At 46.2% G+C, this 72,089-nt stretch overlaps 1 protein-coding gene across 1 annotated transcript; it reads right to left on the minus strand.

Annotated features, from left to right (window-relative positions):
* Positions 1–5,540: 5,540 nt before the first annotated feature.
* On the minus strand, positions 5,541–50,292 carry LOC142582239 (cytochrome P450 4V2-like). Its single transcript, XM_075691700.1, has 11 exons — positions 49,950–50,292; positions 42,405–42,514; positions 41,917–42,005; positions 36,720–36,919; positions 34,990–35,059; positions 34,187–34,313; positions 24,220–24,402; positions 14,036–14,209; positions 11,521–11,587; positions 10,638–10,817; positions 5,541–7,305 (listed from the first exon to the last, which is right to left on the minus strand). Exons 1-11 carry the CDS (start codon positions 50,200–50,202, stop codon positions 7,136–7,138), a joined length of 1,623 nt encoding a protein of 540 aa, XP_075547815.1. The 5' UTR covers positions 50,203–50,292; the 3' UTR covers positions 5,541–7,135.
* Between the last annotated feature and the right edge of the window lie 21,797 nt (positions 50,293–72,089).

The following is a 72,089-nucleotide window of genomic DNA, read 5'->3' on the forward strand; positions in this document are numbered from 1 at the left end:
AAGCCGGTGACGTCTTGCTAAGTGGTTTTGTGACGGAGCGCCACGTCAGAGAGAAGCAGCGACTGTCGGGCTCCGAACTTGCGTCGCAGTGCGTGCTGAATCTGTCCATTGTGTGCTGAATCTTGTCGATCGGTCCACCACTGCAAGAAGCAGAAGAATTAGTCTGGGGCCTATTGCTCGCGCACCGCTGCCAAACTTTGTCTAGGCACTGAGCTGACAGCCTTTCTATAGTAGTCGAAGGCGGTGACGTCTTGTTAATCGGTTCTTGTGACAGAGTGCCACGTCACAGAGAAGCAACGACTGTCAGGCTCTGAACTTGCGTCGCAGTGCGTGCTGAATCTGTCCTGCCGAATCTGTCCAGTGCGTGCTGACTCTTGTCGATCGGTCCTTGAATAATCGTCCACCACTGCAAGAAGCAGAAGAATTAGTCCGGTGCTTATTGCTCGCGCACCGCTGCCAAACTGTTTCCGAATATATCTTGTCATTATATATATGTATATGTAGTCATATCATGAGAAGCCAACAAACACTGACACCAAGGACAACATAGGGGAATTTACTTCTGCCTAATAAAATGAAAATAAAGAAACGATAAATTATTGGAAATAAAAGGGGATGCCGCAGGTGGGAACCGAACCCACAACCTTCACATTTCGCGTGAGATGCTAATAAAAATTGGGCCCCTCTGTTAACCCCCTTTCTTCTCGTTTATATATATATATATATATATATATATATCTGTGTGTGTGTGTGTGTGTACTTAGCGTTGTTTAACGTAAAATCATCTGTTAAACTAAAATCAGTAAGATGCGCTCGAATGAATAATCACTAATTTAAAGGTACTACAAAAGGAGATATCATTTAGAAGGGCATTTGGTTGCATTCCACAAGAAATTTTTGGACAGCGGAGCATTCGTCGATGTGGCTAAATCCCAAAAAGGAGGCCCAAACGAAAGTATAACAGGTTCTGTTAAGCCCAGGCCAAGTCTTCGAAAAGGTATTCCCAATGTTACTTTAACGCGACAGCGTTAAGGAGCTCGTGTCGCAGAAAAGCCGGTGTCGTCGGTGTCGGCGGCGTTGGCCGTGAGCGATAAATCCCGGAAGGCACTTCATAAATAAAAAACAACTTGCAAGATGGGCTGAGTGGGAATCGAACCAGGGTCTCCGGAGTGTGAGACGGAGACTACCACTGAGGCACCAGTTTTTTTTCTTTATTGCCTGGCTTTGACAAAGAAAGAACAGCAATAGCAATGCGCAAAAAATATACAAGATACAATGACCACTTCGTATTGACATAATCAACCTGGTAGGGGCTGGCTTCGTCACAGCCACTCGGGAGTATCGCCACCGGCCTTCAAAATCTCAACAAACCGATGCACAGTTTCACGGAAATAAATTCGCGTAGGTCGTGCGTCGGGATCGCAGTAGTATCCTGCCATTCGAGAGCGCAAAATACTGTGCAGGCCAATTAACATTATTAAATCAAACGGAAAACCATCCTCGCTAGTAATGGGTAGATACTGTATTCCATGAGGGTCGACGGGAAATTGTTTTTTTAACGTTCTTTGTAGTACGTCCCCCCCAAAAAATACCCCTCCCCAACGATGAAGAAAAACGTGATCTATTGTTTCTGGTTGTTTGCAGATAAGGCACTGCGATCCCCATGGAAGAAAAAAGCCATTTTCATGTCAAAACATTTTTACTGGCAACTTTGCAGTGTGTAACTTAAAAAAAAAAGGTTTTAACCCCTGGCGCAACTTGCATTTTCTTTACTCTCTTTAACACGTCCCTACCAGTGCCTCCACTGTACAAGGCTATGTACATCGGCTCCGGCAGAACAACGTCACACAAATCCTTGTACTGAGGCACGAGTTCGATGATTCAAAGCGGGATAAAAGCGCCTCTAGTGAATGCGGTGTTGCCTTAGAAACGTGCCGTAGAAACTTATACTGCGGTGTATATCGGTAATTATGAGCATGTAAAGTACAGATGTCGCAGTTACACGAGTAGCGAAGTACGTTTCCGTTACATTTCTTCTGCGCTCTGCGCACACGCATAGCCATTTTGCAGCAAACACAGAAGATCCCCTCCTCGCAGTGTGCGGCGCTGCCCCGACACGTGGCGCGCCACTCGCCCGCTTGTCCCCTTCGGGCCGTGCGGAGACCGGTGCGAGGATGCCCCAATACCCTTGCGTATGATAAGTTTTCTCGCTCTCTCCCTTTCCAACTTCCAGCGTGCGTCACTCGAACCCTCGTGTTTAGGCAACGCGGCTCTTCTTTCTGCTCACAGCGCGATCCCTAGGTGCAGCTTCCGATGCGGTATGCCTCTAACTTACCTCTGACGTGATCGCAGCGCCGTAGCGCGTCTGATGGGAAAGCGTCCCCTGCGATGTGTGCCGAGCTGCTTCCGAGGAGTCATGCGTCTGCGTGGTGCTCCCAAGCGAGATAGAGGACGATCCCATCGAGGCGTCAGCGTCATGATTGCGTCCGCCTTCATGGCGCGTCGCGGCCCGGCTGTCCGTGCCGATCACGACGTTTGGCTCGCGCTAGATCGTTCCTCCCTCCGAGTCACCGAGTTCTTTTGTTCGTTCCGCTTGCTCAGGCGCACGTTTCGTTGCCGCGCCGAACGCTGCATGTGACTGAAGAGCATGCCGAGCGAATGAGCGGGCGGTGCTAACGGGGTGCGATAACGCTATCGCGTTCCACTCTTGAAGGCGAAGCTTAAGCGTCCTCCAAGTTTTTCTTGCCGCCATATAAAGCGGCGACAAGATAGAATGAAGCGACGGATTGTTTCTTCCTCGTTGCAAAACGAGACGAGAGTGGTACGTGGGCACGAAAGCCGACTTCTGCAGAAGTTCAGAGATGGAGACCTTCAAGTATCTTCAAGTTTCTGTTACAGGAGTCACTACGCTAGGGAAATGCCAGGTGCTTGTAATCTGGTAGAGGAAGTAAATGGTAAAACTTGGTAAAAGGAGTAACTGTCACGAGCCACAGCAAAAAAAAAAAAAGAACAAAGAAGGCAGTGTGTCGTCAGCATAAACGTCGGTACTCACACCTGGGTGAATGGGGATTCTGCACACTAAAATAATAAATACTGATGAAAGTACCGGTTCCCTAGGTACAGTTCTTGTTTGCTTATGTTTACGAGAAGAAAATCCACTTGAAAAACAATAGAATTCCCCCTCTCTTAAAACATCATTCACCCATGCTACAATATAACCTGGAAAGACGTGGTAACCCATTTATTAAAATTGCATGTTCAATACTGTCATAGGCTTTACATATATTTAAGGTAACTAAACCCGCATACTGTCTTTTTCTTTTGTACCGGGCAATGTTACTGCGACTTTCAAGGTCTACATGCACGTGCTATATTGAATAACCAGGTCTAAATTCAATTTGATAGGGACTAAATTGATTTTCATTAATAAACTCTATTATATGCCCATGAAGCACATTTTCAATAAGTTTCACTATATTTGATGTTAAAGTAATCGGTCTTGTGTTGTCGATAGTATACCCTGCCCCTTGCTTTTTAAGTAAAGGAATGATTTTGTGTTGTGCTTTCTTCTCTCTCAAAAGAGCTGAAACAAGCCCAAATTTCAGCGTCGACAACTGCAGGTCATCACTGCCTCATAAAATTTACGATTAAATGTTCTCAGCAGTCGACATTTCTCCACCCCCTTCAAAAACAGAAAAAGAAGCAAGCTAAAGAAACAATAACAACAAACGCCTTCTATCAGGCATGCGTCGGTGACTATATCTTCTTAGTATATTTTCTTATATCTTATTTTTTTTATAAAGAAAGCAAGCAAGTAATAAAGAAGGTATCTTATTTTTAGAGCTCTTACAGTGACACTGTACCTTTTTTTATTTCCACAATTTACGTTGAAAGCGCGACGACGTCAAAGCCGAGTCACGGGACACCGCTGGAGAGACTCGTGCCCCTAATTACGCGAGTTGAGGCAATGGTCGTTCTTTTCCGGCAAGCGCGCCGTGAAGTTAGTAAGTGCCCATTGTTCTGCTGCATCAGAAAAGAAGTATGGACTGTTGCTTCAGGGGTTGTTATTCTTTTTTTCTTCAGGTCGCATTTAGTCACCTCCGGAAGACACCTATCCAAGTGCATGTTCTTTTTTTTTTTCCCTTTACGTATGTGGGAGGGGTGGTGGTCTTTCGTGGACTCGGTTTCCGAGGTTCGCTGCGTGAATTCACGCTCGTCGATGGCTTCATTGCTGTCTCTCCTTAGCGCTGGAAGACGTAAGAAGGGCGACACAAGGTAGCAAGCATTAGCAATTGCGAATGACAATTACCACTCGCTACCCGCCGTGGTGGCTTAGCGGCTGTGGTGTTGGGCAGCACGAGGTCGCGCTATCGAATCCCACCCACGGTGGCCGCATTTCGATGGGGGCGAAATGCGAAAGCACCCGTGTGCACGCTAAAGAACCCCAGGCGGTTCAATTTTCCGGAGCCCCGCACTACGGCGTGCCTCATAATCAGAAAGTGGTTTTGGCACGTAAAATCCCATAATTTTTTTATTAATTAACACTCACTATCAAGGAAAAGCCGGAGTACTAGTTGACCCGCATTTTTGTTTCCGTGTCTGGTTACTTGGCTGATGTGGTTTAACGTTCCAAAGCAACGCAGTAGTAGTGAAAGGCGTCGTACTAGAGTGCTCCACTCCAAGAGGTTGTTTAGCGTTCGCCTAAAAGCGTGGTACATAGGCGGTTTCCTACCGCCTCTCGATCGCAATGCTCTCGCTGGGGCGCCGCAATAGAAACATGCGGCCTCGTGTTGAGCAACCGAACGCCACAACCATTGAGAAACTGCGGCGTGGTTTGCCTTTGTGCACGTATAGGCCTAGTGAATAATCGAGCAGGCTGGTCCTTTTGAACTTCAAGCGTCACTTTTGGTGCTTTTCTTTTGTTTGTTTCTGTGTTTTCGTATTTGTGCTTAGGCTGTTTTTATATGTAAATACTTACGTGGCTCCATGTTCACGCTACTTTAACATTCATTTCAGATTCGTACTAATGTGCATGTAAACACACACTGGGCCGCCGCAAAGCATGCAGCACAAACACGCAGTGCTACGTCCGCTACTTAATAGTTGCCTGCAGTGAGAAGATTACATTTGCTTTCCCAAGGTTACAGCGAGGAGGGCAAAGATGGGCCCGCTTCTAGCGTGTTTGGCTTTATTGAAGCACACCATAAACACTGCGACAATGCTCGTTTGTTCGCTGATAAGTACCACAGGACAGTGTAAAATAATGCATTTCGGAGTGTCATGATGCGGAGAAGGAAAAACAAAACGGAAGTATAATGGTAGACAGATTGTAGCTCATGTTCTTCAAAGAACATTATGCTTGGCACATGGCACTTTATGCACTTTGCATGACCCACTGTGTCTGGATCATAACAGGAAGTTCGTACGAGGCCGCTTCTTCGTTATATGTGGTTGTCCTGTCGGAGCTAGGTATTTGTCTGAACTCACGCATAGAAGTCGTCAAAAATGTGAAAAAGGTAGTGCGATCAGGAAAACCTGGGTTTCGGAGAAAACTTCAGCATATATTAACTCAGACAGCTATATACACCCTGGAACATGCAAGAAAGGTGCACGATTTTCGGATAATCAGACATCGGTAGCCTGATTATACAACGTATAATCAGCAAAGGAATAATCTCCCTGGCCTTCACAAACTTATGTGAGAACAATGACTGAAGGCGCACCGACCAGTACAGTCGGACTGTTCTTTTTGTAACCTCGTCACCGGACTAGTCACTTCTGCTAAAAAGCAAAAAAAAAAGAAAAAAAGAATGAGAAAGGAACAAAACGAAAGAAGCTATGGCTGTAGTTCGGTCCAAGTTCGGTGACCCTCTCATAGTCGACAGCGTTTAGGATAAGCGCGCGCGTCCTGAAATGCTCTAGGGAATCTTGTAGTGTTATTTACAAAAAAATTTATTGAAGTAACTGTTTAACAAAAATTCCGGAATGCAAAAACGTCACTGTGATCTTCAAATGTAAATTCAGAAGTATAAACTAAAGAAGTTAAGTTCCTGCAGCATGCAGCGTAATAACTGTGTCGCAAGTACCCTCTCGATGAACATTGAGCGCTATCGACGCAGAGAACTTATTTCGCTTTTTAGTGAGGACGAACAGCCGCTGCAGTGGAGCGGATTGATTTACTCGTCTCGGGGGCAAGTCAGTGCCATGCTGCTGCGACATTTATTTCACCGGTGACTATGGACTATAGAATATATATAGAGATACACATTAATGGACACAAAGTGCCCATTAATATGACACGCGTGACAGGGTTATCAGTTTGGGTACAAAACATTGCAAAAAGAAATTCGCGACGGATAGATAGAACGTCACACACCACCATCGCTAAATTCGCAACTGAAGGGTATTTTGACGCACTCAATAAACAATCACAAATTTACACAAGGCACGGGTTTCCGCGCTCTTCTGATTCAGTTAATGTCAAGAAAATATGTTCTACAGAAACAACGTTTCTTTGTCTTACAAACCTATTGAAGTTTGGTTTCCTTGCTTTTATCGCTCTCTTCGTTAACACTGTTTTTCTTTTCTTCGCAAATGTGGTATGCTTCGACCATTTCTTGGGAAGTCTGATATTTACGCCTGAATACAATCTTCGTGTTCGCGAAAGTGTTGCCATCTGCGGCAACTATTTTCACGTGTATATTTGTGCTTATTTATATATAGCTGTGTATGCATCATCAAACCCTCTATTGGTGAGTTCGGCGCTGGCGGTGTATGCCTTTCTAGCTGTCCGTCCTGGTTTTTGCGTGCGTCGTATTAAATCCAAAGTGACGCATTAAGGATTTGCCCAAGTCAGAGCTTTATGACAGGGTTATGTCTTGCTAGAAGTTGCACAGGTCTGCTGTTTTTGCGTTGGCTGAATGCTGTAGAAGTCGCCCTCTTAAAAGTTCACTATCGAAACTGCGGTCTTGTCCAGTTGCATGACTGGAACCTAACTTTAGGAGCCGCTTGATTTGTATCTCTAAACCACGCAGAGAACAGAGTGGTGCGGCACTGGGACTGAAGCTTGGTGGTTGTTGCTCCCGCGCGCCCTGTAGTAGCTGAGCAGAACTGTGACGCAGCGTGGCGGCAGCGATCACACAGGGTCGCCGCGTTTCCTGAACCAGACGCGCAGTCCTCCCCTCGCTTTGAGGACGACCTCGTAGGCTTGTTTCACTTCTTCGAGCGGCCGCGTCGGCTCCACCGTGTATTTGGAGAGCAGCTTCGCCAACAAGACCTTCGCTTCCACCATCACAAATTTCTGCCCTGTTGAGGGGAAACAGCGTTAGGGCAGAAGAGTAAGAACAGTTAGGAAAATACATTCATGCACACATGACAGAGGGACACAGAGCCGCATAACCCTTAAGCCAGTATAGCAGCAGAAAAGAAAAGGAATGTGAACGGCAGAACGACCCTCTCCCATTTTCATGTCATCTGCCGGCCAATCGGAAAGCAGATACGCAGGCTGAACACTGCCAAGAAGACATAGGGATAAATTAGCGCATGTCATTGACAGTTCGATAATAATGTCACGGCATTTCTTTGCTTAATACGCGTCAGAACTGGTCTAACTTTTTCAACGAGATTTCAACAAACGTTCAAGCGTAAGGCACCGTTCTAGTTCACCGTGCCGATTTTCTGGCCCAAATGACCACACAAAGATGGACTACAGGAAGCACGAATGTGCACCTGTCACCCGTTTAGAATTCGCGCGGGCAAGTCACGTATGCGTCTAACGAATAATATATATATATATATATATATATATATATATATATATATATATATATATATATATATATATATATATATATATATATATATATATATATATATATATATATATATATGATTGAAAGAGCCGACGAACCTTTTGGAAGACGTAGTTACTTAATATTTTCGGCTGGTGGACCAGCCTTCGTCAGAGTACAGTAACGCATGAACAACACATACACAGCTTTAAAAGCACCGTATCAAGACCAGAGGGCGCACTATCTGTGCTGACTAGAACTTACACTGCGCATCACGCATCATTATCAATGACACGCATTTTGGAATACAAAACATGAAATGCACATGTTTTCAGGATACAATATATACGACATGACTCTCAAGTAACTGCCAGCGGTTACCATGATTATGCGTAGTGAAAACAAAATGACGTACTTTAGCACATGCCATCTCTAAGTGCAACCTCGAATTATCTAAAAATTGAGGCGTTAAGCGTACAACTCCAAGCCACATACGTCAAAAAGCCACATGTAAAAAAAAGAGCATTGAAATTATACATGTACACTGTGTGGGAAGTGTATATTTGTGCTCAATCTAAAGTTAGACAGGTTAGTTTTCCTTTGTTTTCATTTATTCCGGACGAGACAATGTTAAATTTATGAATAAGGTAAGATTCGCGAAGCTCGCGTTCATGGCTAGTGAAGAATCCAAATTGAAGTATGCTTAGCTTGAGATTGTTAAATGAGTTGCCCGGCATGTTAACATGTTTTGAGAGTGGTAGGTTTGGTTGGGATTTGGCATACGACCTGTCGTTAAATAGATTCTGAAAGGTGTTTCAGTCTGGCCTGTGTATTGCATGTGGCAAGTGCTGCGCTCGAGCAAGTACACTACGTTACATAAATCACAGTTTAAACTGCCTTTAATTGTGAACATGAAGTATATATATATATATATATATATATATATATATATATATATATATATATATATATATATATATATATATATATATGAAAACGCGAGTTTTCATATACTTCGGAAGTACTTAATAACGGTCTGCTATATATCTCACGGCCTCGTTCCAACAGCAGCTACTCGTGGCTATGTGACGGCTGCCACGCAGGCTGCCTTCCATTACGGCGGCCGCAGCTTTCAACACCGAATCCGTGCAAATTACTGACCTCCAACGCGGAACCTCTATACAACGCCACGTGAGGAAAATGAATTGAAGATTACTGGCCAAAAAAGAAGCACGCGTGCATGTAGGTTGTTGTGCACTCGAATGAGGTATGCAAGGTAATATTTATACTACAGACGTTCTTTATTACGTTTTACAGTTAATTCGGGGCTCCAACACACCATGAGTTGCATTTAAATTTGATATCGATAATGCCGTCGCACGTCGGCCTTCACTGCTGCATTAAATTCGTTGCGGAATTCCCCCTAACAGCTGCGCTGTAAAATCAAGGAAGTTGGTTTTTCCTGTAACATTTGACGACTTCTATAAATTTATTTTCTTCCAAAAAAAGCTAAAAGCAGTTGCTACTTTTGCTGTAGTACCACAGCAGTCTGTAAGAGTTGGGATCGGGCGTGTCAAAAGTGGTAGCTGGCCTATGCGGTCGTCCGATTCACCCACGCTAAGGACTTTGTTGAAGGGAGGAGCGTGTACTCATCGAGAACGAGGAGTACTGGGCTCGTTTACAATATCTACACGAAGAGTGGAGAACATTACATCGCATCAGTCTAACATGACCGAAGTGAAGCGCACCGAGGAGCCGAAAAAGTTCGCTAAAGCCCCCTCTGTCCTCCCTAGATCCCTAGGCCAGGGAAACTGCCGTCCAACCTTCGTCCGACCGGATCGTCCAAAATCGTCGAAGGCTGAGGGCGAGGGTTCGCGCAATCACTGCCGCACCTTTTCTCACTGAACACGCAGAAAGAAGGGGAGTTTCGTAGACAGGGGTTGTCACGCTTGACTCAAGCTGACGCGTCTTGGTTCCTGGAGTGACTCCGCAGTTAGCTGGAGCGTTTGTCAAGCGACCGTGGCGGTTACCGGGATCCGCGAGGAAATGCATTTTAACACCATTTTCCAGGAGCTTTCTTGCTCCCATCGTCCGCGAAGGCGACAGTGAACCAACAAACAATACTCGGTCCGCCAAACGTGTTTCTCCTTACTGGTGCCGCATTTAGAAGAGGTTTAAGTGCGAGCTAGTTGCTACGGATCATTCATTTTAAACAGCGCCAAAAAAAAAAAAAACGGACAAGGAAGAGCACAGGACCAACGCCTGTCCGAAGGGAACGCATTGTTGGCTTCACGAAGCGATTCGTCGCAGCGGAGTAGGATAGGGTGGAAGGTGACTATTCCGGCTGGCCGATCGTAACAAGTCGTAGAAAATGGTAGCTGATATCTCCAACGTGGAGCCAGTATAGAACGCGACGCGACTACCGTCTAAAAAAAGTTCAGATATGTTACCTATTCGAATTAGATATACGTAAGGCAATTTTTATGTTATAGTAAGTGATAATTATGTTTCAAAGGAATAAGTTGAGATTCTGGATTTTATTTGACTAACGTTTAATACCGAGCATGTCATCGCACGCTGGCATTCACCACCGCCCAAGAGCAGCTGTGGAACTCCCTTTGGAAGCGGACAATTCTGCTCACATGTACATAACCGATTTCTTGCTGTAGCACGTGAAAATAGGAATTGGGGATATGAATAGGGGTAGGCTGAGATGGTGGAGTATGGCCAAATAATGAACACCTCTACGGGATTGGCATAAAGGTAACGCCTAATGAATGACTAGCAGTGTCGAGCTTTGCGCACATGAAATCTGATTATGACGAAATTCGCAGTCGTCCAGCTTACCCAGGCAAACTCTGACGCCGCTCGAGAAAGGAATGAAGCTGAACGGGTGCATATTCTTGCAGTTTTCCGGCAGGAAGCGCTCGGGAATGTAGTTCTCGGGGTCAGCGAATTGCTCCTTATTCCTGTGCAGGCTGTGAATGTTGATCATGCACGTCGTTCCAGCCGGCACGGTATAACCATCTGCATGAAGAAACGAGGAAAATGTATTATCCACATTTCAGCAATATTGATTTCTTTATGCGATTATCTTCTTTTACGCTTCTTTGCGAGAACCTGAGGTAGTTAGAGGTAGTTAGTTTTATGCCTTGCTATTCACAGCACAACATAAGCGGGCCACGATAAAATGACCGACACGCTGTCTGACCAACCAGCGACATCATTTCCGGGTGGAGCAAAGCCCTTTTTGGCAGCAAAACAAAATGCACCCTGGTAATGTAGCCATAACAATAACGAAAGATTGTGAAAGAAAATAAACAAGGGCCTTGTGTTTTAAAAAGTAATTATGGGAATCTAAAGACTGGGTCTATATGTGGCATAACATCTTAATGTAGATAGAACGTAAGAAGCGTGACACGCAAGAAGTGGAATATAGGCACACAAGCGCTAATAAATATGACCTGCATTCTAAAGGAAGAAGAAAAATAATACGAAGCTGGTGAACAGCTTCCAGCTTTTTAGGAAATAAGCCGGGTATAATGAATGATTTGATATTAATTCGTTAGAACGTTGATGTTCATTGACCTCAAGTTAGCGACCCTGAAAAAGAGCAGATCCCCAAAGAAAAGGTATCAGTTGCTTTTAGCACGTGCGCGATATGCACTTTGTAAAAAAAAAAGTTGCGCTCTTCATGCATGATAGGCTATCGCGTAAGTATTAGACCTACCGATCACGAGTTCCTCGTCCAGTTCTCGGCCGATCAAAGGAAACGGCGGACAGAGACGGAGTGACTCCTGCGTGTAACGACAGGAACCCGAATAAGCACATTAGAATAAAATACCTTTTCAGTTGCATTTTCAAATATTTTTTTTATGCATAGTTGGGCATATCTTCGATAAAAATAAATCTTGGTACTAAAAAAATGCAGCTCATATCATCACGTGCTATTAAGGAGAGGCTTGTATTCTTGAGATGCATCCATGAAGGTTTTCTTTAGAACTGATGGTAGCGCTAAAAGGGACGAACACGCGGTGAAAAGACGTTGCACCTATCTTGTGCGACATCTTTTTAGCTCATGTTGATCGCATTTCGGATCGAGATTTTATTGGAGGCCCGGTTTTAAAGGTTTTTAGATATGACGATTATTTTCTTATCATTTTAAGAGCACGTAATGACACCTCTTTTGAAGATACTGTACGACAGGTCTTAAGTATTTTTAACGACCATGGTAAAGGCCTGGTTTTTACCCATGAACTTCCGCAAAATGGCGAGATACGTTTTTTAGACTTAAGGCTGAGGATAACTAAGGGACACACCTGCTCGGCGTATTGCCTGCGCGCAATGAAAGAGCTTTTGCACTATGAATCGCCTCATTCAAAGACAGTGAAAAGAGCAATTGCATCGCTCTGCATGGAATCGGTGCTTCAAAAGTCGTGCCAACACGAAATGCTTTCTAGTTTTAACAATCAGGTTCGCAGGCTTTTGGCCGCAGGCTTCCCTTGTTCAGTTCTTGTAGCAGTCGCTGAAACCCTCCTCAAGAAATTTGGTCCCCGACGAGTGAATGCTGCACCTGAACGCGTGAAGACCAAACCTGAGGTGATGCCTTACATTCATAAGGTTTCACACAACCTCAATAAGGTGGCCAGCAGGCACAACGTGCCGCTTGTTTTTTCTGCGCCAAACAAGTTGACGAGGCTGTGCCCCAGCATCTGCGGTGAAGGTCAGCGCGGTTGCAAAAAGCAGCATGAAGATGCCTTCGTCAGGTGTGCCCCAGGAGTGGTGTACTTTATTCCCCTGTCCTGCGGCAAGTGTTATATCGGGCAGACGGAGCGTTGCCTCAATGACCGCTTAAGGGATAATTCTCAAAACTTAACAAAACGAAACAAGCTTGCGAATTTAGTTTCGAATGTGATGATTTGCGAGTGCGTGCCACGGTTCAAAGAAGCAAAGGTTCTTGGCAGAAGTGCAAGCGCTAAAGCTAAAGTTTTGCTAAAGCAAAGCTTTGCGCATTAGTTCACAAATGCACAAAACTTTGCGACTCATGTACTGTTGGACCCGCCTTTTTAGTATGTGGAATGCGTTTCCTTTGCCAAGTGACAAGGAGTAGCAGGTGCCACCATAACGCCAACCACTCCTAATATTCATTTCAATAAAAAAAAGGCGGGTCTGTGCATCACCGATGTTTCGATACATTTGTACTCGGCTGAGCGCACGCTTCTAGAGAGATTTGAAAAACCGGTATATATGGCTTTTCATCAATTGGTCATGTGTTTCACTTCTTGCTGCTTGGGTGTTTTATCATTTGACTTCTCGTCACTGCTTGCGATATTACGATATCATTATTTGTAAAAGAAAGCTGGCGCAGTTTAGTTGTTCGCTTGTGTTATGATTTTATTAAATATTGAACCATTTTCAAAAATAAACCAGTAGTCAGTAGCGTTCCCTCGTCATCGTGTTGTCTTTTCACCGCGTGTTCGCCGCTTTTAGCGCTACCATCAGTTTTAAAGAATGCATCACCAACTAGTCCAGCACCAAGTTTATTGAATCATTAAGGTTTTCTTGATACTATTGATTGTTCGCGCACTTTATTTACTATTCAGTTTAGTCAAAATGTTCCCAGTCTTGTGCAGTAGAGTTGCTCTTTTTACTTTAGACTTTAAGTTTTTAGCATTTAAACGAAGCAGTGCACAAATTCAACTAGCAGTCATAAAGGCTGTTGAACATTTCCAGCCAAAAGAAGGTTAGAAAATACCACAAAATGCGATTACGGCTCAATATTTACAACAAACTTTGCTTTCGTAAACATTCTCACGGCTAAGCAAAGAATATGCAGAAAAAACAAATAATCTAATCATTTTGTAGTGTCAAGATGCTGTATTTTGCTGCCATTTTGCTGCTGCAGTATAAGTCCGTTACTCAAACAGGCTTCGCCCGTATTCTGGTTTAGTTAAAACGTTACCCTCAGCGGACCCTGAAAGTTACATATTGACAGAGCATAAATAGCTATCTCTAATGTCAAGTCTGATGCTTATGCATCTCCCGGACGCAAATTGCTCATGAGTAGTAAGAGCATTTCGTATAAATTAACACTGGGAAGTTACGATGTACATTTCCCTCACACGTTTCCATTTTCTGACTTCCCAAACTTTTTATCTTGCAAGTAATAACCGATACAGCATTCCTCGATTTAAATTTCTCAGTCCAAGAGGTTGCAAATTCTTGGGGTTTTCCTAGAAACTCGCCTTGATGCAGCACTCGAGGTAAGGAAGCTGCTTGAGGTCGCTTGTGGTTATATCGGCCTCAATGCCCCGTCCTAAGGCGTCATCCAGCTCCTTCTGCAGTTTGGCCTGCTTGTCCGGGTTCAAGCCAAGAAGGTACAGCGTCCAGCTCATTGCTGCTGACGTGGAATCGGCAGCCTACGTTGGATAACCAGCTCATTTGAATAAGGCCTTAATTCTTGAACGTTGACCGAAAATTTACTGAGTCCCTAGGGATGCAAGAATGACTTCAACATTATTGGCCGATACATCAGAACTCACAAGAGCTCGACGTATTTTGCAGGGCAACTGTATCAGTAAGCTAAGTGCTATCGTTTCGCAGTATTTCGTAAACAAATCTTCCCGTATATCGACACCTCTTTACCACTGACAACGTTAAGTGCAGATCTTGGTGTCGTTTGTCAAGGGACAGGCAATACCCTTATACCAGCTGTTCTACTTATAGAGAGCGAGACTGCAAAAAAAAGAGAAAAACTGCATGATTTCTTTTCCCGCTTTCGTTACCATATACAGCACCGCCACCAGCTTTTCTGAAATCCTTGCTGCCATCACAACATTTCGGAAGGTCCATATGTCATATTATTATTTTCTGCAGACTTGATATGTGCACAATCAACAAGTCACATGTCTTTCTTCGTGACGTCTTCACACTAATCATAATAATTTGTCTGCAGTCGGTGACAACCTGGGAATTCAGCACAAGCTCCGCCCTCAAAACGCACAGCACGCGTCCTCTGTACATTGGCGCTCCGAAAGATGGTTCCAGGGGGACGCCGATATTGAAGGAAGTTCGCCTTCACCCTTACGTAACGTAAACCGGCGAACTGAATCGAGTGGCGGCGCATCTATGCGTACCTTCCGGGATGGAGAGCGGTGCACTTGCCACTGCATTATGTGAGTTACGTAATGCTCTAGAGGTGGCCCTCACGGAAGTTATGGAAATTTTCTAAATTTCCTCGGACTACTTCTAATACCCTGACGCATAGCGCTAATACACAAAATATACCAAACACCAAATACTGCTGCTGCACGCGTGGATGTATAAGACTTGCCTGGCGTTGTCTCCATTATGTTCAACGTGTGGTGCATACGGTGACATAGAACATTACTTTATATGCTGTACTCCGTATAACGCGGAAAGGAGTGCGTTATTCGGGCCCTCAATAAGACAGGAATTCCCCACAGTTCTATTCAGGACATTGTTTTCCTGCGCGGGAACCAGTTGTGTAGGAAGGAGGTTTCTCGCCTTCTTTTAAATTACCTGCAGGACACGGATTTGGCCTCCACATGGTGACCTTAGGAGTGACTATTTGTAGTTGTGAGGTCTGTGTCTGATTTATGAGTTTTATTTATTTTATGTGTCGCTACGGTGGAGCAATTGCCGGCAGCCACTGCAAGGCTAATCCCACCAATAGCCTACAACCACTCAAGTCAACTCAACTCGACGCGGAGATCTTGTGGCACAAATGTGAAGCATCTGGCCTGTCGATCATATAGCCACGAATGGAATGCAGCTATGAAGTAAAATAATTTAATCTTTATTGAGGACTTTATTTGCGAAGGACGCTGCATAAGAGAGAATAAGGAAACTTTTGCAACTAGCGCTGTAAGGAAAATGGTGTAATAAACAGCCCTGTTTAACTCCCCGACAGCGCCTTCATAAAACAATGTAGAGCGCAAACAAAACTTTGCTCAATCTATGATTGCCCAGAGAGACAGCGTCATGCGTCATCTTGCCTGCACAACTCAGTAACATCAGGGTGTCGACCGAGCCTGAACCTGAACCGATATTTCTGGAGCGCGCCTGAACCCGGGGAGGGGGGGGGGAGGGCGGGGAACGCACCAGAACACACACACACACAAATAACGATTACCGCTTCAGCACGCACGAAATGGTTCAAGCATTTAAGGCCACAGCTGGTGCTCAATCGTTTGCATGATTGTTCGAATGACTATGCTTCTTCAACCTGCGCGCGCACCCTACTAGCTGAATAATGCGACTCGCAAGTTGCGTTTAGTGCGAGAATGGGGATAGACGATGGGTATGTGCTGGGAACTACGGCCACCTCTGCAGAGGTGCTTGCGCTTCTGGAGGCGGCCATGCCAATTGTATTCCGCGGCCGAAAATTTGTTTCGGGGGTTCCGCGGAATCAACATTTCTGGTGACGCTTCCAATTCGGCCATTAGGTCTGTTAGTAAAACTAGATAAGTTAGGTCAACATGCAGAGCGGAAATGACTATGTCCTTGAGGAGGGATATCGCCAAGTTCATTTGCATTACTTATTGTAACCATAACACTACGTTGGCTAAAGAATGCCGTCGCCTACTCAGTAAGCGGTGATCGCGGCTGTAAACCGCCTGCGAAATCTGCTTTTTGTACGTGCCATGGTTCAACGCACGTTTGATCCTTAGTCAAGCAGAGTACAACGCTCTTCAAGTTGTAGCAATTATTGGTGGGGCACAATGTGAATGCTTTCGGCCATAGGTCGGCAAACTCACTCACGAGTCGCCTCACTCACACACAGACCAAACCGCGAGTCTGAGTCTGAGCCTGGCTGAGTAGAATCTTGTTGAGTCTGAGTCCGACTAAACCCCGGCTGAGTAGAATTTTGATGAGTGACTCCGAGTGAGGCCGGTTTAGTAGAACTTTGATGAGAATGAGTCCCGAGTGAGGCCCCAAGCAAAAAATATATTTTGTGAACGAATGTCAAGAAGTGCCATGTTACAACTGTACAGGGTGATTTTTCTAGGATTTCTGCGCTACAGCTTGCCAGAAATAACCAACACAGATAAAACGAATCTACGCACAATACAGTCTTCAGACTCAAGCGCTCCGGATTTGTCTAGGCCTGCCTCAGAGTGTTTCAACAGTGGCTACGATAGCAATCGCTAGAGACCACCTTGTCAAGACCCACATTGAAATTCAAGTTCTAAGGACCCATATAAGGCATCTAGCCAGGACTCCTCGTCACCACTTAGCCTCTCTACCAGTGGACAGGCCACACACATCTTTCAGCCAAACGATAACCGCATATGAAGAATCATTGCCAGCTAGTTTCACTCCGGCTGCGAGACCTTCGATTCCTCCATGGTGCCTCGCTCAGCCAAAAATCTACCTCACCACACCTGGCATCTCCAAAAAAGCTGATCTATCATCACCAGCCCTTAAACAGCTCACGCTACTGTATTTGTTTGAGACCTACTGTGACTCTACGCATATTTACAGTGATGGATCTGTCCTTCCAAACAGCTCCGCGGCGGCAATCGTCATACCAGCGAAAGCTACAACAATCAAATTTAAGACGACCCACGCGGCAACTTCGACGGCAGCAGAGCTCCCAGCGCTCTTTACTGCCCTTCATCACATTGGTGATGAACCGCCACACAAGTGGACGGTATTCTGCGATTCGAAGGTGGTACTGCAGTCTCTACTGTCACCTTTACGACGCGGACCGCACGAACAACTAATATTTCATATTACAGAGACGTTACACCATATAAGTGATGCAGGCCATGAAATAACCTTCCATTGGCTTCCAAGTCACTGCGGGATTATCGGCAATGAACGGGCGGATCAAGCTGCCCGCTCAGCCCATACTGAGGAGCACCACGTCCCAAATCCTCTTTCTAGAACTGACGCAGCACGGAAGCTCCGCCTACTTGCTCGGCAGTGCACCGCGTCGCAATGGAATGAGCCACATTTAAGAAATACGCGACTGTACTCACTTGATCCAACATTAGGTCTTCGAGCGCCATCACAGCTTCGCCGTGGAGACGCCATGCTTCTATGTCGACTGTGGTTGGGCGTGGCCTTTACCATAGCCTATGCATTCCGTATAGGGATGACGGACACCGCAACTTGTGACAACTGCGGCCATGAAGAATCGATCGAACATATTTTGCGCGGCTGCCCGCAGTACAGTCCACAGAGGGAATGCCTTCGCCACGAACTTGACCAGCTGGACGACCAACCACTATCAGAAAAAAATTTTACACCATAGAAAGGACCTACCGTCACAGAAGAAGGCCGTACAAGCACTATTGCGCTTTTTGCGATCTACCGGCCTTAGTGAACGTCTTTAACGTGAACGCCTCTTGTGTGTGTGTTGTGTGTGTGTGTGTGCCTCCGTGTGTGCGTGTTTTTTAACGTTTTCCTCTCTGTCCTCTTTCTAACCCCTATCTCCCATCCCCAGTGTAGGGTAGCAAACCGGAAACTGATATCTGGTTAACCTCCCTGCCTTTCCTCTTTATATATATCTCTCTCTTTCTTGTGAACGAGTCTGAGTTCTATTTATTTTGCGAACCTTAAAAAGAAGTTCAACAAAATACAGTGGTGGGAATAGTTTTTAGCCTGAAGAAACGCACGACAGGAGAGAAGGCACACAGGACACAACACTGTGTCCTGTGTGCCTTCTCTCGTGCCGTGCGTTTCTTTGCGCTAAACACTGTTAACTTAAAAAAAAAAAACATTGCTGAATTTGCCGCGACGGCGGTGAATTTAACGCCTCCTTTATGAGAGCGCGCCGCCTACATCACACGAGTGCACGAAAGTAGAAAAGATCAAGCACGGGAAAACGCAACCGTCGTTCACGTTGTCTTCCGGCTCCCTGCCACTCCCGTACACCCACACGAGACGGCCTATATCTCCTGTGCGCGATCCGCGCACTGTCGGCTTTACGCCTGTCCTTATCGCAGCACCGGCAACGCAAGTTGGCACCGCACCGCTCCCTTCCGCCATTTTTTTTTCCTCATCAATAAAATGTTCATTCCTCTTCCTCCTCCTCGATGGTGACACGCTTCGTGTATCTCCTTACTTCGCGTGTGCCCACTGGTCGCGCCTCCGTGGCACGCAGGAGGCAGGTTTGGAAGGGAAGTAGAGGAAGGCTCACTGCGAAACGCCGAACATGCGCTCACATGCGAGTAGCCTGTGCTGTGCAAATTTTCCCGTTCACCGTTGCGGCCAAGGTCAGACAAAGCGTGATGCTACGGAGCTGTGGGCTGTGGTGTTGAAGTGAGCGATATCGACGTCTCCGAGTTTTCAATAGGTTCGGTCGGCTCACTTGCTCATATAATTAAGAGTTCCCTCGACCCCTCCACTGTTTTGTCTGTACTGCGCTTTTGCTTTCGTACGGAAGCGGTGATGATGGCAGTCGTTCAGTGCCGCTGACGACTGACATCGTAGCACTGCTCGTTAGCTGGCCGTGTCGCGCATCTATGCTTGTGCCCCTTTCTATCATGAGTAGTACGCCTGTTGCTTCGGCGACGCGACCGGACTGTCCAAGTGCTACAGTGTCCAGCGCAACCTTCGAGAACAACGAGGTTAGCTGGACTTTCAGCAGCGCTCTCATGAATCGTAGCTAGAATCAACGTCGGCAGTGTAGCTTTCACGCGGGCGCTTTCGTGCCATCGAGGACGCGAAAAAAGCTAGAAGGCAGCATGATGCCAAGAAGCTCGCCTGTAGGCAAGCGAGCCTCCTCTGACGCCGCACCATCACTGTCTATCTGGGGTCTATTTGCGCGATGACTGTTGGGGAGTAGCTCCTACACGGTTACCGGGTATGTTACATACACTATTTGGTACACGGTAACTCTTAGTGGCACCTTCTTCACAATCGAACCTCGCTACGCTTGCGCATCACGTTAGAAGGGAAAATTTACCGTGACCATTCCTTTATATATTTATGAATATGCTTCGAGATCGTCACGTGACGTCTAGTCTTTCCCCTTCCTCCATGTTTGGGGCACGCGTTCAGTGCGATTGAGAGTAAATATGCACGTCAGCAGTGCCACTGTTAGAACTGGGCATCTGCACTATGGCACGTAGCGTAGCAGACAAAGCTACACTGTGGCCCGATCAGGACTAAGGAAATTATCAGTGCCTAGCGCCGTGTCCGACGACTAAAAAAGAAAAGCCGTGATCCCCACTTTCTGCGCTGGATCGTAGTTAAAAAGTGGCATTACCTAGAGTCGTTTTCTGCGCACAAGTTTAGTCACTCTTGTTTACTAGGTGGTCCTTCATGCCGCACAATGCTGGAAAGGACCGAGGTCTATTTTGAACAGCAAGAGCGCACATACACGCAAGTGCGTATTGCATGCACAAACACACAAATAAAAATTACCATATTTATTTAAAATATTCCTTTAGTACATGTTATTTATACCTAGTGGAAATACATCCAGTACTGCCAACATTGTACGCCATACATTTTTGTTTCTTATAAAACATTGTGATGCACAGGGAATAAGTAATTTGCGTGTATGTTTAAACGTTTCAGATGCTCAGGGAGAACAATTGCCGGCTGAGCATGCCAGGCTTACTCCATCTGCTGCTACAGCATTACTACCACCACAATCATCTTGTGCTTGACTTTTTAAAACCGTTTAGCGCTTGTAATCCCTCTGCATGTGCGATACATTAGTCTCGTATGAAGCTATTTTAATTGGGAATGTGTTCAATGCCCGAGAAAGCTTGAGTTTGCGAGAGCCTGTAGGCCAAGTAGACCTGACTGATTCTGATTCTGGTGAGTCGAACTGTCCAAGTGAGCGCGGTGGAGTGGAATTTCGTTCCCAGTAATACCTAAGCAAAAAAAAGTAAAAAGAAAAAAAATATTTTTGAGTGAGTCTGGGTGAGGCGTTTATTTTGCCGCCCTGTGCTTTTGACTTTCGTCCGCCCTTAGCCAGCGCAAGATTACGCGCCCCTTGCAGATGCGCAAGAAAGATTGACGTATGGTTTAGCACAAGTCGTCCTTGTTCATCGTTACATAGAGTTTCATACAATAAATACTTGAGGGAACTCTAGCGCTAGTGTCTACGGGAGCTGCAGCATGGGAATTATGGGAAGTATATGGATTTGCCTATACTTAGTCCTTCTGCCTTCAGACGGATTCGTGAGTTTGTAAGCTCGTCAGTTTCAACAATGCACCGCGCAATAAATAATTAAATAAACAATATTGAAATTGCCCGATGGCAGGATTCCAGCACAGAAACTCTACCACAAGCCCGATATTGAAACCATTACGCCACGGATGCATGCGTCGACAAGCGACATATAACGCCCTTATGAATTTATCGCGGGCAAGCCAGTGCCTTGAGAGGCTTGGCGCGTTTCGATTTGTCCAGCTCGACAAGCTGAACCATTGCAATTATAGTAGCGATTGTGCGTGATCGCAGCGTCTTCTGCACTTCGGAAAGTATGGCTTGTCCAGAAATTCACGACAATGAAGGCATATAAAGCGTAATAAACGAATCCATAAACATGAAGATCAGACAAATCCCTGTACTTCCCATCCTTCCCGTGGTGGCTCAACTATTGCAGCGCCAGATTTCCCTCTAGGGCGTTGCAGGAAACTCTATGCATCGTTCAGAAGCATCAGCGGCACCTACTTCTAAAAAAAGCAACAAACTGAGCGCAATGTCAACTCCTAGTTTCTTGCTTTTCTACAGACTAGAAGTTTGAAGTTGTAATTTATTTAATATGACATCGCACTGGGGAGGGGGGGGGGAGGTCTCCCGCAACATATATCAAGTGCCGCAGTTCTTAGCACTGTGGTGAAAACCTGAAGCAAAACGACATTTAACTGACTCTGCTGTTATCACAGTAACGAGTGTGCAAGCTATGCAGACCTTACGCTGATGCAAGAATTATCCCACGCTATTTACTTCTTCTTAATACAAGTCGATAGTACTATGCAGCATATCGCCACGGGGCAGAATAGAATCGACTGCGCTGAACTAGTTTGCAAACCGGTTCAATGTTACCAACGGGTTCGCGAACTGTTATAAATCTTTATTTCTCTGAACACGGACGACACAGGAGCGCGTTCAGCTCGAACCCGAAACGTACCATTATTATTTCTTTTTAGATTCGACACTCTGATTTAATATCAGCTGGTGAAGCTGAGAAGGGTATCAATATCAAGAGGTGAATTTCCTGTCTGCAATATAACCGCCAATATCATTGAAATATATCTAGGATTGCTGGATTTGACTGATTACTATGTCGAGTCAATTTTTTTTCAAATAAAAGATATCTACTTAATATGTACTGCAGCTTTAGGTCATTACAAGCGCATGAGGGCCTAATTATACAGAGAAAATGTGCGAGCCAAGCGTTTGCATTTAAGCGACAACGCAGCTCAGCCTATTCCCTTTTCGTCAAGACATGTGGACGCTGAGCAAGTAGTCGTGTTTCGTTCGTGAACACAGTGCGTTGCAAGCGAAGACCTGCAACAAGCGTCCAGAATAGGCACGTTTTCTGAGATTAACAATTATAAAGCTGTACATGCAGCGATGTTTCAGCCAGCCGTGCTTCAGCCCAGCCACCTTTCAATATCACAGTATATATTACAGTTCGATTGTTGCTCACGGTTCAATCATACTGTTAGAGACCAGAAGACGCGGGTTGGACCTTGATAGTACTGACTATTGCAATGCATTTTCCCTTTATTTCCTTGTCTTTCGCATTAGTTTGTTTAACCTTTATTTTGCGATTGCCAGCATATATGCTGGAGCGAAGGACTTTGAAATGTTCTCTAGCCAGCGTTGGCAGGCAACCACTGTCGGAGGACGCAACCATCGGGCCATGGCCTGATACTGCAACTTCAATGCGGGTTCAGGTTATATAGCTCCAGCGAGAGTTCTGTTTTCCCCTTGCTGCTTGGCTCAAGCAAAAGTTCGACTAATGGTACCTGGAATACGAACAAAAGCACAACTCTCGTCTCCACTACTCCAGCAACTTTGACTGCTCTTGCTGTCATACAGACATACGACAAGCATCATCATCTATAAACTGACGCTTCAACCACGGTGAATGAGTCCGCCGGATCGGTGATCTTTCCTGCAAGAACCTCCACCGTAAAGATTCTACAATCTCGCCAGACTACATCGATTGCCGCGGAACTCGCTGCTATTCGTTGTGGACTTCGCGTAATTTCTGATGAATTACCCAAGAAATGGAGCGTGTTCAGTGACTGCAAGGCTGCTATTCATTGTTTGGTTTCTGTCTTACGCCGCGGACCCCACCAACAACTAGCTTTAGAAATGATACTGCTGCTTCACCACCTCGTCGAGCAAGGACACGGCATCACGTTACAGTAGATTCCAAGCCACTGTAGCATAATGGCCAATGAACATGCCGATGCAGCAGCACAAACTGCACGTGAGGAGGTCTTGTAAGACTCCATTCCATTCTCAAGAGCATACGCAGCAATGAAAATTCGTGTCCTTGCAAATGAAGTCATAAGATCTTTATGGAACATACCAAACTTGAAGTACACACGTCTACACCGACTGGACCCGTCCCTTTGACTTCAACCTCCATCTGGCCTCTCTCGACTTGAGACAGCAGCGGCCAAACTTTGCTGACTGTGGCTTGGTGTCGCTTTCATAAGATCTTTCGCCTTTCGAGTCGGTATGGACAAGAGCGCGGCTTGCAGTCACTGCGGCGGCGAGGAGACTATAGCACACGTACTTTGCTACTGTCCTCGATACAGTGTGCTCCGGCTGTCACTATAGCGGTCGTATTGGCATGCCTTGACGACAAGCCACTTTTAGAACAGACAGTCTTGGAATGCCGACATGAACTGTCGTCGCACCGAAAGTCGGTCAAGGCTTTGTTGACCTTTCTTACGGGGCAGTGGCCTATTAGAAAGACTATAATGATCTCATCCCATCCCGTCCTTTCTTTTTCACGCCTTTCCTTTTGTCCCCGCTCTTCTTACCGTCTTTACTTCCCCTTTCCCTTCATCTAGGGTAGGGTACCAAACCGCAGGCTTTAGCTCTAGTTAACCTCCCTGCCATTCTCTCATTTGCATCTCTCTCTCTATGTCTCTCTCAATGCGGGCAACTAAAGCGCAGTTGGTTTCTGCAGGACACCAAGCTAGACGAGTGGCTCTAGTAGGGCCACTGTTTAATATACATAAGCACTCACCACTTCTCTTATCATCATCACCCATCCCAGTACTTTCACTCCCTTTCCCTCTTGCACAGTGCAGAGTCGCTGACTAGAGCGCACTAGCTCAGGTCTACCTCTCTGTCTTTCCTGTCAACAAATTTTATGTATCTATAATTGCCTGATGGGATATCCGTATAAACGGAGCACACAAGTACTCAGGGCTTGAGCCACTATAGAATATGTTTAAGAGAACTTACAGCAAAAGTTACCGACGTCGTGTCTTTCTCCAGTTCGTCCAAGGTGTACGACGATGGTCCAGAGATATGTTTCCTTATTGCGGCATCCACGGCTGCCGGGAAAGACAACTCGTCGTCAAGTTCGTCGTTGCAGCTCTGTTCTGCCAGCTTTCTTAATATCGCAGATTTCCTTCGCTCTATCACCTGCAGGAAAGGACGACCCACCAATATATAGGGCGCACCAAGTCAAGACACTTCAAAACCTATCACAAATGCGACTTCATGCACGTGTGGAAAATACTCATTCTTTGGCCCTTCTGCAAACAGTGCAAAACAAATGTTTTCTCATAATTATAGGCAATACAGTTTGTTCAAACTTGCGTTCCCTTTGTCATCTGAAACTGACCCCTAAAGAAGCCTGTATCACTTACTCCAAGCTGCGAGCTCCGAGCTTATGCATGTGCAGGCATGGTCAAAAGCTCACTGCATGTAGTTTTCAGGGAAAAATCGAGCATCGGCCCAGTTTTAGCTTGCGGCCATTAAAACAGTACAACACCATCCTTGTCGCGTTCGTTATTAGTACTCGCAGCACATTTGAAATCCACGTTGCATGCCCAGGCTCAGAAAACAGCCTTCGTTTTCTCGGATGTCGCGTACCGTAAACTTTTTACCACACCTGCACAATGGAACAAGATCAACGTTATCACTAACTCATGAGATACTATGAGGGTGACTCAGAAAGTATTTGCCTTTATATTTTTAGCCACATTACGGCTGTAAATGCGAAGTCAACATATCCATTCCTAGCAGTGGACCTTTTTTGGACCGGCCTGCCCTTATCTGCCAGCAGCTCCGCGGCACGGCGCTGCTGTCAGTTGTTGAAGATGGCGGTTGTGCTTCACACGCTCACGGCGTACTAGCAAAAGACTGTGATTCGTTTTCTATGGAGCAAGGGACGAACACCCATCGAAATACACAGGAAAATGCAGCTCACGTATGCGAAAAGGTATCTCGCTTTCAGAAGTGTGAGATGGCGGCGTTAAGAGTTGGCCAAAGGCCATGAAGACTTGCATGACAATGAGCGTTCGGGGAGGCCGCGTGCGTCGCTGAGTGATAACATATCTCAAATTTAGTGCTGCGATGGGACAAAAGTACGTAGAATAATAGTACGTTATATTTGTAATTACCTTTATGTACCTTATTTCGGCTAATAAAAAATGGGGCAAACACCTTCTGATTCGCCCCCGTACTATCGCAGTGGAGCACAGGCGCCAGTTGTTATCGTTCAATATTCCTTTAGCTACATTGTAGTGGACGTGAAAGTTTAATTGAGATTTGATTTGTTCAACCTCGCGCCATTACTTTATCGTTTCTGTTGGTAAAATGCTGTTGCTATTTTTTTTAATGCGTGAGCATTTCTGTGTTTACCCAACGAGGAAACCTGTCCGTCCTTCACGTAAGACGATCTCTTTCTAGATAGGGGCCGCAGCAGCGAGCGAATTGACCTTCTCGCTGCCTCTCGCTTGAACGCGAACTGAGCGGCGAGAACACAGTGCACACGAAAGTATCAGAACTGCGCACTCTGTCCCCATTGCTGATCGCTTACCAGATGGTGCCGGCGCAGCCGCGCGTTACGCAGTTGCTGCCAGAGAACGGTTCATCACAGTTGGTAATGGTTCGAATCGAGAGGAGGCAGCGTCATCGAGCACGTCTACGCACGAGACCTACGAAACGTGACGCTGTTCAGTCACGTCGCGTGCTACAGCACGCATCGGCCAGTGCTCATCTTCCACGAAGCAGCGGCACCATCCGAACGCACCATCATAGAACATGAACGAACATGCTGCTACTCGCCTCTTCTTCGTCGTCTCACGCTGGTCTCAGTTATAATTTCGGCGTCGCAGCCATATTTTACGGTTCCACGATTATTTCGCGTTGTTTCTCAGAATTAGACCAAACACAGCAGCATACAACGGCGAAACAGCACATGATTAGTAGCAAGTGCTTACGCTCCATTCAGAAAACTCCCACAGGAGATTGTGCGCGTAATCTTAGAGCACAGCTCATAGGCACCCGTTCCTGCGTTGAACGTCGGCGTGCCTCAGTGTCGTACCTCGTAACCGAGCGAACGAGCACAGAGAAAGATGAAAGCGAGTCCGGAGCGCAGCGGGAGATGAAATAGGAGGAGGCTACAGTGAAAGCTTGAGGTGGAAAGCGGAGGAGGAGCGGTGGGGAGACGGCCTGCGCATGCGCTGATTGGCCGGCGACCACGGCGAAGTAGCTATGTAATAAAAGAAGTATTACTGCAGCCGCGTGGACGATCTCATCTGCGCTTCCGAGGAGGGGCTGGGGTGGCGTGAGGTGGGGAGGGCTACGCTCGTCCGCCGCGTCAGCTGCTGATGTCAGTCGGTGGTACCAGCGTGTGTGACGGGCATCACTGCTCCTGAAAGGGGCAAGGGTGATTGGCTACGAATAAGGCTCGATGCGACGCTCCCTTGAGTTTTGTCGCGGCTGACGCTGGTTGCATGACTTCTCCGCGACGAAGGACCGTTTTCGTCGTTGGTGGAACAAAAGCGTAAGAAAAGCGTAGCACCTCGCAAGACGGGCTCTGCGACTACGATGGCTACGACATGGCGCCAGCATAGCACGCGTCGTCTCTATCGAAACAAAGCGCAGCATGAGTGGAGGTCTGTCTGCGGCGGTTGCTGTGGATCGCGCCCACGCGACACTCACGCACTGCCTCTCGCGATCGCCTGTTTAGCGAGGCAATCGCGTCGCACTTCGCTCAGCTTGCAAAGTGCCGCACGAGACAGATTGTCCGGGCTAGCTACGCTACCGACAGCGTTCTCTTCGTGATATAAACCATGGAACTATATAATCATTATACAAAACATTGATACGCGAAATGAGAACACGTATAGAGCTGCGCTCTAGTATGGCATTAAGAAATATCGTAATCGTTGGAAATTTTTAGTCGTCATCGTGTTCCCGCTGATTAGCGACCACAACCGTCTTCATGTATCCCTCTCTATACCACTTAAAAGAAGATCCCCTACGAAAAAATTAATCACCGACTATAATAGAGGAAACTTTCAGCTAATCAATCATGAACTCACTCGCGTTTATGAACACTTCGAAAAGTCCTACGCAACCCGTTCTGTGAATGCTAATTGGGAGCTCTATAAAAGCACGTTGCTGAAGTTAAAAAACAAATATATCCCTACAATCATTATTAAGTCCTACTCAAATAACCGATTGTGTAACAAACACTTAAAATCACTACTTAACCGGAAAAAACGCCTCTACAGAACCGCCAAAAGTAAAAAAAGTCCAGAAGCATGGGAGCGACACCGCCTCTGTGAGACTGAATATATTAAAGCAATAAATGAGGCCAAGGACAAATTCTTCTCTGTTGACCTGATTACAATGCTTCGCTCAAACCCAAACAAATTCTGGCGTGTCATCTCCACGAAACAACAAACTAACGAAATAAATCTCGTTGACTCAGATGATGGATTAATAAGCCCTAATAATTCCGCAGCAGCCCTAAATGAATTCTTCACGTCGGTATTCCCCGTCCCTAATCCTTGCACTATGGAACCTTTACCTAGCTTCTCGGCAAAAACAATGCCTAAAGTACAAATAAACCCGGATGCCCCCCCCCCCCCCCGCCCATGTCTAATCTAATTCGCTCTCTTAAAATATCATCCTCGGCTGGCTGCGACGACGTAAACACCAAATTACTTAAAAGTGCTATAACTCCTTCTACAAAATTTTTTACCTTATATTTAATCAATGTTTAAACACAGGAAACGTTCCCGACGATTGGAAAAGAGCGAAGGTAGTTCTCATTTTTAAAGCAAGAAGGGACGATAACCCTACTAATTACCGTCCGATATCTCTAACCAGTGTCCCATCTAAGCTCCTTTAGCACATTATAGCATCTAACCTAATGGATTATCTAGAATCAATCAATTTTTTTACCCTTTACAACACGGTTTTCGTATATGTCTGTCTAGCGAAACTCAACTTGCCGAATTTACCCACGACCTACTACTACACATGGACGATCACCTTCAAATAGATGCAATTTTCCTATATTTTTCAAAGGCCTTTGACCTCGTGTCTCACAACCATCTCCTTGCAAAATTATCCTCCCTCGGTATCCGTCCCGAGATTATCAAATGGATTGAAAATTTTTTAACAGGACGCGTTCAGTTTACGTATGCTAACAATTTTCAGTCAACCCTTACCAGTGTAACTTCCGGGGTTCCCCAAGGCGCAGGTTTATCTCCTCTATTGTTTTTGATTTACATAAATGACCTTCCCACTGACATATAAACGAAGCTGCGGCTTTTTGCAGACGATTGCGTTCTTTATAACCCCCTTCATACATCTAACGACACAATGACCCTACAACACGACCTTGACACTATCGCTTCTTGGTGCGAAAATGGAACATACCTCTTAACCTCACTAAATGCAAGGTAATATCCTTCACGCGTAAACACACCACCGTGCAACACACATATCGCATTAACTCTGTTCCTATTGATCACACGTGTACTTACAGATATCTAGGAGTTCATATGACGCCATCACTTTCATGGGTGAAACATATTCAAACAATTCGCTGCGAAGCTTCGCGCACACTAGGGTACTTACGACGTAACTTAAAATCCGCATCGTCTGAAATAAAAAAAAGCTAGCATATTTAACGTACGTGCGACCAAAACTTGAGTACGCCTCATCCATCTGGCATCCCTCACAAGCTTATCTCGCCGATGACTTAGAAGCCGTACAAGACCGCGCTTCTCGCTTCATTACGTAACAATATTCAAGACATATCAGCGTAACCACCTTAAAACAAACTTTGATTCTTCCATTGCTTGCTTCACGGCGCATAACTTCTCGTCTTTGCCTTCTTCACACTTTCTTTTACTTCACCCAATCAGGACACGCCCTCTTAAAACGCCCGTTCAGAACATCATCCCGTTTATCTCATACTCGGCCCTTGGCGGCGATAAAGTGCCGGACGACGGCGATGAGCAGCTCATTCTTCCCCCATGCCGTAACACTTTGGAACGCACTCCCGGATGACATTGTTTCGTGCAGCGACCGCAAAACATTTCGCGAAAAACTAAACGATTTTGATAACGCCAACATAACCATATGAATACCACATCTATTTATTTATCGCCTTGTTGGCACTGTGTATACGTTCCGTTTTCTTCTTTTTCAAATTCTCTCTTTGTACCTATTACAACTAATGTGCACTTTATTGTGTGACTTTCTTATGAAGCTGTTCGACTTTCATGCACGCCCCGCTTTATGTAATGCCTTCGGGCCCTTAAGGTTGAATAAATGAAATAAAATGAAATAAATGAAATAAGTCTTAACTTTGTCGAAAAGTATTACTTATCTTAGCGCACAATTCCCTTAACAAGAACGTCATGACCTGTCTTCACTTTCTAACTGTATTTACTCGCAAAAAAGGTCATGGGTTCGATTGCCAGGAGCGGCGGCCGCATTTCGATGGTGACGAAATGCCAATATGCGCGTGTGTTCAGAGTTGGAAGCGCGTTAAAGAACGCCAGTTGGTCAAAATTAATCCGGAGTTCCCCATTACAGTGTGCCTCATAATCATATCGTAGTTCTGGCACGTAAACCCTCAGAAGTTATTATTCGCTCGCCCCTCCAAAAAAATATTGACGTTGGCAGAGGGTACTGCTTTATCATGATTTTATTTTAAAGGAGAACATTACAGGTTCCTATATCTTACCTACTTTCATTGTGATACTACCATTTTCAAGCAGACCATTGCTCATGGTTATATTGCGCTCAGTTTTACACCGACGATATTAAGTGAAGGACGGCATGTGGACGGACGTAGCGCAATGAACGTTCACCAACTAGCCCCCTTCATTGCTCGCAGAGCAGGTTGTCGAGTTTTCTCTTTTAATAAGATGCTTAGTTACTTCGTTTGCACTGTATGATCAGCTGTTATTTGAATGGTGTCAAGGTTTACTCACATTGCACCAATATGCGTAAGCTGCTATTAAGCATAGAACTTCATTACGCACATGTTTCGAGTTAGTGTCTCGTTAGGTCCGCTCTTATTGTTGGTGGCTACCTACGACGACAATGCTGCATGTATCAACGGCCCACTTACGTATGCTGCCCAAAGGTGTAAACAGTTTCTATTGTGTTGCTTCCTCGCAGAGCAATTTTCTCTTGGGCGCCTTTTTAAAACGAATTCTCGCTCTCATATACTTGGATAAACACATGACCCACTATTTAAACATAATACTGCTCCCTAAATAACCCGCTTATTTTCCTCGTAACTTGAAGAACAATAGCATTACGTAAACACTATGCTTCAATGCGCTTACAAGCATAAGCTTATTACATACTGAATGCAGATACGTTTCTTTGTTCTCTGCTTCTTTTTACAGCGGAGCTGTTTACGCTAGGTTCTGGCAGTTCGTGGGCTTAGGGAAAAACGATGGCGGCCACCCCAGAGCTGGAACAGCTAAAGCATAAAGCAAACGCGTATTGTTGGGTGTGCCCCAGCTGCGTTTAATCGCGAGAAGTGTCAAAACATATTGTGAGCATTTACAAGGCTAGTAACGACATACTGACCTTTACAAAGCCTTCACGTACTGCGGCGTTAACGCAGTGCGGCGGGCCTTGATTGCACTCGTCTGCAGGCAGAGCGATTCGACGCTGACCTCGGTGTCTCTAATGAAATAGTAAGCTGTTGGGCTAGTTGGTTTCACATTATTTTTGCAGAGGGGAGCGCAGAAGCGTTGAGGAAGGAGGATACGTGGACAGGAAAGACGCTCACTTGCAACTAAGTATGTTTTCAGAGACAAAACGATTTCACACAACCTAAAAAGGATCGGGAAAAAACACGGCATTGACCTCGTCTTTACAGCTCCTCTCAAGCTTTCTCCGTTGTGCGCCCTTACAAGATGGCCATAAGAAGAACGAGAACTGCGAAAAGAAACGCACGCAACCGCTCGCTTCCTGTGCTATCGACGTGGTATATATTACACAAATCGACTATGGCATAGTCTACATTGGGCAGCCGCGGCGCCGTCTAAGTGAAGGGCGAAGAGAACATTCTTCATTCTTCAGGCCTTGAGCAACTCCGGCAACCTTCCTGCGCACTGCAAGAATTGAGGCTGTAAGCCCCTTTACGATAAAACCGAGATTAAAAGCAGGTCCAAAGAAAGGCTCGAAAGGAAAATCCTCGAGGCAGGTCAAATTGACGCCCACGCTAAGGTTTGCATTAGTGCCCAGTCAGTGCATCTGATGGATAAGGAATTAACGTTCCTCGCACTTGGCTGAGGTATCTACGCCACCCCCTCATGTCGTTCTCCCCCCGAAGGTTTGTTTGGAATGACTTCTGTCAGACCACTTGCGCATGCCGTTGTTGCTATCACCTACACTATAGCTGTCATTATTAATACAGTGATGCACGCCCCGTTGTTAGGCGAAGTTTATATATATATATATATATATATATGTATATATATATATATATATATGTATGTATGTATATAATTATCGATGAGATCGCATGCGCAATAACGTTCCTGATCACAATGCGTTGGCGTGCTATAGTTAGTGCGAATCCATAATTACTTTGTTTAGCGCAAAACAACGGACACAAGCAAGACGACAGGACAAGGCGCCTTGTCCTGTCGTCTTTCTTGTGTCCGTTGTTCTGCGCTAAACAAAGTAATTATGGATACTTAGTCGCAAGTGAGCGTTTTTCCTGTCCACGTCTCCTTTTTCCGCAACGCTTCTTCTCTCCCCTTTGCAAAAATCGTATAATGGACTTGACGCCGCAGCATAAGATGTCACCGGCGTTGAACGTGGCTTCGCCTTCATTTACACACCTTGGCGTATCTTTAGCGAGAGAGAAAGCATGGTTTACAGTGAAACTATAGGGGGCCTGACGTGCTGTGCCGCTCGAGATGTACACGCTTGCGAAATCGCCTTATCACCGTCTCGGCAGCCATTTTGACCTACCGTCGCGCCGCCTATAGTCGCTGGAATGACCAAATACACCGCAGAAAGTCACTTCGCTCGCCGCTACTGCCGCGCTTGCTCACGCCAGCGTTTTGGCAGTGTCCGCGGTCATCGAGTGGGATGTGTTCATGTTTGTCTGTGCGCGCTGACACCGTGCTTGTTAATTGACTTTGTAAGTAAATGCTTCGAAGTTTATACGACCCATGAAGCTACTATCCTTACTTCGTGTTACTATACTAATTTGTTATCTCAATCGATGCTTCGCCTTTCGGGTGAAACAGCGACTTTAATACTTTAACATACTACTACCTATGGTACAGTCGCCATATTCTGTTAGGCACAAAAAAAAAAAAGACAGAGAGAGAAAGAATGGGCTGAAACCATCGACGACAATTGTCTTTGTTAGCGAATAGCCGAATGCTTCTAGAAGTTTGTTTAAATGAATGATGAGCTTTAATGCCTATATTTGTTGCAGTAGGATATATAGGTAGCATTTGTTGTTTAATTGCGTAACTCCGTAGAAAAGAGCACTCTTAACCAGCCTATCTGTAGCGGTGGTATAGGTGGCTACGCGTATACGCCGATTCGTCAGATCAGTGTTTCCTCCGGAGGCGCGATCACCCGCATGGAAGGCGACTGCCACCCTGCTCTCCCGCAGCGGCCCCAGGGAGAGAGAAGGTGGCGGGAAAAGGCTTCCCTTTCAGAGCGCTCCACCACAGGACATAAGCTTCTCGCACGAGAGCACGTGCGTCTCGAAGAGCTGCCATAGTTGGCGTATTCGGATACGAACGCACTTCGCAACGCGTTTGCATGAGGTCACGTGCACTTTTCATCGCTGCCTTTGAGTTGCCGGTGAAAGTTCTGCCAGCACCTATAACGGACCATGAAAACGGGCGTAATATCCAACGAAAGCTATTGTCTTTATAGAATGAATATCCTGGCGCAATAGTGATACCGTACCAATTTAGTCTAGCAGAAGGAGCTTATTGTTCTGGAGCATCTTCAGCTTGTGAGGAGACAACGCTATCCACCAAACATCAAGTCCAGCATGCCGGAGGGTAAGTGAACAGACAAAGCATAGCGTAAACATGACATATGTATGGTTATCTGTGATAATGTGCACTCACGTGTAGAAAAATACAGTTTAGAAGTTATAAAATCGGCGCAGTCTACACCGGTGCAGCAATGTGGATACAACTCTGAGGCAGAAATAATTAACAAGCATTTACGAAAAGTAACAATAAATTGCAAATTACAGATGTATAGCACGGCTGAAAGTAAGAATAACCCGAAGCAAAACTATACTGTGCAATTCTCGTAACCAGTATGGGCTTCAATATATCAAGTAACAAAACTTGCCGCCAGTGCCCAACTGAGGACGGTTAGCAGAGTCAAGAGTCTTCCGCAATTTTATAGACGCACATATGAGTCGGCATTTCTTTAATTTAAAAAATTGTTCTTTTCTCTATTGTGGCACGTCGCTTTACAACGAAAGCCACCATCTACGAGGCTACGTCACGCGTCCAGCAAGCTCTTGCGACGTGCTTTTTGTAACAGTGAAAAAAAACCTTATCAATTGCCAGCTTTCACGCCAAACCTCTCGAAGAATACACTCGCTAGGAGAGTAGCACGAATTAAGCTTGCCGTATATGAGCCGCACTGGTAATGTAAACGCGATCTTTAAACGCATATATATATATATGTATATATATATATATATATATATTATAAGCAAATTTGTTCATTAAATGTGCCGAACAGATTGCATTCTATATTTTACTCACTGCTATGTTAAGCTTGTCCTGGACCACACGGTAAAGTTATACGCCACACGCATAAAGTCTGCAGTGAACTGTGGCGGCAATCGACCCTGTAAGAACATTTGTCAGCAGGCACAGCGTGACGTTAGAAGCTCGGAATGAAGAAACGCTTTATTTATATCACTTACAGAAAGGTGCAGGTTGCCGATATTGTCGACTGTGCTCTTCCAAAGCTTCCCTTCCTTCGTGTTGTCGTAGAGGGCCTGTATCCACAGCCAAGGTCGGAAGTATCGCACCGTCAACAGGAACGTCAGGCTTCATGTGAATGTTTCGAAAAGACGCCCCATGTGAACCGTTTCTTTTTTTTAAATGCAGGTAACGAGCAGTCACGGTGTATCTAAAACGCCCAGTCACTGTAAACATAGTCTATCAGAGTGAGTGGCGTGAGCGAACATGAGTAAGTGACCGTGAGTGAGCGTGTGCTAGTGAGACGTGAGTGAGTGACAAGGCCGTATAACAAAAACTCCTCCAGCATCCTATCACGCGCGCTGACACTTTACCAGACACACACGCAAAGATGCGAATTATTGGAGCCAACGAGAGTGTCCGTGATTTCTTTATGTTATCCAGACTGTATTTAAGTACTGTAGTCATAACATAAATCTTTGAAGATTAAGCGCGGCTGCGAACAGTGCATCATTATAGTAATGTTAAAATGATTATGTGAGGGAGCTTTTGCAGAATATCTGGAACAAATCAGACGGGATTTTTTGGATTGTCACGGCCGAAGCAGGGACGACACACAAGAAAATCCAATTTCGTGTGACTTAATAGGACATAAAGCTCGATCAAATTTGCAATTGTATCATGTAGTTGGTGGCAAACACTGGGCCCGATGTGTTCAATTCGTGTTCCCTTTCGCAAGGGCGTTTGCGTTGTCGCTGCAGCATGCAAGATCCGTGCAGTCAAACAACCAGGGATGAGGACTCACTAGTTAAACCAGCGGGCGTACTCTTTCCTATTTCCGTTCTGCAAGCCTAAGTGGATTCCAAACAAAGCACCTGGAAGAGAAATAACTAAATAAATGCAAGTGGGACAATATTTGAATTAATATTACACGACGTTTCAGTACTCGTGTGCTTGATAGTAGCACGGGCCTGTTGGCGTGCGCGCGAAGGGCATGGCTCTTTACATGGCAGCTTTTAAGTTTCACGCAATTTTCTCACGAAAGGCAAGGTGCTGCTTTGCATGTAGTTCAATAAACAATGCACGACTTCGAACTATTCCCATGATATATAGACAATACCGTTGTCGCCGCATCACTCCGTGACACGGACAAAAACGGCGAAGTGCATGGAGAGTAACTGTTGTCGTTCGTCCTCCCGTTGCTCTCCTTCCGAGCAGGGACTGAACACTTCCTCTCCGAAATTTGCACATGGCGCGCACATTCATGCAGTTAGTCTTTTGAGGGACGAAAGCGCCCTCTTTAGGACTAACGGCCCAGTTACTCTCGTTTTCCCCTGGATTTTCCTTAGAGTGTAAGGCATGCGACGACGATTTTATCGCCCTTGGACTTAATACGGAACTTCAAGGCGACGGCAGGAATTCACCTGAAGCGTCCATTTAACTGCTATTGTCATAATACGATAATACGATCGCCATAATACTTGTTCCCCGTGAACTCTCGAACATAAGTTGCGCTAGTGCAGACACACTTCAGCGCCGCCCGTTTTTCTACGGGCAAAATTAACAGTGTGGAACACTTGGACATGTCCTTCTAATATCGTTATCAAAATGCACAGAACAGGGTAGAGTGCATGTGCTGGTCTGCTCTATTCCCACATAAAATTATGACGCCTGGTACATTAAGCTGAAACATTCACCAGTTCAAATCAGGAACACATTTTTTTTCTTTAGGCAAAGATTTTCCACTGCAGGCACTAGCTCTGCACAGTTTTCTCTGAAGAGAGCTTGACAAGGGCTGTTGGTCCTTACCAAGAAAGGCTTTCAAGGTCAGTGGCGGCAGTGTTAATTTCTTGTTTCGAGCTTTTTTCAGGCAATAGCCAGTAAAGAGCGGGTTGGTCGCAATGCTTGTTTGCATAGCACGAACAAACTAACACAACGGTACAAAGTAGAAACACTCCGTGCTTGGCGCCACACAAATCTGCAGGTTTTAATAAAATGGTATAGGGGGGGGGGGGGGGTACAATAAATTAAGGACGGGCGCCAAGAAGCTAACCACAGAAAAGCACGTATGATGCACAGAGGCTCACGGCATTGAAACAGCAAAGCGAGACATTATACATATGGTAGAAAAAGCACAAGAAAATCAGGAAAATGAGTATTTAAGGCTGTAGGAAAACAATATGACTCAGCAGCAATGTTGCAACATCAAGGCGATGGCACATACGTATGCTATGGCTATGGCTATGGCTGCTCACGTCTTTGTAGTTCCAGCGCAAAGCCATTAGCGCTTTTGCTAGTGTTTAAGATGGATACAACTTCATCCTTCGAGCACTTACCCCGTTTGTATATGGCAAACGTTGTATATGGTATATGGTTGTATATGGTGCATAGAGCACGGCTAATGGAGGCAAGCACGTATATATAATTTCTATTTTAGTCACGAAGCATTCAAGCCCCCGATTATAATGCTAAGCGACCAGGGTGAGCTTCAAGGATCAAAGATCAAAGCAAGAAGTCTAGTAGCGCAATACTCACGGCCTATGATGTCGAGAACGCAGTTCTGTATGTTTGTGTAGCAGACGACTGGTTTGTCCGGTGACTCCGATGTGATGGACTCGATGCGCTTCTCAAGAATGTTTCCGCTGTCATTGAACACAGCCATGCAGCTTTCGAGATGTTCCGTGTTGAATGCGTTCTTGAAGAGTTTCGCCTTTGCTTTCCACGGGTCCCCCTTGCTGCAATAAGTGATGATCCGTTTGCATCACACGTCTCCGATCTTTTTTCACTTTGGTTAGAGTGAATGAATGCTTTGTTTTAATGCTATTAGCATTCTTTACGAACTTCCCCCAGTTTGCGGTATGTATGTACAACAACAACAACAACAACAATAATAATAATAATAATAATAATAATAATAATAATAATAATGATAATAATAATAATAATAATAATAATAATAATAATAATAATAATAATAATAATAATAATAATAATAATAATAATAATAATAATAATAATAATGATGTCTGTATTTGTGTCCCGTAAACGTACACGACACGGGAGACCTGCAGTAAAAGCTGTCATGAATGGCAGCTTGACAGAGCCGTAGGCACCCCATACACGGGGCAGTTACATAACGACAAAAAAGGCACATAACGCATGGTCACATTTGAAATTACACATTCCGAGCGTACAATGTACAATGTGACGTACACAAAAAATAAGGCAACATAGAAATAAAAATTGCAAGTTCACTCATACAATAAAACATCACAGTCAACGACGGAGTAGTCACAAATAACATAAATGCAGTTTCACTTATCCGCAAGAAATAACAGTAATACATACACAATTATGGTAAAGAGAACCAAAACAGATAAAGCAGACATTGTAAATTGAAAGAGCGAAAACGGAACTATTTCCTCGACATGTACATTGTTAGTGATAAGGGGGCAAAGAAAAACTTGGTTTGCAGAAACGAAAAGTTAAGAAAGTAACTGCCTAGAATTTGTTAAATTGCTGTCGAAGTTCTTTGAATGTTATATCTTCAAGTTTAACGTGTTCATTATTTAATCTATTAAGTAACCTGGGTAATTTGTTCTGTAGTGTCTTTAGACCATACGTTGTTTTATAAGTTCCCACTTTCCAGGGCATAGTATTGCGTGTCTGGCGGGCAGAAGTGTTTTCCTGTAGGTTAGCTAAACGTTGTAAAAAGAAGCTATTATTTATTTTTTCGTTTTTAACTGCTTTGCCTAAGATGTAGTCGAACAATTTGGCAACTGGGATTACGTTGTACTTGTCAAAAAGATGCTGTGTGTGCGAGTGACAGGGCAAGCCCTCAACAATTCTAAGGAACTTTTTCTGCAACCTATGAAGCCTGTTTAAATTTCCCTGTGTTGTGTCAGACCATATTAGATGGCAGTAGTTTATTCTGCTGGAAAACAATGAATTATAGATTAACATCATAGTTTCCGGTGGAAGTATATGGCAAATTCTTTATGTTAAACTTATTACTTGCGCAAGTTTATTTGCCACGCTATCCACATGAGCATCCCATGACATATGTTCATGAAAAGTGACACCTAACGTTTTAATACTGTAAGTAATCTCAATAGGTGTTGCATTTATTGAGATAAGTTTGCTGATTGATATATGTTTGTTTTTAGCTCGAAATATTACAGCTTTCGTTTTATTCTCATTTATCAGGAGGCTATTCCTACGTGTCCATTCATCTAATTTTGCTAACGTGAAATTAGCGTCGTCGGTAAGGTCATCCATATCGTTACCACCTATCAATATGCTGGTGTCGTCAGCTACAAGATAAATTTCCCACTTTCATTAATTTTAACAATGTCATTCACATACATATTAAATAAAAAAGGCCCTAGAATGCTACCCTGTGGGACGCCTGAGGAGATAGGTAGTGGATCTGAGTGATAGCCATTTATGACAACTATTTGTTGGCGGTATTCTAGATAACAACGTGTAAGAGAAGCCAAATTGCCAAGAAAGCCATAGCGTTCAAGTTTTTGAATTAGAAGATTGTGATTAATGCAATCAAATGCCTTTGATAGGTCAATGAAAATGCCCAGAACAAGTTTGCCTTCCTCCAAATGCTGTAGTAGGTGTTCTTTATGTGCTAGCAAAGCGAGTTGAGTGCCCATCCCCTTACGGAAGCCATACTGACTGTCAGTTAGCAGATTGTTTTTCTCAAATTAAGTTCGCCGCCTTAATATAACTTTTTCGAAAACCTTTGAAAACACAGGAAGTATTTATAATGGCCAATGATTTCCCAAATTGTTCTTATCACCTTTCTTAAAAAGTGCAATGACGCGCGCTATCTGCATCCTATGAGGAAAGGTACCTTCGTTTAAACAGAAGTTAAAGACATAAGTAATGCACTGAGATTTAAGATCAGCAACGTATTTTATAGGTTTAATTTGAAGGCCGTCAATATCCCTGGCACTACTGTTTTTTAGGCTGAGAATTGTAGTAGTTATTTCCCCCTCGTGTACTGAATAAAGAAATGATAGAACTGGAATTTTGAAGAAGTATTTTAATGATTGGAAAATGTAGAGAGGTCGGCCGGATAATGGAGCATCTGGCCTGCTACTCCACGTAAGGGAAGGGAAAGAGGGAAAGAAAAAGGGTCACAATGGGGGATGATAACGGGAGGAGCGAGGTGAAGGACACATTACGCAACTGGTATCACAGGCGTGAGTCCAGGCCCGTGTCACCTAGGAAACGTGAAAGTGCACGCATTGTCTCTGTCGTCTGCCAACTCTGTGGCCATGCGCCTAGCAATGACGCGCGCTATCTGGAATTTTGAGAAATGTATTCAAGATCATTGATCGGTGCGCAGTGTGCTCCAATGTTAACAAAATGTTTGTTAAAGGCAAGTGCTTTGTGCTTTACCTCCATACCATTTATTTTCAAACTATGCATCTGTTCAGCAGGAACATTGTAATTTAGCAGAGATTGCAGGTTTTTCCACGTAACATCCGAAAATGAATTCGAAGAACTAAAGGCATTGAAACAATGCTCGCCCTCGCCTCTTTTATGTCTTTATCTAGACAATTCAGAATTTTCTTAAAACGGCGGAAAAGTTCTAGATCTTTGGTCTTTATGAATTCAGCATATAAAGCATTCTTCTTGCGTATTCGAACAGATAGCTCCGGGCTAATCCATGGCTTATGTATTTTATTTTTCTGTTTTACGCACTTCAACAGAAAACTAGCGTCGTATATTGGTTTCAAGAGGCTAAAAAAGATTCATAAGCGTCATTTGCATTTTTAGATTCAAATACAGTATTCCAGGTTGTTTGCAGGATATTGGTACGAAACATCAAAAGATTTTGTTCAGTTACTGGTTGAATAAGGTGTGTCGACTGTGATTCCTTACTCTGTAGATGACCGTTGTAACATAGAAATATTGGCATATGGTCGCTCAAATTCGACACGAATACGCCAGCTTAACTGAATCTGGATTTATATTTGTAATGAATACGCCGAGTAGAGATGACGTATTCTTGGTCACTCTGGTAGGTAGTTTTATGGTATTCCAGCATGCATTGCATTTTAATAGCGTTTTAAGCCTGGTATGTATGTATGTATGTATGTATGTATGTATGTATGTATGTATGTATGTATGTATGTATGTATGTATGTATGTATGTATGTATGTATGTATGTATGTATGTGTGTGTGTGTGTGTGTGTGTGTATGTATGTATGTATGTATGTATGTATGTATGTATGTATGTATGTATGTATGTATGTATGTATGTATGTATGTATGTATGTATGTATGTATGTATGTATGTATGTATGTATGTATGTATGTATGTATGTATGTATGTATGTATGTATGTATGTATGTATGTATGTCCACGTCTAACCTATTTCCTGCCAACTTGGATCACTCGGTAGTCCATATAGTCAAATGAGTAGAGCGTCGGGCTGCTGTGCTGAGGGAACCGGGATCAAAACCAACCTGCGTCACTGGTTATGTAACATGCTCTTCAATAAACCTCTGTCATGCCAACTTAGCTCGCTAGTTATCTGACACTCGGTACGCGCCGCTCTCTCAACGATTTTCTTTGACGCCAACTTTGGCCAGCATGTCAGTGCGTGTGTGCCGCTCTTCAATGAACACCTTCGGTGCCAAGTTGGGTCACTGGGTGCGCGTCACTGGGTACGTGACGCCTTTCGTAAGAATGATTATATAACATATCATCAAAAATAACGCACTACCCTCAGATCGATTGCTAATACCATTAAAGTCGCTAATCAACTGTAAAGGATGGATATACTGACATTTTTTTTAGAAGAGGTACGAGGTTTATAAAAGCTTGAAATAACATCTTATACCGCAAGGTTGTTTTTCCGTATCGTTTGAGAAAATTGCACGTTGTTGCTTCATTATAAATATTTAGAACAACAAGAGACGCATTTAGCATAGTTGTTATAAAAATCTAACCTGCAAGATCTTTGAACAACAAAGTGGCTTGAACGTTCTCAGTGCAGCAGAGCACGCTACAGCGCAAAGCACAAAAGAGGTGTACGAAATGAATATGTTGTATGTTTAATAACCGTTCCATAAACCAAAGGTGGTTCTCCGAATCTAGCCTTTCAATAAATTTCTAGCCAAATAGGGCCTTTGCAGAACTTGTGTGACCCTGCATTTAGACGACGTGAAGGAATAGGCTGCGCGTTGTAGTGCTATGCGCATGACACCGGAAAGAGTAGTGGTTACGTTTTCATAGCGGCTGCTCCGAACCACGGAAAGCATAAAAAAACCCGCCGTGGTTGCTCAGTGGCTATGGTGTTGGGCTGCTGAGCCGAGGTCGCGGGATCGAATCCCGGCCACGGCGGCCGCAATTCGATGAGGACGAAATGCGAAAACATCCGTGTGCTTAGTTTTAGGTGCACGTTAAAGAACCCCAGGTGGTCAAAATTTCCGGAGTCCTCCACTACGGCGTGCCTCATAATCAGAAAGTGATTTTGGCACGTTAAACCCCATAATTTTTTTAAAGCACAAAAAACAATGTACTCGCTATTCTGATCAGAATCTAAATTGCCTTACTTGAGACGCTGTCGGTAACTGTCGAACAGGTCGCGAGTCAACAGAGTGCTCATATAAATTATTTGTGTCGGTTCTTTGCGATATTCTTGTGGGCTTTTATTTTAGTAGTGTTGGAAGGGAGAATGCAGGGTGAAGCTTGTTCTGATCACCTTGTCAGCAGATTCTTTGGGCCCAACCATGACTTCAGGAATGCGTATGAGTTTGGCTTTCCTGTGTTTCCTTTTGCAGAAAGTAAAACCTGCAAGTAATAAGAAGGAAGAAAGGAATTTTAAGAGCAGCATGGTTTCTGCAATCTTTAAACTGAATTATATATGTAACAGCATAACAAAATTTGCAAACTGATCCTACGAGGCTGTCTCATCTTATACAATTCTGTAATTAGGTGTTCAGAGCTTGAAACCGTATTCTGCCGATGTACCACCTAACCAAAGGCACGCAAATGAAATAGCAAATTTGAACAATTCAAACAAGAAGAATCAAGAGGTGACACAGCCACGTAAACGCCTGAGATATACTACATTGTATCTTCAAATGATGTGGAAAAGTCACGTGTTATAAGTTTTGCTGCATATTTGGACTTAGATCCCTACTTCCTTATTAAAGAAAGCAAAGCGTGGTAATATTTTTTTCGGCTTACCTCTGCTGCTTCAGGCGTATGCAGAACAACTGTGGGGCTCGTTCCTATGTACACCTTGAAAGTCCTTCCTTCGTACATCTTGGATACTTTTCTAACAACCCTGAAAACCACTGTAGCACAGGAACCCTTAGAATATCTAGCATAAAAATTGTGCGAAAGACTTAGATCAAGCAAATGCCGCATCAACGTGAAGTAAGTCAAATGAAAAAGAAGTTAGCTACGAAGACAAAAGAAACCATTTTCTTCACTAGTAAGTAAATGTATTAGTATCGTCTCTATAATTTATTTCATAAAATTCCCAATAACATAACATCGTGTTTGTTCGTCACGTTTATTTATTAGTTTTATTAATATCCCTTTGTCACTTGATTCTGGGCCCATACTACGTAATGTGTTTCGCCATTTCATTTAGGACTAAACAACCAATCAACCAACAAAAGGATATTGAAATCGCACGGCTACAAATGCAGTGAACTTATCCCACTGGTCTGTGATTCGTACAATAGTGTGATCCGTTCTTTTAAGCAGTCGCTGAAACTGTGTGGGAGATCCCCGAAGTGTGTCCAATCACCTATTGCCATCTTTCCACATTCACTTCTTTAACACGTTCATGATGTCGGTTGTGAGCGCCCCCGCTGATATAGATAAAAGCTATAGCTTTTGTAGAAATAGCTAAGAGACGATCGGGACAACTGATGTCGCGCTGATGATAAGCTCAGCAACGAACATGCCGAAGAAGCGAGGGAGAGCGCTCGTTGATTACCCTCAATTGCATCATGGCAGGTACTCGATCGACCGATTGTATTCTCAAGACAATACTCCCAAGAAGCATAGTAATCTTAGAAGTGGAAGGCATCAAGCAGACTGCGTCAGCTGACGTAACTACCAGGGTAAGATACACACATCGCTGGTGCCCTTGATTATGAGAGAACGTTATGACGTGGTTCGTTATATGAAATCTGGGATGGCACATGTTACTGGTACCAACATTTCATGTGGAAAGCAAAATTTCTCATAATGTACCAGGTTGAAATATGTTTGAAAGTTTTTAGAGCGCAGCTCTTAGGCGCCTGTTCCTGCGGCGAGTGTTGGCGTGGTCCGACGGCGTCTGCGCAACCAAGCGAACGAGCGCCGCGAAGAACGAAAGCGAACGCGGAGCGCAGCGGGAGATGAAAGGAAGGCGCTAGCGCAGGAGGAGAGTGCAGCGAAACCATGAGACGGAAAGTGGAGGACGAGCGGAGGGGAAACGGCCTGCGCATGCGCAGAGTTGCCGGCAGCCTAGGCATCCGCAGCCGCTTGGGCGATCTCATCTGCGCTTCCGAGGAGTGGCTAGAGTGGAATGAGGCGGAGAGGGCTACGCTCGTCCGCGGTACCGGGGTCAATGTATCGAATGATGCTGGGTTGATGAGTACATGAAAGCTCTGGGACGCGGCGCCTCCGGTTGCCAAGTCCTCTTCCCATCTGACAACGGTACCAGCGCGTGTGACGGAGATCACAGCTCCCGCAAGAGGGCGACGACTTCTCCGCGACGAAGGGCCGCTCTCGTCGTTGGTAGAACGGAAGCGTGAGAAGAAACGCGTAGCACCGCGCAAGACGTGCTGTGCGGCAACGATGGCTACGACATGGCCCCAGTGTAACACGCGTCGTCTCTATGGAAACAAAACGCTGCATGAGCGGAGGCCTGTCTGCAGCAGCTGCTGTGAATCGCACCTACGCGTCACCCACGCGCTGCCTCTCGCGATCTCCCGATAAACGAGGCGGACGTGCCACAGTTCGCTCCATTCGGAACGTGCAGCACGAGACAGATTGTCCACGTCAGCCAACATATCGCGAAATGAAAAGAAATATAGAGCTGCGCTAGCATTTCACATTAGGGAGTATCGTAATCACCGGTGAATTTCTTTTTTCTTGCGTCCCTTTTTAACTCTTTACAAATAGCACTAGTTGCTTGAGAATTATGAGGCAATTTCCTTGCGAGCATGGCGAAAATCATCGGGAAAGGTCGCTAACCAAACGGTTTATATTCATTGTAGAGTTTCTGCCAGTGCTTGCGGGGCGGAATCAACGCCTCACTAGAGAGGTTTAGCTCCACAGCTAACAGCTAACAGCGTCCAAGCATCTTGGACGCTGCTTCACTGTCACGAATGCTTCGGTTCATTGGATCAAACTGGGCTTCATGACGTCATCAGGAATGACAGCTATAAAGGTGCAGCTTTCCACGGGACCTGTCAGAGGGCACGTCGAAACTCGTCGGGAAAGGTTGCTAACCAAGCGGATTATGTTCGTTGTACAGGTTAATGCTACTCAGTACGTAGTGACGATAGATTTATAGCAATTTTGTCGTGCCCTTAAACTTGTTTGTACATTGTGTATCAGTATTACTGCTCTTGCAAGCTAGCTTTTTGTGGTGACATTAAGGAAAACCCCGGACCGTCTGTGGACGAAATGTTCAAGAAGCTCATAGAAAATCAACAGACCATAAGGGCTGATATTGCTGACCTCAAGAGTCGCCTAGAAGATTCTGAAAAAAAAAAAGAAGATATGTCGAGCTATGAAAAACGCCTTCCAAATCTGGAAGGAAAGATACAGGTATCGGACGAAGCAGTCACCATCATAGCAGACCTGCAGACAGCTATTGCTACAGTGGAAGAGCCTCAGAGGTTGGCATATGCCAAAATGGTCAAGTTGTAAAATCAAAACATACGTTTAAATCTTGTTATATGTGGCATTCAGAGTGTACCTAATGAATTAGAGACGAATGTGGGTTAACTGATATGCAGTATACGCGCAATGATTTGCGCGACAAAATTATCTAAGAGCTGTTTCCCGACAAGTTAGTCCTAAACTGCATGCCAATTAGCAACACTAGTCGGCTTGGAAAATCCAGCACCAAAAAGGCCTATTTTACCGCACTTCCAGGATTACAGAGAAAAAGGTGTACAGTGTAACGGCCATGAAGTGAACGGAACGCATATACTTATACAAAATGATTATTGCGCTGATACACTTCGCAAACGGAAATTGCCTTGGGGAAGCGCAAAGCCGGAGAGAGATCAAGAGAAAAAATTCCACCGATGATTGCAATACTCCCTAATGCGAATTTCGAGCGCAGCTGTTTAGGTGTTTTGAAGTCGCGATACATTGTGGCAAAGAATTTGATTCTGAAAGACAAGGATTCGGGGGGCGGCGGCGCTGAGCCTCTGCTCGGGCAGCTCGTTCAGCAGACGAAGCCTTTCCACCGGTCGCGTTGCTCATTGTTCAGAAAGAAAGCCTAAACACGGGAAAGCGTGGCTCGGAGCGCGATCTCGGCGGCGGCGCCGCAGGCGCCGCAGCGTATGCGCAGTGTGTCTGAAGCCCACGCCAGCGCTTTGTTTCCGCGCTGGCCTGGCTGGTCGCATGCCTGGTCGTGCCGGCACCCCACGTTCCTGCTCACTTTTTTCACCATACCCTCCTCCGCTTTCCGCCTCCTGGTTGCGCTGCACCCTCCTCCGCACTTTTCATACCCCCGCTGCGCTCCGCGTTCGCTTTCATCTTTCGCTGTGCTCGTTCGCTCAGTTACGCCGACAATGAGGCCAATGCCGATGTTTGGCGCAGGAACGGGCGCCTAGAAGCTGCGCTCTAAAAACGGCGCCCCAGAGGCACATAGCTAATAACTAACGCAGAGGACTTACGTCTACTTTCCTGAAACGCCAGGAGCATTATTAATAAATCGGATTCTCTTGAACCACTTTTGGTCACTTACGACCCACATGATTGTGTGATCTCTTAGACCTGGCCCCATGGGGCTATGGTGATATTGAAATCCTACCGTCGGGATACGGCTTAAATCGGAGGGATAGGGGTTCCCGCTGAGGCGGCATAGCTGTCGTCACGAAACAATCTGTTGAGGTCTCCGTTTGCGATAAAATTACTGAACACGAACGCCTGCTGCTTAACTTGTTCGTCGGGTGGATCACGTTCTTTTTATGCGTCGTATATTGATCACCTGATGGAGATAGATCGTTCATGGATAAACTATACGATCATGTGCAGTCTTTGCATGGTGAGAACTTTATTTTAACAAGAAATTTTAATCTACCATCTATTAATTGGAAACGTGTGAATTATGGTTGTGCTGGCGCAGGTGATACCTTATTAGACTTGATGTTTTGTCTAAATAATGAGCAGACTAGTAATCAAAGCACGCGAGGTAATGGAATTCTGGACTATTGTTCATCAGCGAGATTTTTCATGGTGCGGATGTTTTGGTACACTCAGGAATTTCGGATCATGATTTAATATATTTTTCTTGGAACTCACCAGGTGCTACACACGATCGCTCTAAAACGTACTCTGTCTTTAAAGATTTCTCTAAGGCAGACAATACTTCCATTATTGACTATCTAGATACTAACCTCGACTTTCCGATCACTGACATTAAAGCCTTTTGGAATAGGTTTCGCAACGTTGTCGCCGTTGGTGTGAATGAGTATGTACCTGCTAAACAAACACATAAGCGAACATCGAACCCTTGGGCTACTCGGGAAAATATCCAGACAAAACGAAAAATGAAGAGTCTTTGCAAACAGAAGAAAACGTCATCTTCCGGATTCTTAGCACTAAGGCAGACTTTACTAGGTAAGATCAAGGTATCCCGAGTACGGTACTAGTGGCTCGAGTATCGAGTGACACTCTCGTTCCTTGCTCAGCACTTCCGGTTCACCTCCTGAGATGACCGGGGACGAAACCCAAAATAAATCAGAAAAAATAGAAAAAGTAGCACAGTACAAAATTTATGGGTTTCGTTATAGATATGATATCAGAGCATAAGTTTAGTTACAAGTTGAGTTACTCAAGTGTCTGGAACAATTAGAAATAATTAGAAATCACTGAGACGACCGGGAACGAAATTCAAAATAAATAAGAAAAAATGTAAGAACATAGTACAGTACAAAATTCACGGGTTTCAGTATATATATGATGTCAGAGCACAGGTTTAGTTACAACTTGAGTTACTGAAGTGTCTGGAATAATTAGAATTAATTAGAAATCACTGATTACCGCACACCAAAGCACAGAATCGTAGATTGAGCACGAGCGCGACATTGGCGAAATTCCTGGAAACCCGAAAGTAGAAAGTAGAAGTAATGACGTCACTAACGACGTCACATACAAGGAGGTGGCATGATAGTTACCTGGCTAATTAATGAAAAACAGTTGCCTCCTATTTCGGTTCGTACTTTGCGTTAGCCTAAAGTTAACCTAAAGAACACCAACGCCGAGGTGCGAGTGCCACTAAGAGACATATAACACACATTAGGGTCGCCCACCATTTCTGTTTTCTTTTTTTCTAATACTCTTCCTGACTTCTTTAAAAGGGATAGTCAAAAATTCTGGCGTCATTTGAAAGAAAACAAAGTTGTTACTAAAATAAAAGTTGACAGTGTAATGATTACGAATGCTGCGGACATAGCTAGTCGTTTTAATCCTTACTTCCAAAGTGTCTTTTTTTTTTCAATAGCCGATACTTCAATGCCTAGAACTGTGCCGGTACTTGTGCCTGATGACCCTCTGGTTACTCGTTAAGGCGTCATATCCATGCTGCTAAAAGTCGATGCAAAGAAGTCCTATGGCCTCGACTGCATCCCAAATGCATTTTTGCACTATTCACAGCAAATAGCTCAATTTTTGACAGAGCTTTTTAATGTTTCACTTTCTACTGGGGAAATACCGAAGGACTGGAGCAAGGCACGATTCACTTCAACTAATTGCCCACTTCCATCACCAGCACATGTTCTAAACTGTTAGAACATGGGATTGCGATACACATTCATAACTTGTACGGAACATCCTGTCACCCCATCAGCACGGCTTTCGGAAACAGATGTTCACCGTTACGCAACTTCTGTCAAATGTGCATGAATTTGCATCAGTACTTCACCTATCTGTACAGCTTGACATTTTGTTCTTCGATTTTTCGAAAGCCTTCGATAGGGTGTCTCAGGGGAAGTTGTTGCACAAACTTGCGCGCATTAATCTGTCATCGCATACCATCCAGTGGGTTGGGGCTTATCTTAGGAAGAGGGAGCAGTTAGCAATAATAAATAATTGTGATTCAGGTGCACTGCCGGTAACTTCTGGCGTGCCTCAAGGTAGTGTACTGGGACCACTACTGTTTCTAATTTATGTGAACGATTTGGCCGATGTCATTCATGGTGGCGTATCTATCCGGCTGCTCGTGGGTCATTGTGTTGTTCTTAAACAAATTACTTCTCAATATGACAACTATGTATTGTAAGATAACTTGCAGTGTATTGATGATTGGTGCACATGCTGGAACATGGAGCTGAACACTGAAAAATCTGTTCTGTTGCACCTAACAGAAAAAAGCAACCTAACAAATACAATTATTCACTAAATAACCGCGATATTTTAGGTGTAGACAATTACAAGTACCTTGGCGTCCCGTTAGAAAGAATTTTTCCTGTCTACACACATATCCGTAATATGTTCACCATCTCTAAAAAAAGATATTGTTTCTCCGGGGACAACATAACAATGCGCCATATAATGTTAAACATCTCGCATATAGCACTTGTGTTAGTACGCCGCGATTGCATAAGACCCGCACAATAAAGGCGACATTGCACAACTTGGGCGTGTTCAGAGAAAGGCAGTGCGATTTATTTTCAATATGTACCGAAGACATGGCTCGCCCACTTTGTTAATGCGTCAGCACTGTATTCCTGCTCTGGATGGATGGATGGATGGATGGATGGATGGATGGATGGATGGGAAAACTTTAATAAGAAGTCTCGCAGAAACCCAGACCGGGGTTCTTGAGTAAAGTTTATTATCTCTCTCTCTCTCTCTCTCGCTCTCGCAGAAAAGCTAGTCGTCTTGCGTTTTTACATAACTGTCTTTCCGGAACTATTGAACTTACTATACCAGGAAAGCCTCCCTGTACAAGGAAGACTCGACATACTCATGATAGAGCACTGGCGCCGGTTTTCGCCAGAACTAACGCATTTAAGAAAGCTTCTTTTCTAAAACTGTCGCGGAGTGGAACAAATCACCTGCAAGTGTACTTGATTCCATTGATTTTGCGTTTGAACTGGAGTATCATTTTTGCGGCTGTTAATCATGCCATATCCTATGTGTGTAATATTGACATTCTTCATTTATTATTGTTATTCGCTTTTCGTTTGTTCCTATCTTTACGATTGATGGCCCCTCCTTCTTAGTCCACAGTAGTGGTTCGCAGTATGTATAAGTAAATAAATAAATAGATAAATAAATAAATAAATAAATAAATAAAATATTGTTCAGATCGCACTTCAATTCCATCGCGCGATCGTTCCTCACCAGCGATGGAATTACAACTGCAGGGACTCGTTATCCCATGCAGTGGTGACACGTCACAAACAATCGCAACCACTCTTAAAGGTTGTGATGAACAAGTGAAGTTTAGAGAACAGTACGTTCGGTACACTTGAAATGAAACGAATTGAGCTAAGCGACCATTGCAAGGTATTTCAATAACGAGTTGGAAACATAACGTCTCACCCGAGGTGGCACTTTTGGAGAGGTGCCTCCTGTACTGCCAGTACACGGAGAGCAAGAACAGTGGCGGCAGCCAGTCGGTGCCGGGCCCAGGAATGGGGCGCAGAGTACTCCATGTGTAGAACCACCGGCGGCAGTGCATAGCGAGCAGGGTACACGATAGCAGCACGCTGTACCATGGCAGCGACGACAGGAGCGCGGCGTCGAAGCGCGAAGGTGCGAAGAAACTCCAGCTGACAGCGGCTGGCGATGTCATGATTCTGGCACCGTGAGCACAGCGAGCAGCGCAAGAGCGGTGAAAGCTGCCGACTGCACTTGGTGCCCGCGAGGACAGCCTTGACGCCTTAGGCGCTCGGCCCCCCTAGGGAATCCCACGCCGGCGCATTTGAATACAAAGGGACCACTTTACTCGCGTCAGTCGTATTGCTTGGTGAAGAGGGTAGCCGTAACTAAGAGGTATTTGGCCTTTCTTCCTCGGACAAAATCGGCGTGGTTTCACACGAATGCTTGGCTACAACACATTTTCTCTTGAGCTGCCCTTGAAACACCCAGGAGCCAGAAGGGGCTTCTTCGCTATGCCAAAGGGTTGGAAACGAGCGCAACCTATTCAGCGCTGCATAGAAATACTCAAAGTACACCACCGTAATTCGGCAGCGGCGTAACCTGAGGCTACCTGTCTTAGTCTGCTTTCAGTTGTTGACAGGGCAAGGGATTGCACAATGCTCAAGAGAGGTCAGCACGTGCGGATAAAAGCGGTCATTTGCCAGCTGAAAGTGAGCGTTTTGGTTTTCACGCTGAGAAACATTATTGCAGCTACCGAGACGGTGTCGCTTTCCTCGCCTCACGTGCGTGCGAAGCAGAAGACTCTAGTCTCTAACGCGGCGTTGGCCGAAGTCGGATGACGTAGTAGAATACAGTGCACTCATGCGCTCATGACTGCCTCTTTCATGAGCGGCGCGAGAGTGACGTCAGTGCATTCTACAGGAAAACAAAATTGATGCTTCACAACTCCCTCTGCGACAATATACACGACATAGCTGGAAAACATCATGTTGTCACCGTTGGTACGAGGCTTCTCACAATTTAACATAATGATCAACGGAAGGCGCATATTTGAGTTTGGAACTGATGTGGGTGTTACTTACAGGACCTCTCTTAGCCGGCTTTCTTCTTGGTTATGAGAGAACGAGAGAAACTTTATCCAGTTTTCTAGCTTACACGTGGGGAGGAGGATTGGGGAGTTTAGAGAAAGTACTACGGCCAAAATTTATGAGCCACAAAATGGGCCGAGCCTGACAGAATTGATGCGCCGACAGTTCTAGGCTCCAGTTGTGTTTGATATAAAGAAAACGAAGCAGATATTGTTGTCTTAACTTAATACTGAATATTTGATGTGCTACCTTAAGCGAGAAGCAAATTGAACACACTTAATCACAAAGCTGCAGAAAACGTTTCGTAAACCAGCACAATGAATAAGGTCACTTCTTGGCTTAACGTAAAAAATGACGTAATCACGGGGTGCCTAATATTACTACGGCTCAAACTACCATAGTTGCTTAGAACATTCCTATAAGGCAACTTGATCTAATTTTTTATGATATTAAGCCAGCATGAGCTCCACAACTACGTCATAACATAAATATCCGGTGACGTAAAAATAGCAGATTTGAATAATCTGCGGCCAGTGGCGGCTCAAACATGCGGCTGCATCACGATGTTTGCATAAGAATAGGCGAAACACCTCAGACCATCATTCGCTATTTACAGAAAGACACTCTCTGCAATTGCTCAGGCCACGTGCTTCTCAGCGAGGATGTAAAAAACGACTTTACGTATGCAGGGAGAAAACAATGGCGCTTGTTTTCTTGAGCACCGTCCGGACAATTACCCTTTACAAGAGAGAATCAAAAAACGACATTTAGAATTTGAGACTGTAGAGAGTGCGTAATGTAGCAGCCATTACGCACTGTCTTGAACAGGGTTGCATAAAGCCATGAAACTTACCAAGTAACGCTTTGAGGACTGTCGAGTCACTGAACTTACGCGTGTCCTGCTGTTACATGCTGTGGTTTCCTTATATTTTTCTTGCACGTGCAGTACAAAAATAGCACAAATGTTATGTACGGAGCTCGCACCAGGAAAAGCCTTCAGCGTAACCTTGACAATCGGGCGAAAAGAGAAAGCAGAAATATAAGTGTTATTTATTTATTTGATATTTATTTACATTAAAGGACACTAGTTAAGGGAAATTACATGAGCGGTTCGTTTGCGAGTATTTCCATGTAGTTATAATGCTGCTTTCCATCTGCCTAAAAAAACCTCAAACAAATTCGGTCATTTCCTCGCTTAGTTCTGCGGGCCGTTAACTTCGGCGCAGCACCAGCACCAGTCTCTCGATATAAATATGCTGTTTAGTAATATTACGATTTAAGCCATGGCACGCTGACACGGTCGCAAATGGCCGAACAAGGGATGTGGCGGGAGCCAATGTTTCGACAAGCAAACTTTCCCCCGTCAGAACACGTCGGCGCCTCTTTCCTGTTTTGTAGCACAGCGCGCCCGTTCCTGTCGTTCCGCCCGTACGCTGAGTGTCGGCGTCCCTCGGCGTAACCGCGCGAACGCGCTCGTGCCACTGCGTGCGCGTTCCTCGTCTTCTTCCACAGCTTGCTCCGATGGCGCTCACCATACCAGCGTTACCATACGTCTACCATACCATCCCTCTGCGAAGGCGCTGACGGCACTGGCCCACTGTCAGTGGGTGCGGTGATTACGGTCTCATACTAACGCGACAGCGTTAAGGGCCCCGTGTCGCAGAAAATCCTATGACGGCTTTCCGCGTCCCGTGTCAACCGTCTGATATATTACAATACTGTATATGTTATACTTATAGAATATCAGTCAAAGTTCCGATGCTCTTTCACTGTGTCTGTGAAAAACACGGTCTTCAAATTTTGTCACCCTGCCGCCAAGACTTGTGTTGAAGGTTTCTACTTCAATTTCAGTTTCAAATTTATTGTCATTAAAGGCCCTGGAAGGAGTATTACATAAGTGGTGGGGTTTCCATAATTTTCACATCACAAATTAAATTATGGGATTTTACGTGCCAAAACCACTTTCTGATTATGAGGCACGCCGTAGTGGAGGACTCCGGAAATTTCGACCACCTGGTGTTCTTAACGTGCACCTAAATCTAAGTACACGGGTGTTTTCGCATTACACCCCCATCGGAATTCGGCCGCCGTGGCCGGGATTCGATCCCGCGACCTCGTGCTCAGCAGCCTAACACCACAGCCACTGAGCAACCACGGCGGGTAATTTTCACGTTACGTGCACGTCATTAGGTATACGCAAAGTGGTCAGTAATACGCTGCTGGAATAAAGACGGGGAAGGGATTTCGACAGTGTCAGCAGTAAGGACGTTCCAGTCTTTCAGAGCACGTGCTGGTGGGCGAATTGATTATGCATGATTACAACGAAGGTGCCAAATAAAACAACGGACGTTGTTTTATTTGGCGCCTTCGTTGTAGTCTTTCAGAGTTCGAGGAATGATCAAGGTGGGAAAATGACCAGTTCGGGCAGCCGGGTGTGCGACTTGCAGCGGATGACTGCTGCGGTTATAGATTCGTGCTGCAGGAACGATGTAGGGCGCACGATGAACAGTGCTGAAAAAGAACTTGTGATAGATCTCAGGACTAGCAGTGCATCGGCGATTAGATGGATGTGTTAATGCGGATTCTGCTTTCAGTGCATAAATACCATCGTCGTATGAATGTTGTGAGTGAATGAAGGTAGTAGCCCAGTTCAGAACAAATTCAAGTGAGTTGATAAGATATTGTCATGAGAGGAAAAGCCAGTCAGTCAGTTCTAAGCGAAGGGCCGTTTACAGTTCGTTTTTGCAGCAGCTACCACGCACACTTCTTCTTCCTCGACTTCTAGCGTAACTAGTGCGTGCCATTACCCCTCCCTCCAAAAAAAAAAAATAAATAAAGTTGGGGAGCTGTTAAATGCCACAAGGAGAAAATAAAAGAAATGAGATAGACAACGGACGTGACGACAGGGGCCGCATCACAAAGTTTGTGGACGAGAGTCAGCGCGAATGGTAGGGCTTCATCCTGGTAACGTGAACAATGTCAGAGGAACGTGGTCTACGGGAGTGGTGCGAAGTGTCGGCTGGAATAACTTCGTAGTTGCCAGGACTTAGACGACGCAAAACTATGTAGGGTCCAAAGTATCGGCGCAATAATTTTTCTGACCGGCCTCGTTGACGTATAGGGGTCCAAACCCATACAAGATCTCCCGGTTGTATGTGACGTCTCAACGGCATATGTTGTATCGACGAGCATCTTGACTTTGTCGGGGATAGAATTCGTTGCCGCGCAAGGTGCCGCGCTGCTTCGGCACGCTGAACAAAGGCGTCTGTATCTGGTGCGGTAGGTTGAGACGAAGTTGGTAGGAGCATCACGTCGAGCACAGTGGTGACGTCGCGTCCGTAGACCAGACGAAAAGGAGGAAACCCGGTGGTTTCTTGTAGGGCAGTGTTGTACGCGAATGTTACATACGGAAGCAGTTCGTCCCAATTTTTATGATCCGTGGCAACATACATGGAAAGCATATCCGCAATCATTTTGTTGAGACGCTCAGTTAAAACGTTAGTCTGCGGGTGATACGCAGTTGCCGTATGGTGCGTTGTTCCGCTCAGCTGCAGAATATCTCGGACCAACTGGGCAGTGAAGGCCGTACCACGGTCTGTGATGACGACAGCGGGAGCACCATGTCGAAGGATGATATTTTTGGTAAAGAAGTTAGCAACATCTGAAGCAGTAGCTCGCTGAACGGCTTGTGTTTCGCAGTATCGAGTGAGGTAATCGGTGGCGACAACGATCCAGCGGTTATCAGCCGAAGACTTGGGAAATGGGCCGAGGAAATCCATCCCGACTTGTTCAAAAAGTGAACAAGGAGGTCGGACAGGCTGAAGCAGACCGGCTGGTTTCAGTGGTGGAACTTTGCGACGCTGGCAATCGCGACAACTTCTGACGTACTGCTTCACGGTTTTTGTGAGTTTTCGCCAATAGTACTTCTGCTTGATCCTCGCGAGAGTACGCGTGAAACCAAGATGCCCGGACGTTGGTTCGTCGTGGCATGCACGTAGAACGTCGTCGCGGAGAGTAGCGGGAACAACGAGCAGGAAAACGGTTGCCGTAGGGTGAAAGTTCCGCTTGTATAGCATGTCGCCACGTAGGCAGAAAGAGGACAAGTGACGCGCGAACTGCCGTGGGGTTGTGGGCGGCTTCCTTCAAGGTATTCAATCAAGGGTTGGAGCTCGGAATCTTGGCGTTGCTGTTGAGCAAAGTTTAAAGACGGAAGAGTACAAAGAAAACCAGAATCGTCGTCAGTATCGAGCGGTGCGGGTTCAACGGGGGCGCGGGAGAGACAGTCGGCGTCAGTCTGTTTCTGGCCAGACTTATAGACGATGGTCACATCAAATTCCTGCAACCGAAGGCTCCATCTTGCGAGACGGCCTGAAGGGTCGTTGAGATTCGCCAGCCAGCAGAGAGAGCGGTGGTCGCTTACGACACGGAAGGGGCGTCCGTACAGGTATGGGCGGAACTTCTGGATAGCCCATATGACTGCCAGACATTCTTTTTCAGTTGCTGAGTAGTTTTTTTCAGCAGCAGACAAGGTGCGGCTCGCATACGCAATAACGCGCTCAACACCAGCTTGAAACTGTACGAGTGTCGCTCCGAGGCCAACGTTACTAGCATCAGTATGCACTTCTGTGTCAGCCTCGGTGTCAAAGTGACCAAGGATCGGTGGTGTCTGTAGACGTCGCTGAAGGTCGCGGAAGGCGTCGGATTGTGCCGGGCCCCAAACAAATGTGACGTCGTTCTTGATGAGTCGTTGCAAAGGTTCGGCAATTTCACAAAAATTGGGTACAAAACGGCGGTAATACGCACAAAGCCCTAAAAATCGGCGGACATCGTGTTTTGTCTTCGGTATCGGGAACAGAGCAACTGCCATGGCTTTGTCAGGGTCAGGGCGCACACCGGTGCTGCTGACAATATGACCTAGAAATCTGAGCTCCTCGTAGCCAAAGTGACATTTTTCGGGCTTCAGGGAGAGGCCGGCGGTGCGGATAGCTTGAAGAACCGCCTCAAGCCGCTGGATGTGTTGTTCAAACGTGGTGGGAAAAACAACTACATCGTATAAGTAGACTAAACACGAGTTCCATTTGAGGTCAGATAAAACTGTGTCCATCATGCGTTGAAATGTGGCCGGAGCGGAACACAATCCAAAAGGGAGGACCTTAAATTGATAGAGACCGTCGGGTGTTATAAACGCCGTTTTTTCCTGGTCCCATTCGTCAACTTCAATTTGCCAGTACCCACTACGCAGATCCATTGAAGAAAAGTAACGGGCATGTCGCAGGCGATCCAAGGAGTCGTCAATTCGAGGAAGTGGGTAAACGTCTTTTTTGGTGATCTTGTTCAGTTTGCAACACAGAATCGTAGTGAACCGTCTTTCTTTCTAACTAATAAAACACGTGAAGCCCAAGGACTTGTCGATGGTTGAATGACATCATCGTCGAGCGTTTGTTTAACTTGATGACGAATAGCATCCTGTTCTTTCTGCGACACGCGATAAGCGTGTTGGGGAACAGGTTGGACGGTCGGTTCAGTGATGATTCTGTGTTTAATTAAAGGAGTCTGTTTGACCTTCGACGTGGTGGGGAAACAGTCGCTAAATGACGATAGCAGAGTGAGGAGCCTCTCCTTCTCGTTTTGGTCTAGCTGTGGGTTGACGATGTGACTGGTCAAGTCCACATCGCTGGGTTCCGGAATCGAGATTGTCGTTACCGAAGCACAGGCGTTGGACTCGGCCACCGTTTCAAAGTAGGCCATGGTGGTATGCCTCGCAAAGTGCTTGTATTCGCCACTGAAGTTGGTAACTAGAATCGTGGTTTTCCTATGTTGGAGCTCTACGAGACCTCGTGCGACGCCGACTTCGCGATCCAGCAATATGGTGAGGTTACCTTCGGCGATGCCTATACCTAGTTGGTCTTGGGGGCATTCAACGAGGACGAAGACACTCGAGGACACTCGAATCCGAAGAAACATAGTTAGAAAAAGTCACGAACAAGTCACGAAGGTTAATGATCGCCCCATATTCCTGGAGAAAATCCATGCCCAGTATAACTAGCCGAGAACACTTCGGCAGCACAAGGAAAGACGCTACGAAAGTCGAAGTAGAAATTGCAAGTCTGGCTGTGCATCGTCCAATGGGTGACACGAGGTGTCCTCCGGCCGTAATCAGATGTGGGCCGTCCCACGCTGTCAGTACCTTGCGTAGCCGAGTGGCCAGTGAGGCACTCATAACCGAGTAGTCAGCTCCCGTATCGACAAGTGCAGTTACCGGATAACCTTCGATGGAAGCAGTAATAGCAGCAGAAGTTCTTTTTGCAGTTTGGAATGAAGGCGTCAGCGGTACGTCGCGAAGGGATGGCGACGGCGGAGGATATTTGACGGTTCGCATGACAGCAGCCTCACCCCCGGAGGTCGCCGTTTTCAGTTTCCCCGGCGCGGGCTTCCACCGTTGGCTCCAGCGGAATCAAAGGCGGGTCGAGCACGGTTTGGTGACGCGGACCGACGAGGTGAAGGCGACCGTGACTGTCTTCGCTGTGGGGCAGGAGGAAGCCGGTTACTTTGTAAGTATTGCTCGATTTCGTGCGGGCGTTCGCCATAGCGCGGGCAACGGGTGTCCGGATGGTATCCCCGCCGACCAATCTGTCGGTACTGGCAGTCGCGATACATGTGACCAGCCTCCCCGCAGTGATAGCACAACGAACTGTTGTCGGGGGAGCGCCATACTGTAGATTTGCGCGGACCAGGATGAAAGGGTGCTTGCGGATTCGTGCGGTGGATCGGACTTGGGGAGCGTCGACAAATCCCAGCAGGCGGCTGCGAAAAACGGCCCGTCGACGTCGCGCAAGCCCGAAGAGCATCCGCGTACGAGAACGTGGGAGGTTCGGGTCGTGTTGGTGGCGAGGGATGAACTACTTTGCCGATTTCTTCCCGAATGACATCCGTAAGAACCGCGGCACTGGGAGGTGCCGAAGCCGATGCATAGGACTTCTGCAGTTCTTCTTGAACAATTTGTCGTATTAGCTCGGTAAGGGACTCCCTGTCATCATTTGCAGGTACGAGAGAGCATGCAGCAGTCGCAGTCATGGTGGTATGGCGTTCATACTGCGAGAGCCGCTGCCGAAGCATACGTTCCATGACTGTTGCCTCACGAACGAACTGAGAGACTGTTGTAGGAGGATTGCGCACGAGGCCCGCGAAAAGCTGTTCCTTTACACCTCGCATTAACAGACTCACCTTCTTGTCTTCTGGTATTAGTGGATCGGCCCGACGGAACAATCGCGTCATGTCTTCGACGAACATGGCGACGGTTTCGTTTGGCATTTGGAACCTCGAAGACAGTGCCTGTTCGGCTCTTTCTTTCCTTTCGGGAGTGCTGAAGGCTTCGCAAAGCAGTCGGTAAAATTCCTGCCAGCTGGTAAATGAGGCTTCGTGGTTCTCGTACCATACTCTCGCCGCGTCTAAAAGGGAAAAGTAGACGTTCTTCAACTTATGGCGATCGTCCCAGTCGTTAAAGGCGGCGACCCGGTCGAAATGGTCCAACCAGTCTTCAACGTCCTCAAAGGCGTCGCCGTGGAACGGGTTAGGCGTGCGAGGCGCGTTGAGAATGCATGGTACGGCAGCATTTAGGATTCTCTCGGTTTGGCTTGCGGTAGTTGTTGACATCTTCCTCACGGAGCTTGCCAGGGGACTGTATTGCGGTGGAAGACCTTGGAGGCGATGGCTGCTTCGATAGATTTCTGCCGTCCCCGAGGTACTTGCGTCGGTAGCTTCTGGTTCAGGACCCGTAGGCATACGATGGATGCGTACCCCGCACCTCCACCAGTTTGTCACGAGAGGAAAAGCCAGTCAGTCGGTTCTAAGTGAACGGCCGTTTACAGTTCGTTTTTGCAGCAGCTACCACGCACACTTCTTCTTCCTCGACTTCTAGCGTAACTAGTGCGTGCCAATATGTTTGATGTGGGCTCCAGCTGGCATGCATGTTCCAGTTTTGATGGAACAAGGGGTTTATAGGTAGATAATGTTACATTTTGTGGAGCCTAATGGAGATTACGTTTTAAAAGCTTAGTGTCATTAGCAGATGATATAATGTTAGAAATATCTATATACCAGGACAGATCATTGCACAGTCGCACCTATGTAGTTATAGGACTGCTAGTTCGAGAGTCATGTCTCCAAATTGGTAAACATGTACGAGGGTACTACTTCTATGTGTAAATGTCATAACTTTACATTTCTTTGCATTAAGAATCTTTAACCAATCGTCACACCATGTTAGTACGTTGTTGTTTGATTGCAGGTGCTACGTAGAGTGCGATAAATGAGAGAATCATCGGCGAAAATTCGGATTTTACAGGACACATGGGAAAGTAAGTCAATAATATTGTAACGCGGCGAGAAAAGAGGTTGAAGAAGAGGACGACGACGGTCCCTGCGGCGAGCAGCATCATACTCAGGACAACAACAACAACAACACTTCAACGGCTATCTTCCCGATCAATTATGTCTGCCATCTTGTTCTGTAAATAAACGCAAAATAATTCGTAACAGCTTTGTCAGAGGTGCGGGTTAGCTCGACCACGCCAACACGGTTCTCCAACCACCTGACCTTCGCTGAAGCCGCCGCCTTGCTAGACTGCCTCCACTACTGCTGGTGGTCGAGGTGTCACGCGATGAAGACTGAACCCGCGCTGTAGCAGCTCCAGTGGCCTCTTCCATGCAGTTTCTACGGCGGCTGGTTCCTGGCAGCGCCAGCACTTCACAGAGCCTCGATTTTCCGCAGGCAAGTCTGGCGAGGACGTGGACGAGTGGCCCAACCACTACAAAAGGGTGAGCAACTATTACCATTGGGACGGAGTAAGTCAGCTCTCAAAGGTTGTTTTACAGCGAAGTTGTATATGGCTAGGTTTCCGTGCATTTTTGTTCTCCGTGAACAAAAACTATCATCATCAATGGCTCATACCCCCGTAAGCATTTATACTCCCGTACGCAAGCAAAATGCAATGGCTCATAGCCCCGTAAGGCAGAGGCTACAAGGACTCAGCAAAGTGAAGCGAACAGTACTTAAATTCTTTTCAATCAGGCATACAACATACATAACAGCATGTCGAAAATTGTCATCATCAATGGCTCATACTCCCATGAGCAATGGCTCATACCCCCGTAAACAAGCAAAAAAATGCAATGGCTCATAGTCCCGTAAGGGCCATGGCCACTTACTTTGCGTGAATTAGCGGCGATGACACTACCCCTGTTGTCGTTGTCGATGATTTCAATGTGGATGTGTCCGTACCGAAAAGGGAGCAGTTTTCGCGTTCCATGTTGCAGACATATATATCCCTTGCGGTGCCACACCGATCCGGCCCAACCGACCATCCAGCGCCGTACGTGCATCGATTTGACATTACCAAATGATGTGATTGCAGTTGGGAGTGAAATAATGACCACCGATCAAGGCACGATCAAGGTACTGAGTGTGAGTACCTTTCGTCACGATGACCACCAATCAAGACAATAAATGAGTTCGTACCTTTGTTCAAAGTTACTTGTCACCTTCGTATCGTGCGCTAAACAGCTCGGCTAGTCAACCACCTTTACAGAGTGGAATGGCTCGTGGTTTTTTCTTGACGGACATGGCGCTCATGTGATTCAATAACCACGAGGATAAGCTTACAACATGGGATCGGTTCGTGTCTGAAATCAAAGAGCGTGTCGGCGGTTCTGTCGCAAAGAAGCAGCAGGCAGAGCAGACGCTGCTTCAAAGAGTCCAAGTTCCAGGCGAGACGTGCACAACGTATATAGAAGCCATACTCGAGCTCTGCAGAACAGTCAAGCCTCACATACTAGAGGAAGACAAAGTCGGCCACTTGTTGAAGGAGTCCGCCGAGGATGTTTACAAGTTCCTCATAGACAAGGAGAGCCTCAACTCAGTCGCCGGAGCCATACGTCATTGCGGCACTTTCGAGGCCCTCAAGACGTGGCGCATCACATCGATGTTTGGCCGGCTCGACAATGTTACGGCTGTTGCCAGCGTAGACGACTGCCCACCCCTCGATTTCATATCGACTATTAGGCCGATCATGCGGGAGGAGCTGAGTCGACACACAAAAATCAACAGCGACACAGGCTTCCATCATGCTCAGCAGCTTTGCCGTCTCCCACTGTCTCCTCTGTCCATTGCTGCGCCGGTGTGGAACACTGTCACGTGAGTCCACCATCAAGGATGCAACCAAATTACCGCCAGGAGTCTAGTTACCACCATACTATCGGATATCCGCGACGCTCGTCCAATGGCTACCTGGAAACAGAAGAGCGATCTTATCGGCCCGAGCGTCCTAACACCACCTTTCAAGGGTACGGCGTCGTCTGGGAGCCTCTTTTGTGCTACAGCTGTGGCGCCACTGGGCATATTTCTCATTTCAGAAGAGTATAAGCTTGGGCTGGTTGGCAAAACATATAGTTACACTGGTAGCACAGCACGCAAAGGACGATCCACAAGGACTAGACAGGACAAGCGCTAACTTTCAGCACAGCGTTTATTGCCGTACAGGAGTATATATACGCAACTGATTCTGATAAGGGAAAGAGGGACATAAAAGCTTGAGAGAAAACGCCACATGCCGTCATGCCATGAATTCAAGCTCTGTAGATGATAATGCCACAGACGGCCTGCTGACGGATAGATCCCCTGCCCGTGCAATCTCGGATGCTTCCTTGATTTGCCTTGTCAGGTCATTTCGGTGCCGATACAAAATGACCGTCTTATCGAGCAAAGGATGGCAAGGCGGTTGTGCAACACACTTATTACAATGGGCCGCCAGATAACCGTCTGTGGAAATTCTGTCATTTCTGTCGCCAGCGTCGCCACATGCCAAGATGATATACACCAACATCGATGTCATCTTGGCCAGACAGTCAAAACTTCGGCCGTCCGTGGCCTCAAGGATAATGTGCGATGACCTTCCCCTACACCGTTCCTCGGCGCAATCACCGCAGTGATTCTCCTGTTTCCGACCACAGCTTGACCCCACCGTCTTCACGCCAGCATCGATCTTCCTCGCCACGGTGACGTTCATTGTCGTCACCATCACCGTAGGGAGGCGCGACCGATGGAGGTGAGGTCGCCGGAAACAATACGAAACAGATGCCTCTAACGGTTACGATGCTGCGAAACAAACTGGATGTGTTAATTAATGGCCTTGGTGGACGCTGTGACTACGATATATGTTATGAGCCTTTCTTTCAAGACCCACCTCTGTCGTAAACTTATGTTTTCTTTAGATGGTCATACCAGCGGCCACAGCTTGACCCCGCCGTCTTCACGCCAGCATCGATCTTCCTCGCCACGGTGACCTTCATTGTCGTCACCATCACCGCCGGGAGGTGCGACCGATGGAGGTGAGGCCGCCGGAAACTATACGAAACAGATGGCTCTAACGGTTACGATGCTGCAAAACAAACTGGAAGTGTAAATAATGGCCTTGGTGGACGCCGTGACTACGATATCTGTTATGAGCCTTTCTTTCAAGAATCGCCTCTGTCGTAAACTTATGTGTTCTTTAGATGGTCATACCATATTTCATGGTGTAAGCGGCGAAATGCTTCATCCCCTTGGTGTTTGTGCTGGTGTTTGTGCTGCGAGTATTTCACGCGCTGAAAAGTGTTTCATAACCAAATTTGCGATTCTTGAAAGTTGCACGCTGTTGCGTACTCCAGGGTAGCGTGTCGTACTGCTGCCGAGCTGTAGCGACGCCTGCCTATCGAAGCTCGACCGACGTTACTATTGGGTAGCGTGGCGTTGTCGGCGGGCTGCAGGCATCCGGTAGACCATGGGGACCGGGCAAGGATGAGGCGATTTCTAGTGCGAAACTTGCACGGTTTATTCAAAGGTTAATGAAAGAAGATGAGAAGAGCATGAAGTGATCCAAAAAAGTACATTTCGGAGCCTCTTAAATAGGCTCTCTACAATAGTGGGAGGGATCTTGCTTCCGTCGATGTCACGTGACCGGCACAGAGTCTGATTCGCGGGAAGTGGCGCCACAGCTCCTCCGATACCGAGCCTCTGGTTATACCGAGCCTGCTGCAAGGAGGAGGGCTTCCAGCCTCTGGTTATACCAAGCCTCAGGTCCGGGAATTGCAGACGCTTGTCCTTCTGTTTTGGGCGTTGCTGGTTCGCGGAAGTTCCCCTGTAGAGCTTGACAGTTCGAGGAAAGGGTCCCTCTAAAGTCGCACGCACACACACAAAAGAGGCCTGTAAACACTGCGGGGCTTCCGCCAGACCGGCAGACACTCGAGATGACCATGGCGAATTAGGATGTCGCGCTTCATTTCGACGAGGCATGGTGGGTGAAAGTCCTTTCTGCACGAGGTGCTACACGCCAGCCGTAACAACGCATGCTATCCTGGGAATCGACATTTTGAAAACATCTGGAGCACCTGTTGATAACGGTACCGGTGAGCCTTCTGTCAGCAGCGTCTTTGTCCCAGGAATGGTTGGTGAACTACTGCGTCAACAAAATGCATTTGTTGTTGCTGATGAGGTGACGCTGCCTCCATTGTTGATATGGCCTGTTCCTTCCATCGCTTCTGCTGATACTAAGCGCTTCATGTAGCTCCATGGTTCAACCACTCACCAATTTCTGTGCTAAGGAGGCCTAGTAGGGCTGTGTCCATGAACAATGGAACCACGTTGTTGCGGGCACTAATCATTTCTGCCGTGCACGCACTACCTCCGGAACACATGAAGTTCGCTGTCTTCGACGACCACACGTGCAGTTCCGTTACGGTCGACAGCGATGAGGCGCATTACCCAAATGAACAACCTATCTGTCCCCTTGAACCAAAAATTCAGATCATGCATGGTCAGCAAGTCTCTCTTCACACGTGAACATGACGCCTTGGAACAAGTGTTAACCCGACATGCTTCCACGTTTGACTTCTTACAAGGGGAAAACCATACCATTGTTCCATATTCGCGAGTTCGTTATCGGCTTAACACCGACTCAGCTCACCATATCCGTTCATAATGGTAACAGCGCGAACAAGACGACGACGGAGGGAAAGGACACAGGACCAGCGCTAATTCTTTCACTCCGTCGTCGTCTTGTTCGCGCTGTTACCATTATGAATGTATACCAACTCGCCCAACTTTCCACTTTAATACACCCTATCTGGCTGAAGCCTTATCGAGTGTCTTCTTCGACCCGGAAAATTATTGCTGAGCAACTGCAACAGATGTTAAAGAAAAATGTCATCCAAGGGTCCTTGAGCCCGTGGGAAGCGCCAGTTATCCTGGTTAAGAGTAAATTCAGAGCCCTTCCATTATGTGAACATGGATGACCAGCGAAGTTGTTTAGCGCACGACACAGAGGTGACCCAGAATGCTGAGCAAAGGTACGAACATATTTATTGGCCTAATCTGTGGTCATCGGGGCGATATAGGTACGCACGCACATTCGCGTATCACCTCTGTGATTAAATGTGTCCGTCACGTAAGACAATGAATCTCCCCTCTAAGCAATGGCTCATACCGCCGTAAACGCGGCCTCCACATTACGACGACATAAGAGAAGTGAAATTCTATGCTGGAACGACGAGCGGCAACGGAGCGAGCTGTAGAAGACGACGATGCTCGAGGTGTTGCCGATGATGATAGTTTTTTGCACAACGGAGCCAGCTGTGGAAGACGATGACGACGAACGCGCGAGCTGTGGCGTATGGCTTGCGTGGTTGGCGCAGAGAATTTTTTAACAGTCCTTTGTAAAAAAAGTTGTAAATAACATTTTTTTTCAAGAACATCTGTTCTTACGTGAGCGCAGCCCGCTACGTGCTAGTACACGTTCCGATGCACCTCAATAATGTTTTTCCATTCATCCATCCATCTGTTCTTGCCCTTGTTGCCTGGGACTCCTTCGGATCCCACATGTCAGAACGGTAGTTCAAGGGCACGTTACGGCTCCCCGAGCCCACAGGGACGTATGTGCCATTGAGCTTGGACCCTTTCTGCACTCTCACCAGGATCGGCCAACATGATTATTTGTTTTTGGTCAACACCTCGGACACATCTTTTTCCATATCTTAGCAAAAGACAGCTTCGCTGTAATAAGGTGGCTCTTAGGAGTTTTGCATTGAGAACAGGTGGCTAAAAGCGGTCACAAAGAAAGATGTGTAACCGATCCCACGAATTTATCACGTAATAGTCTGCCTGCATTCAGCCTCCTACTTTTCGTCGCTTGATTTAAGATCAGGCAATTGGCAGACACATATGGACCCACCGACAGAGAGAAGAGCGTACATGTGACTCTGGATGGTTTGTTCGAATTTAACGTTATGCCGTTCGGGCTTTGTAACGCGACAGCCACTTTTGAGAGATTCATGGACAAAAATATTCGCGTAAAAGTGGGAGATATGCCTATGTCACCTGGATGATGTCATTTTCGGCCGTTTGTTTGAAGAGCACAACACCTGCCTTAGCTTGGTTTTGGAAGGCGTGGAAAAAGCTGGCTTGATTCTCAACTGATTGTTGTGTTCATATAGGAGGCCGCCATTGGAATATGAACCTGGCAACGTTTAACGCTAGAACGTTATCTAGTGAGGCGAGTCTAGCAGTGCTATTGGAGGAATTAGAGGGCAGTAAATGGGATATAATAGGGCTCAGTGAAGTTAGGAGGCCAAACGAAGCATATACAGTGCTAAAAAGCGGGCACGTCCTGTGCTACCGGGGCTTAGCGGAGAGACGAGAACTAGGAATCGGATTCCTTATTAATAAGAATATAGCTGGTAACATACAGGAATTCTATAGCATTAACGAGAGGGTGGCAGGTCTTGTTGTGAAACTCAATAAGAGGTACAAAATGAAGGTAATACAGGCCTACGCCCCTACATCCAGTCATGATGACCAGAAAGTCGAAAGCTTCTATGAAGACGTGGAATCGGCGATGCGTAAAGTCAAAACAAAATACACTATACTGATGGGCGACATCAATGCCAAGGTAGGCAAGAATCAGGCTGGAGACAAGGCAGTGGGGGAATATGGCATAGGCACTAGGAATAGCAGGGGAGAGTTATTAGTAGAGTTTGCGGAACAGAATAATATGCGGATAATGAATACCTTCTTCCGCAAGCGGGACAGCCGAAAGTGGACGTGGAGGAGCCCGAACGGTGAGACTAGAAATGAAATAGACTTCATACTCTGCGCTAACCCTGGTATCATACAAGATGTGGACGTGCTCAGCAAGGTGCGCTGCAGTGACCATAGGATGGTAAGAACTCGAATTAGCCTAGACCTGAGGAGGGAACGGAAGAAACTGGTACATAAGAAGCCTATCAATGAGTTAGCGGTAAGAGGGAAAATAGACGAATTCCAGATCAAGCTACAGAACAGGTATTGGGCTTTAATTCAGGAAGAAGACCTTAGTGTTGAAGCAATGAACGACAGTCTTGTGGGCATCATTAAGGAGTCCGCAATAGAAGTCGGTGGTAACTCCGTTAGACAGGATACCAGTAAGCTATCGCAGGAGACGAAAGATCTGATCAAGAAACGCCAATGTATGAAAGCCTCTAACCCTACAGCTAGAATAGAACTGTCAGAACTTTCGAAGTTAATCAACAAGCGTAAGACAGCTGACATAAGGAAGTAAAATATGGATAGAATTGAACATGCTCTCAGGAACGGAGGAAGCCTAAAAGCAGTGAAGAAGAAACTAGGAATAGGCAAGAATCATATGTATGCGTTAAGAGACAAAGCCGGCAATATCATTAGTAATATGGATGAGATAGTTCAAGTGGCTGAGGAGTTCTATAGAGATTTATACAGTACCAGTGACACCCATGACGATAATGGCAGAGAGAATAGTCTAGAGGAATTCGAAATCCCACAGGTAACGCCGGAAGAAGTAAAGCAAGCCTTGGGAGCTATCCAAAGGGGGAAGGCGGCTGGGGAGGATCAGGTAACAGCATATTTGTTGAAGGATGGTGGGCAGATTGTTCTAGAGAAACTGGCCACCCTGTATACGCAGTGCCTCATGACTTCGAGCGTACCGGAATCTTGGAAAAACGCCAACATAATCCTAATACATAAGAAAGGGGACGCCAAAGACTTCAAAAATTATAGACCGATCAGCTTACTATCCGTTGCCTACAAAGTATTTACTAAGGTAATTGCAAATAGAATCAGGAACACCTTAGACTTCCGTCAACTAAAGGACCAGGCAGGATTCCGTAAAGGCTACTCAACAATAGACCATATTCAAACTATCAATCAGGTGATAGAAAATGTGCGGAATATAACCAACCTTTATATATAGCTTTCATTGATTACGAGAAAGCGTTTGATTCAGTTTAGGAATGATCAGATCTCCAGATCATATCCCCCAAGTCCTGGCTGTCCAGTACGCCCGTGATAGGGCTAGGAGGCTTGACCTCCCGGTCCCAACATGGGACTAGCCAGGCAGGTGGCAACACCTTGTACAGGACAAGAATAAAGTTCTTCCTCCTCCTCCTCCTCCAGTTGAAACCTCAGCAGTCATGGAGGCAGTGCGCAATCAGGGTGCAGACGAGCCATATGTAAAAATACTGAAAGATATCTATAGCGGCTCCACAGCCACCGTAGTCCTCCATAAAGAAAGCAACAAAATCCCAATAAAGAAAGGCATCAGGCAGGGAGATACGATCTCTCCAATGCTATTCACAGCATGTTTACAGGAGGTATTCAGAGACCTGGATTGGGAAGAATTGGGGATAAGGGTTAATGGAGAATACCTTAGTAACTTGCGATTCGCTGATGATATTGCCTTGCTTATTAACTCAGGGGACCAACTGCAATGTATGCTCACTGACCTGGAGAGGCAAAGCCGAAGGGTGGGTCTAAAAATTAATCTGCAGAAAACTAAAGTAATGTTTAACAGTCTCGGAAGAGAACAGCAGTTTACGATAGGTAGTGAGGCACTGGAAGTCGTAAGGGAATACATCTACTTAGGACAGGTAGTGACTGCGGATCCGGATCATGAGACTGAAATAATCAGAAGAATAAGAATGGGCTGGGGTGCGTTTGGCAGGCATTCTCAGATCATGAACAGCAGATTGCCATTATCCCTCAAGAGAAAAGTTTATAACAGCTGTGTTTTACCAGTACTCACATACGGGGCAGAAACCTGGAGGCTTACGAAAAGGGTTCTACTTAAATTGAGGACGACGCAACGAGCTATGGAAAGAAGAATGATAGGTGTAACGTTAAGGGATAAGAAAAAGGCAGATTGGGTGAGGGAACAAACGCGAGTTAATGATATCTTAGTTGAAATCAAGAAAAAGAAATGGACGTGGGCAGGACACGTAATGAGGAGGGAAGATAACCGATGGTCATTAAGAGTTACGGAATGGATTCCAAGGGAAGGGAAGCGTAGCAGAGGGCGGCAGAAAGTTAGGTGGGCGGATGAGATTAAGAAGTTTGCAGGGACAACATGGCCACAATTAGTACATGACCGGGGTAGTTGGAGAAGTATGGGAGAGGGCTTTGCCCTGCAGTGGGCATAACCAGGCTGATGATGATGATGATGATTCTCAACTACGGGAAGTGCCGGTTTGGGTAGCACCGGACATTGGTTCTTGGCCACCTCGTGATCAAGGATGCAGTCCGACCTGACCCATGGCAAATTGAGGCAGTCAGTGCCTTCAACCCACCGCAGTCTGCACGATAGCTCCGCAGTTTCCTTGGATTATGGTCATAATTCTGCCGCTTTGTTCCGAGATTCCGAGATTATTTAACATTTGAGATGATCAGTTATGCGTTCTTGAAAAGCAGATGATGTAGCGATGGAGACGATGTCATAGGGTAGTCCATTCTAGTTTGTAGCTGCTCTAAAAAATAACGAAGCAGAAAACGTAGTTGTGCGCGATGGCGGGCTGGCAACTTGATATGGATGACTGATGCGGTACGATGTGCGTGATGCGGCTGTAGTATACGGTGCTTGATTGAGACAAGAATAAAAAACTTGTGAAAAATCTCAGGGTCCTTCCACTCTGTGAAGAAGGATGACCAGCGAAGCTGTGTATGTGGGCCCCGTAATCGCGAACTGCACCTCCGCCGCGGGTCGGCCCGGCATTGCCCTATCTTCGGGATCGGCCCACGTATGAAGAGTGCCTAAAGCCTGCTTCACCTCCGCCGCGGGTCGGGCCGGTATTGCACTATCTTCGGGATCGGCCCACGTATATGGGGAGTGCTTAACGCCTGCTTCACCTCCGCCGCCGGTCGGACCGGCACTGCACTATCTTCGGTATCGCCCCACGTATGGGTAGTGCTTAACGCCTGCTTTACCTCCTCCCCGGGTAGGCCCGGAATCGCACTATCTTCCGGATCGGCCCACATATGAGGAGTGACTAACGCCTGCTTCACCCCCGGCGTGAGTCGGGCCGGTATTATACTATCTTCTGGATCGGCCCACGTATGTTGAGTGCTTAACGCCTGGTTCCCCTCCGATGCGGGTCGGGCCGGTATTGTACTATCTCCGGGATCGGCCCACGCATGGGAAGTTTTCTGCTTACGACACGAAAACTTCCTTGGGTGGTCGAGGTATACAGCTTTACTGTAAAAACCCAATAACCGTGCAGGGCACCCTCCTGCAGCCTCATTGCACAGACTGACTCTGGAGGGAATATTATGGGACGGCATCGTAGGAGGCTGGCTTGCCGAGGCTAGGTTCTCGGCGTCATGCTCACGGCTATTTGCATTTTTCGTTCGTGAAAGCGCGAAGTGTACGCGCGAAAGCTACATCGGCGACGTTCAATCGAACTACGATTCACGAGAGCAATGCTGAAAGTCCGCCTCATCTCTTTCTTCTAGAAAGTTGCGTTGGACACTGAACACTTGGAATGGCCGGTTGCTCCACAAAGACATCCGCGTAGGTGGCCGAATAGCAACGATGCTTGTCACGGCAGCTCCGACGAGCACAATACTTTTTACCGATGCGCCGGGCCTTGGGCTCTGGTCCTCAGTGTTCGCCCATTCCATGGCTTCCCCTGACCACTGGGAGACGCCGTCAGAGGCTCCTCTACCAAAGAACATGGAACTGCAGGCTTCCGAAGCATTAGAAGGCGCGCCTAGAGTCCTAAGGCTATAGCTAACAGCCCAGCCGCCATCACGGCCGCTATCACTTGTCCGAGAGGACGCTGCTCGAGCCGCACAGCAACCCATTCGCCCCGCTCCCGGACCTCGAGAATCTTTAGCGGATCGAAAGCAAGTTCAATGAACCTCCTTCTAACACTTTAATTGCTTCAACAACGAAGAACGGTCAGAAACGAGCCCGTGGCACATATTCGTCAGCATAAGCGTCTATGCCAGCAACAAGTCCCGAACACCCTACGCGCTCCTGAGCCCCCTCACAAGTAATGTTATAAAAAGGCTCAAGTAATAAATGTTTACCACCACTGCCCCCACCAGCAACAAGCGTCCGACGTGGCGTCTCCTCCGGACTTAACGCGGAGCCTTCCCGAATCGCGTGCACAGAACAAATAGCCTGTCAATTACGACCATGTTATGAGTATTCCGATCCTGAGGATTTCACTCGAGTCGCGTCAGATTGGCAGGATGTCAGTCGCCGACTCAAGAAGTCCTCCAACACAGAGGGCACTAACCCAGATGCAACAGTACAGAGTCCCGCGTACTAGCATAAAGTGATTCTCAAACCATGGCATCCATGTAGAATAATGGTGAAGATTTTGTTCGCATCGATACGGCCATAAATAATCACATGCGAGCCTTTATGCAGACCGAAGAAGAACTAGCACGTCCAGTGTTTCAAAGCCGATACCTAGACCACAGTAATCAAATAGCTGTTGACGCCTTTGAAGCTCGCATTCAGGATTCCCTTCTCACGAGGCCATAGGCAAGAGACAGATCAGAGGCATCATTCGTAACGCTGGTGACATATGACAGCCGAGCAACTTATAAACAACTTGCACGGCCGCAAATGCGAAATATTAAATTCCAGGCCACTTGGAGATAAAGGTGCGACCCTGGTTGCTTTCAATGGCACGAGCCTATCGTACAGGATTGGGTTGTGCTCGTTCGCAGTGCATGTCATACTCGTGAAAGCCAAGACGCTGGCATGTGATGCATGCCACAAATTAAGACATCGGAAGGAGCGCTGTCCTAACCCAAAGCATACCACGATGTCCCACGTGTGGCCTTAAAAAGCATGGTACGATGCCACTGACAACCAACAGGGAAGACTTCTCCACTCAACGAACGGTCCCATCCACAGCGCGCAAGCAGAGGTCGTAGCCATTCTGGATTATGCTTATTATTGTTATTAGTTGTGGAAACATACAAGCACACAAAGGAAATAGGGAAGGAGCAAGCTGACAACTGCCACCGAGAGGGGCATAACGCCTGCTTACTATTTCGGGAGGAGGGAATGAAAAGAGAAGATAGGAAACAAAGAAATAGGAAAGAAAAGCAAGAACAAGGGAAAATGTTCATAAACGGGAGGCCAGATCAGTTTTCTGCTTGTACGCGAAGTACGTACAAGCAGCATGCCCTACCGCCACAAGCGCGCACCATCACGTCTTCACAGATTCGCAGGAACCACTCAGAACACGCGCAAATACAAGATACGCGTCCACTGCAGTCAGACAACTACGCATGTGCGTTAGTCGACTCAATTCTTTCGGACACAACTTCACTCTCGGGCACAACTTCACTACACACTGGGCTCCTGGACACAGTGGCGTTCCGGGCAACGAGAAGGCTCATCGCACTGCACGAGTGCATGTATCAACGGCGCAGTTTCGAGGCGCCCTCATTCAACACCAAGTCTCTTAGCTGAGAGATTTGGATACAGAGTCTTTGGTCGATGATTCACTAGAAGACTTAGTAAGGGCCAAGCATTACTGTCGAGCTTACCTTTTGGCAGCGACAAATCCTGTGCACATACCACCTGTACACTCGCGCAACCTCACCCGCCGACAGAGCGTAACATTACGGCAAATTCGATCTCAGGCGTTGTGGATG

The sequence above is a fragment of the Dermacentor variabilis genome, chromosome 5, assembly GCF_050947875.1.
Source record: "Dermacentor variabilis isolate Ectoservices chromosome 5, ASM5094787v1, whole genome shotgun sequence".
Taxonomy (NCBI): Eukaryota; Metazoa; Arthropoda; class Arachnida; order Ixodida; family Ixodidae; genus Dermacentor; species Dermacentor variabilis.

Coding starts and splice junctions, on each gene's coding strand:
- LOC142582239 (XM_075691700.1), bottom strand. CDS start 50,202: ATGACATCGCCAGCCGCTGTCAGCTGGAGTTTCTTCGCACCTTCGCGC. Junction 36,920..41,916: donor CCAAAGAATCTGCTGACAAG/GTGATCAGAACA, acceptor CACTTATTGCAG/CAAGGGGGACCCGTGGAAAG. Junction 34,314..34,989: donor TACGCCCGCTGGTTTAACTA/GTGAGTCCTCAT, acceptor ATTCACATGAAG/CCTGACGTTCCTGTTGACGG.